This window comes from Ranitomeya imitator, chromosome 6 (assembly GCF_032444005.1).
Source record: "Ranitomeya imitator isolate aRanImi1 chromosome 6, aRanImi1.pri, whole genome shotgun sequence".
NCBI lineage: Eukaryota > Metazoa > Chordata > Amphibia > Anura > Dendrobatidae > Ranitomeya > Ranitomeya imitator.
Window position 1 is genome coordinate 191,923,903 of NC_091287.1, and position 72,089 is coordinate 191,995,991.

At 46.3% G+C, this 72,089-nt stretch overlaps 1 protein-coding gene across 1 annotated transcript; it reads left to right on the plus strand.

Moving 5' to 3' along the window:
- The first annotated feature begins 19,315 nt into the window (after positions 1-19,315).
- SNRPD1 (small nuclear ribonucleoprotein D1 polypeptide) lies at positions 19,316-46,950 on the plus strand. Its single transcript, XM_069730397.1, has 4 exons — positions 19,316-19,468; positions 19,580-19,656; positions 19,806-19,997; positions 46,733-46,950. The coding sequence occupies exons 1-4, from the start codon at positions 19,455-19,457 to the stop codon at positions 46,807-46,809; spliced, it is 360 nt and encodes a 119-aa protein (XP_069586498.1). The 5' UTR covers positions 19,316-19,454; the 3' UTR covers positions 46,810-46,950.
- The last annotated feature ends 25,139 nt before the right edge of the window (positions 46,951-72,089 follow it).

The following is a 72,089-nucleotide window of genomic DNA, read 5'->3' on the forward strand; positions in this document are numbered from 1 at the left end:
TTCTTGTCTTTTTCCTGGAGAGCACTGAGCACGTCCAATGAACTGGGACGTATGGAAACTCCACTAGCCTGGTTGCCTGCAATGCTTTGAACACATGTAAGTGTTATTCTCATGTAATCCTTGTTTTTTTTTATAATAACCCTGTACATATTTCCAAGTGTCTCATTTGTAACATCTTTTTATATAAACAATGCCTGAAACTTTTGATGGGGTATATTTTTTAATACTAGTTCGTTCATCCTGTTCTAAACCGTACCCGAAGTCTCCTGAAGGGAATTACGCTACTGTTTTGGGTTAGCTTCGGACCCGTTTAATCGAAGCTGGTGGCAGCTTACCGTGTGCAGGCTTTTGGGTGATGTTGTAGCGACTGCGGCGCTGATAATTATTGTTCCTGCCTGAGTGGGAGTAGTTTATCGCGTCGCTGCAGTGTGCCCAATAGCCAGTACATAGCAGGCAGCAAGTCCAAAAAAAGAAGAAACAAAGTAGACCCGCACTGCTGTCATTCGCGATCACCTATCGGCGTGCTACAATATGCTGTACCAGCCCCTATACCTCCTACTCAATGCATGGGCATAAGGGGTGCTCAACCAAAAAGATATATAATTCAAAAGCAAAAGAAAAAAAGTGGTTAGCACTCACCAAACCCGATGCTATAAAAAGTCTTTATTTTGACATGGACATGGACAGGGAGAACATGATGTCTGAAGGATCATCCTTCAGACATCATGTTCTCCCTGTCCATGTCCATGTCAAAATAAAGACTATTATAGCATCGGGTTTGGTGAGTGCTAACCACTTTTTTTCTTTTGCTTTTGAATTACATAGCAGGCAGCCTTTCTGGCGACTAATTACCCAGGGTGCAGTACCTAATCTGACTTGAGAGTAAGGGGGGCGCCAGAGAGCTGCAAGTGTTAAGTGGAACTGTAAGCGGGATATACATAAATCCCTGCAGTTCGTGGTATAGTGAAGAGCAGTGGGATACCTAAAATAAGCCCCTGCTGTAAACTAAGAGATCAATAGCCTTGTGTGTGTGGTTTCATCACATTGTTAGCAGTGGAGGGATAACTAAGATAAGCCCCCTGCACATGTGACAGCTGTCTGTTGGCCTAAAGTCACCCCGATCCATGACGTAGGGGTGACGGTCACGGTGTGAATCGTGACAATGGGCAACAGCTCACTACAGGCAGAATGCGGATCCGCTGGGAATAAAGGCAACGGCTCACTGCAGATGGAATACTGAATATAGGCAACAGCTTACTACAGGCAGAATACGGATCCGCTGGGAATAAAGGCAACAGCTCACTACAGGCAGAATACCGATCTGCTGGGAATATAGGCAACAGCTTACTGCAGACAGAATACGGATCCGCTGGGAATATAGGTAACAGCTTACTACAGGCAGAATAGGGATCCACTGGGAATAAAGGCAACAGCTCACTACAGGCAGAATACGGATCCGCTGGGAATAAAGGCAACAGCTCACTACAGGCAGAATACGTATCCGCTGGTAATAAAGGCAACGGCTCACTACGGGCAGAATACGGATCCGCTGGGAATTAAGGCAACGGCTCACTACAGGCAGTATACGGATCCGCTGGGAATAAAGGCAACAGCTCACTACAGGCAGAATACGGATCCGCTGGGAATAAAGGCAACAGCTCACTACAGGCAGAATACGGATCCGCTGGGAATAATGGCAACGGCTCACTACGGGCAGAATACGGATCCGCTGGGAATAAAGGCAACAGCTCACTACAGGCAGAATACGGATCCGCTGAGAATAAAGGCAACAGCTCACTACAGGCAGAATACGGATCCGCTGGGAACAAAGGCAACAGCTCACTACAGGCAGTATACAGATCCGCTGGGAATAAAGGCAACAGCTCACTACAGGCCGAACACGGATCCACTGGGAATAAAGGCAACAGCTCACTACAGGCAGAATACGGATCCGCTGGGAATAATGGCAACGGCTCACTACGGGCAGAATACGGATCCGCTGGGAATAAAGGTAACAGCTCACTACAGGCAGAATACGGATCCGCTGGGAATAAAGGCAACAGCTCACTACAGGCAGAATACGGATCCGCTGGGAATAAAGGCAACAGCTCACTACAGGCAGAATACGGATCCGCTGGGAATATAGGCAACAGCTCACTACAGGCAGAATACGGATCCGCTGGGAATAAAGGCAACAGCTCACTACAGGCAGAATATGGATCCACTGGGAATAAAGGCAACAGCTCACTACAGGCAGAATACGGATCCGCTGGGAATATAGGTAACATCTCACTACAGGCAGTATACGTATCCACTGGGAATAAAGGCAACAGCTCACTACGGGCAGAATATGGATCTGCTGGGAATAAAGGTAACAGCTCACTACAGGCAGTATACGGATCCGCTGGGAATATAGGTAACAGCTCACTACAGGCAGAATACGGATCCGCTGGGAAAATAGGTAACAGCTCACTACAGGCAGTATACAGATCCGCTGAGAATAAACGCAACAGCTCACTACAGGCAGAATACGGATACGCTGGGAATAAAGGCAACAGCTCACTACAGGGAGTATACGGATCCGGTGGGAATAAAGGCAACAGCTCACTACAGGCAGAATACGGATCCGCTGGGAATATAGGTAACAGCTCACTACAGGCAGTATACGGATCCGCTTGGAATAAAGGCAACAGCTCACTACAGGCAGTATACGGATCCGCTGGGAATAAAGGCAACAGTTCACTACGGGCAGAATACGGATCCGCTGGGAATAAAGGCAACCGCTCACTACGGGCAGAATACGGATCCGCTGGGAATAAAGGCAACAGCTCAATACGGGCAGAATACGGATCCGCTGGGAATAAAGGCAACAGCTCACTACAGGCAGAATACGGATCTGCTGGGAATAAAGGCAACAGCTCACTACAGGCAGTATACGGATCCGCTGGGAATATAGGTAACAGCTCACTACGGGCAGAATATGGATCTGCTGGGAATAAAGGCAACAGATCACTACAGGCAGTATACGGATCCACTGGGAATGAAGGCAACAGCTCACTACGGGCAGAATACGGATCCTCTGGGAATAAAGGCAACGGCTCACTACAGGCAGAATATGGATCCGCTGGGAATATAGGTAACAGCTCACTACAGGCAGAATACGGATCTGCTGGGAATAAAGGCAACAGCTCACTACAGGCAGTATATGGATCCGGTGGGAAAAAAGGCAACAGCTCACTACAGGCAGAATACAGATCCGCTGGGAATATAGGTAACAGCTCACTACAGGCAGTATACGGATCCGCTGGGAATAAAGGCAACAGCTCACTACAGGCAGTATACGGATCCGCTGGGAATAAAGACAACAGTTCACTACGGGCAGAATACGGATCCGCTGGGAATAAAGGCAACCGCTCACTTTGGGCAGAATACGGATCCGCTGGGAATAAAGGCAACAGCTCAATACGGGCAGAATACGGATCCGCTGGGAACAAAGGCAACAGCTCACTACGGGCAGAATACGGATCTGCTGGGAATAAAGGCAACAGCTCACTACAGGCAGTATACGGATCCACTGGGAATGAAGGCAACAGCTCACTACGGGCAGAATACGGATCCCCTGGGAATAAAGGCAACGGCTCACTACAGGCAGAATACGGATCCGCTGGGAATATAGGTAACGGCTCACTACAGGCAGAATACGGATCTGCTGGGAATAAAGGCAACAGCTCACTACAGGCAGTATACGGATCCGCTGGGAATAAAGGCAACAGCTCACTACAGGCAGTATACGGATCCGCTGGGAATAAAAGCAACAGCTCACTACAGGCAGAATACGGATCCGCTGGGAATAAAGGCAACAGCTCACTACAGGCAGTATACGGATCCGCAGGGAAAATAGGTAAGAGCTCACTACGGGCAGAATACGGATCCACTGGGAATAAAGGCAACAGCTCACTACGGGCAGAAAACGGATCCGCTGGGAATAAAGGCAATGGCTCACTACAGGCAGAATACGGATCCACTGGGAATATAGGTAACAGCTTACTACAGGCAGAATACGGATCCGCTGGGAATAAAGGCAACAGCTCACTACGGGCAGAATACGGATCCCCTGGGAATATAGGTAACAGCTCACTACAGGCAGAATACGGATCCGCTGGGAATAAAGGCAACGGCTCACTACGGGCAGAATACGGATCCGCTGGGAATAAAGGCAACAGCTCACTACAGGCAGTATACGGATCCACAGGGAATAAAGGCAACAGCTCACTACAGGCAGAATACGGATCCGCTGGGAATAAAGGCAACAGCTCACTACAGGCAGAATACGGATCCGGTGGGAATAAAGTCAACAGCTCACTACAGGCAGAATATGGATCCGCTGGTAATAAAGGCAACAGCTCACTACAGGCAGAATACGGATCCACTGAGAATAAAGGCAACAGCTCACTACAGGCAGAATACGTATCCGCTGGTAATAAAGGCAACAGCTCACTACAGGCAGAATACGGATCCGCTGAGAATAAAGGCTACAGCTCACTACAGGCAGAATACGGATCCGCTGGGAATAAAGGCAACAGCTCACTACAGGCAGAATACGGATCCGCTGGGAATAAAGGCAACGGCTCACTACGGGCAGAATACGGATCCGCTGGGAATAAAGGCAACAGCTCACTACGGGCAGAATATGGATCCGCTGGGAATAAAGGCAACAGCTCACTACGGGCAGTATACGGATCCGCTGGGAATATAGGTAACAGCTCACTACAGGCAGAATACGGATCCGCTGGGAATATAGGTAACAGCTCACTACAGGCAGAATACGGATCCGCTGGGAATAAAGGCAACGGCTCACTACGGGCAGAATACGGATCCGCTGGGAATAAAGGTAACAGCTCACTACAGGCAGTATACGGATCCACTGGGAATAAAGGCAACAGCTCACTACAGGCAGTAAACGGATCCGCTGGGAATAAAGGCAACAGCTCACTACGGGCAGAATACGGATCCCCTGGGAATAAAGGCAACGGCTCACTACAGGCAGAATACGGATCCGCTGGGAATATAGGTAACGGCTCACTACAGGCAGAATACGGATCTGCTGGGAATAAAGGCAACAGCTCACTACAGGCAGTATACGGATCCGCTGGGAATAAAGGCAACAGCTCACTACAGGCAGTATACGGATCCGCTGGGAATAAAAGCAACAGCTCACTACAGGCAGAATACGGATCCGCTGGGAATAAAGGCAACAGCTCACTACAGGCAGTATACGGATCCGCAGGGAAAATAGGTAAGAGCTCACTACGGGCAGAATACGGATCCACTGGGAATAAAGGCAACAGCTCACTACGGGCAGAAAACGGATCCGCTGGGAATAAAGGCAATGGCTCACTACAGGCAGAATACGGATCCACTGGGAATGAAGGCAACAGCTCACTACGGGCAGAATACGGATCCTCTGGGAATAAAGGCAACGGCTCACTACAGGCAGAATATGGATCCGCTGGGAATATAGGTAACAGCTCACTACAGGCAGAATACGGATCTGCTGGGAATAAAGGCAACAGCTCACTACAGGCAGTATATGGATCCGGTGGGAAAAAAGGCAACAGCTCACTACAGGCAGAATACAGATCCGCTGGGAATATAGGTAACAGCTCACTACAGGCAGTATACGGATCCGCTGGGAATAAAGGCAACAGCTCACTACAGGCAGTATACGGATCCGCTGGGAATAAAGACAACAGTTCACTACGGGCAGAATACGGATCCGCTGGGAATAAAGGCAACCGCTCACTTTGGGCAGAATACGGATCCGCTGGGAATAAAGGCAACAGCTCAATACGGGCAGAATACGGATCCGCTGGGAACAAAGGCAACAGCTCACTACAGGCAGAATACGGATCCGCTGGGAATAAAGGCAACAGCTCACTACAGGCAGTATACGGATCCGCTGGGAATATAGGTAACAGCTCACTACGGGCAGAATACGGATCTGCTGGGAATAAAGGCAACAGCTCACTACAGGCAGTATACGGATCCACTGGGAATGAAGGCAACAGCTCACTACGGGCAGAATACGGATCCCCTGGGAATAAAGGCAACGGCTCACTACAGGCAGAATACGGATCCGCTGGGAATATAGGTAACGGCTCACTACAGGCAGAATACGGATCTGCTGGGAATAAAGGCAACAGCTCACTACAGGCAGTATACGGATCCGCTGGGAATAAAGGCAACAGCTCACTACAGGCAGTATACGGATCCGCTGGGAATAAAAGCAACAGCTCACTACAGGCAGAATACGGATCCGCTGGGAATAAAGGCAACAGCTCACTACAGGCAGTATACGGATCCGCAGGGAAAATAGGTAAGAGCTCACTACGGGCAGAATACGGATCCACTGGGAATAAAGGCAACAGCTCACTACGGGCAGAAAACGGATCCGCTGGGAATAAAGGCAATGGCTCACTACAGGCAGAATACGGATCCACTGGGAATATAGGTAACAGCTTACTACAGGCAGAATACGGATCCGCTGGGAATAAAGGCAACAGCTCACTACGGGCAGAATACGGATCCCCTGGGAATATAGGTAACAGCTCACTACAGGCAGAATACGGATCCGCTGGGAATAAAGGCAACGGCTCACTACGGGCAGAATACGGATCCGCTGGGAATAAAGGCAACAGCTCACTACAGGCAGTATACGGATCCACAGGGAATAAAGGCAACAGCTCACTACAGGCAGAATACGGATCCGCTGGGAATAAAGGCAACAGCTCACTACAGGCAGAATACGGATCCGGTGGGAATAAAGTCAACAGCTCACTACAGGCAGAATATGGATCCGCTGGTAATAAAGGCAACAGCTCACTACAGGCAGAATACGGATCCACTGAGAATAAAGGCAACAGCTCACTACAGGCAGAATACGTATCCGCTGGTAATAAAGGCAACAGCTCACTACAGGCAGAATACGGATCCGCTGAGAATAAAGGCTACAGCTCACTACAGGCAGAATACGGATCCGCTGGGAATAAAGGCAACAGCTCACTACAGGCAGAATACGGATCCGCTGGGAATAAAGGCAACGGCTCACTACGGGCAGAATACGGATCCGCTGGGAATAAAGGCAACAGCTCACTACGGGCAGAATATGGATCCGCTGGGAATAAAGGCAACAGCTCACTACGGGCAGTATACGGATCCGCTGGGAATATAGGTAACAGCTCACTACAGGCAGAATACGGATCCGCTGGGAATATAGGTAACAGCTCACTACAGGCAGAATACGGATCCGCTGGGAATAAAGGCAACGGCTCACTACGGGCAGAATACGGATCCGCTGGGAATAAAGGTAACAGCTCACTACAGGCAGTATACGGATCCACTGGGAATAAAGGCAACAGCTCACTACAGGCAGTAAACGGATCCGCTGGGAATAAAGGCAACAGCTCACTACGGGCAGAATACGGATCCCCTGGGAATAAAGGCAACGGCTCACTACAGGCAGAATACGGATCCGCTGGGAATATAGGTAACGGCTCACTACAGGCAGAATACGGATCTGCTGGGAATAAAGGCAACAGCTCACTACAGGCAGTATACGGATCCGCTGGGAATAAAGGCAACAGCTCACTACAGGCAGTATACGGATCCGCTGGGAATAAAAGCAACAGCTCACTACAGGCAGAATACGGATCCGCTGGGAATAAAGGCAACAGCTCACTACAGGCAGTATACGGATCCGCAGGGAAAATAGGTAAGAGCTCACTACGGGCAGAATACGGATCCACTGGGAATAAAGGCAACAGCTCACTACGGGCAGAAAACGGATCCGCTGGGAATAAAGGCAATGGCTCACTACAGGCAGAATACGGATCCACTGGGAATATAGGTAACAGCTTACTACAGGCAGAATACGGATCCGCTGGGAATAAAGGCAACAGCTCACTACGGGCAGAATACGGATCCCCTGGGAATATAGGTAACAGCTCACTACAGGCAGAATACGGATCCGCTGGGAATAAAGGCAACGGCTCACTACGGGCAGAATACGGATCCGCTGGGAATAAAGGCAACAGCTCACTACAGGCAGTATACGGATCCACAGGGAATAAAGGCAACAGCTCACTACAGGCAGAATACGGATCCGCTGGGAATAAAGGCAACAGCTCACTACAGGCAGAATACGGATCCGGTGGGAATAAAGTCAACAGCTCACTACAGGCAGAATATGGATCCGCTGGTAATAAAGGCAACAGCTCACTACAGGCAGAATACGGATCCACTGAGAATAAAGGCAACAGCTCACTACAGGCAGAATACGTATCCGCTGGTAATAAAGGCAACAGCTCACTACAGGCAGAATACGGATCCGCTGAGAATAAAGGCAACAGCTCACTACAGGCAGAATACGGATCCGCTGGGAATAAAGGCAACAGCTCACTACAGGCAGAATACGGATCCGCTGGGAATAAAGGCAACGGCACACTACGGGCAGAATACGGATCCGCTGGGAATAAAGGCAACAGCTCACTACGGGCAGAATATGGATCCGCTGGGAATAAAGGCAACAGCTCACTACGGGCAGTATACGGATCCGCTGGGAATATAGGTAACAGCTCACTACAGGCAGAATACGGATCCGCTGGGAATATAGGTAACAGCTCACTACAGGCAGAATACGGATCCGCTGGGAATAAAGGCAACGGCTCACTACGGGCAGAATACGGATCCGCTGGGAATTAAGGTAACAGCTCACTACAGGCAGTATACGGATCCACTGGGAATAAAGGCAACAGCTCACTACAGGCAGTAAACGGATCCGCTGGGAATAAAGGCAACAGCTCACTACGGGCAGTATACGGATCCGCTGGGAATAAAGGTAACAGCTCACTACAGGCAGAATACGGATCCGCTGGGAATAAAGGTAACAGCTCACTACAGGCAGTATACGGATCCGCTGGGAATAAAGGCAACAGCTCACTACGGGCAGTATACGGATCCGCTGGGAATAAAGGTAACAGCTCACTACAGGCAGAATACGGATCCGCTGGGAATAAAGGTAACAGCTCACTACAGGCAGTATACGGATCCGCTGGGAATAAAGGCAACAGCTCACTACGGGCAGAATACGGATCCGCTGAGAATAAAGGCAACAGCTCAATACGGGCAGAATACGGATCCGCTGGGAATAAAGGCAACAGCTAACTACGGGCAGAATACGGATCCGCTGGGAATAAAGGCAACAGCTCACTACGGGCAGTATACGGATCCGCTGGGAATAAAGGTAACAGCTCACTACAGGCAGTATACGGATCCGCTGGGAATAAAGGTAACAGCTCACTACAGGCAGAGTACGGATCCGCTGGGAATAAAGGCAACGGCTCACTATGGGCAGAATACGGATCCGCTGGGAATAAAGGTAACCGCTCACTACAGGCAGTATACGGATCCACTGGGAATAAAGGCAACAGCTCACTACAGGCAGTATACGGATCCGCTGGGAATAAAGGCAACAGCTCAATACGGGCAGAATACGGATCCGCTGGGAATAAAGGCAACAGCTCACTACAGGCAGTATACGGATCCACAGGGAATAAAGGCAACAGCTCACTACAGGCAGAATACGGATCCGCTGGGAATAAAGGCAACAGCTCACTACAGGCAGAATACGGATCCGGTGGGAATAAAGTCAACAGCTCACTACAGGCAGAATATGGATCCGCTGGTAATAAAGGCAACAGCTCACTACAGGCAGAATACGGATCCACTGAGAATAAAGGCAACAGCTCACTACAGGCAGAATACGTATCCGCTGGTAATAAAGGCAACAGCTCACTACAGGCAGAATACGGATCCGCTGAGAATAAAGGCAACAGCTCACTACAGGCAGAATACGGATCCGCTGGGAATAAAGGCAACAGCTCACTACAGGCAGAATACGGATCCGCTGGGAATAAAGGCAACGGCTCACTACGGGCAGAATACGGATCCGCTGGGAATAAAGGCAACAGCTCACTACGGGCAGAATATGGATCCGCTGGGAATAAAGGCAACAGCTCACTACGGGCAGTATACGGATCCGCTGGGAATAAAGGCAACGGCTCACTACGGGCAGAATACGGATCCGCTGGGAATAAAGGCAACGGCTCACTACGGGCAGAATACGGATCCGCTGGGAATAAAGGCAACAGCTCACTACGGGCAGAATATGGATCCGCTGGGAATAAAGGCAACAGCTCACTACGGGCAGTATTCGGATCCGCTGGGAATATAGGTAACAGCTCACTACAGGCAGAATACGGATCCGCTGGGAATAAAGGCAACGGCTCACTACGGGCAGAATACGGATCCGCTGGGAATAAAGGTAACAGCTCACTACAGGCAGTATACGGATCCGCTGGGAATAAAGGCAACAGCTCACTACAGGCAGTATACGGATCCGCTGGGAATAAAAGCAACAGCTCACTACAGGCAGAATACGGATCCGCTGGGAATAAAGGCAACAGCTCACTACAGGCAGTATACGGATCCGCAGGGAAAATAGGTAAGAGCTCACTACGGGCAGAATACGGATCCACTGGGAATAAAGGCAACAGCTCACTACGGGCAGAAAACGGATCCGCTGGGAATAAAGGCAATGGCTCACTACAGGCAGAATACGGATCCACTGGGAATATAGGTAACAGCTTACTACAGGCAGAATACGGATCCGCTGGGAATAAAGGCAACAGCTCACTACGGGCAGAATACGGATCCCCTGGGAATATAGGTAACAGCTCACTACAGGCAGAATACGGATCCGCTGGGAATAAAGGCAACGGCTCACTACGGGCAGAATACGGATCCGCTGGGAATAAAGGCAACAGCTCACTACAGGCAGTATACGGATCCACAGGGAATAAAGGCAACAGCTCACTACAGGCAGAATACGGATCCGCTGGGAATAAAGGCAACAGCTCACTACAGGCAGAATACGGATCCGGTGGGAATAAAGTCAACAGCTCACTACAGGCAGAATATGGATCCGCTGGTAATAAAGGCAACAGCTCACTACAGGCAGAATACGGATCCACTGAGAATAAAGGCAACAGCTCACTACAGGCAGAATACGTATCCGCTGGTAATAAAGGCAACAGCTCACTACAGGCAGAATACGGATCCGCTGAGAATAAAGGCTACAGCTCACTACAGGCAGAATGCGGATCCGCTGGGAATAAAGGCAACAGCTCACTACAGGCAGAATACGGATCCGCTGGGAATAAAGGCAACGGCTCACTACGGGCAGAATACGGATCCGCTGGGAATAAAGGCAACAGCTCACTACGGGCAGAATATGGATCCGCTGGGAATAAAGGCAACAGCTCACTACGGGCAGTATACGGATCCGCTGGGAATATAGGTAACAGCTCACTACAGGCAGAATACGGATCCGCTGGGAATATAGGTAACAGCTCACTACAGGCAGAATACGGATCCGCTGGGAATAAAGGCAAAGGCTCACTACGGGCAGAATACGGATCCGCTGGGAATAAAGGTAACAGCTCACTACAGGCAGTATACGGATCCACTGGGAATAAAGGCAACAGCTCACTACAGGCAGTAAACGGATCCGCTGGGAATAAAGGCAACAGCTCACTACGGGCAGAATACGGATCCCCTGGGAATAAAGGCAACGGCTCACTACAGGCAGAATACGGATCCGCTGGGAATATAGGTAACGGCTCACTACAGGCAGAATACGGATCTGCTGGGAATAAAGGCAACAGCTCACTACAGGCAGTATACGGATCCGCTGGGAATAAAGGCAACAGCTCACTACAGGCAGTATACGGATCCGCTGGGAATAAAAGCAACAGCTCACTACAGGCAGAATACGGATCCGCTGGGAATAAAGGCAACAGCTCACTACAGGCAGTATACGGATCCGCAGGGAAAATAGGTAAGAGCTCACTACGGGCAGAATACGGATCCACTGGGAATAAAGGCAACAGCTCACTACGGGCAGAAAACGGATCCGCTGGGAATAAAGGCAATGGCTCACTACAGGCAGAATACGGATCCACTGGGAATGAAGGCAACAGCTCACTACGGGCAGAATACGGATCCTCTGGGAATAAAGGCAACGGCTCACTACAGGCAGAATATGGATCCGCTGGGAATATAGGTAACAGCTCACTACAGGCAGAATACGGATCTGCTGGGAATAAAGGCAACAGCTCACTACAGGCAGTATATGGATCCGGTGGGAAAAAAGGCAACAGCTCACTACAGGCAGAATACAGATCCGCTGGGAATATAGGTAACAGCTCACTACAGGCAGTATACGGATCCGCTGGGAATAAAGGCAACAGCTCACTACAGGCAGTATACGGATCCGCTGGGAATAAAGACAACAGTTCACTACGGGCAGAATACGGATCCGCTGGGAATAAAGGCAACCGCTCACTTTGGGCAGAATACGGATCCGCTGGGAATAAAGGCAACAGCTCAATACGGGCAGAATACGGATCCGCTGGGAACAAAGGCAACAGCTCACTACAGGCAGAATACGGATCCGCTGGGAATAAAGGCAACAGCTCACTACAGGCAGTATACGGATCCGCTGGGAATATAGGTAACAGCTCACTACGGGCAGAATACGGATCTGCTGGGAATAAAGGCAACAGCTCACTACAGGCAGTATACGGATCCACTGGGAATGAAGGCAACAGCTCACTACGGGCAGAATACGGATCCCCTGGGAATAAAGGCAACGGCTCACTACAGGCAGAATACGGATCCGCTGGGAATATAGGTAACGGCTCACTACAGGCAGAATACGGATCTGCTGGGAATAAAGGCAACAGCTCACTACAGGCAGTATACGGATCCGCTGGGAATAAAGGCAACAGCTCACTACAGGCAGTATACGGATCCGCTGGGAATAAAAGCAACAGCTCACTACAGGCAGAATACGGATCCGCTGGGAATAAAGGCAACAGCTCACTACAGGCAGTATACGGATCCGCAGGGAAAATAGGTAAGAGCTCACTACGGGCAGAATACGGATCCACTGGGAATAAAGGCAACAGCTCACTACGGGCAGAAAACGGATCCGCTGGGAATAAAGGCAATGGCTCACTACAGGCAGAATACGGATCCACTGGGAATATAGGTAACAGCTTACTACAGGCAGAATACGGATCCGCTGGGAATAAAGGCAACAGCTCACTACGGGCAGAATACGGATCCCCTGGGAATATAGGTAACAGCTCACTACAGGCAGAATACGGATCCGCTGGGAATAAAGGCAACGGCTCACTACGGGCAGAATACGGATCCGCTGGGAATAAAGGCAACAGCTCACTACAGGCAGTATACGGATCCACAGGGAATAAAGGCAACAGCTCACTACAGGCAGAATACGGATCCGCTGGGAATAAAGGCAACAGCTCACTACAGGCAGAATACGGATCCGGTGGGAATAAAGTCAACAGCTCACTACAGGCAGAATATGGATCCGCTGGTAATAAAGGCAACAGCTCACTACAGGCAGAATACGGATCCACTGAGAATAAAGGCAACAGCTCACTACAGGCAGAATACGTATCCGCTGGTAATAAAGGCAACAGCTCACTACAGGCAGAATACGGATCCGCTGAGAATAAAGGCTACAGCTCACTACAGGCAGAATACGGATCCGCTGGGAATAAAGGCAACAGCTCACTACAGGCAGAATACGGATCCGCTGGGAATAAAGGCAACGGCTCACTACGGGCAGAATACGGATCCGCTGGGAATAAAGGCAACAGCTCACTACGGGCAGAATATGGATCCGCTGGGAATAAAGGCAACAGCTCACTACGGGCAGTATACGGATCCGCTGGGAATATAGGTAACAGCTCACTACAGGCAGAATACGGATCCGCTGGGAATATAGGTAACAGCTCACTACAGGCAGAATACGGATCCGCTGGGAATAAAGGCAACGGCTCACTACGGGCAGAATACGGATCCGCTGGGAATAAAGGTAACAGCTCACTACAGGCAGTATACGGATCCACTGGGAATAAAGGCAACAGCTCACTACAGGCAGTAAACGGATCCGCTGGGAATAAAGGCAACAGCTCACTACGGGCAGAATACGGATCCCCTGGGAATAAAGGCAACGGCTCACTACAGGCAGAATACAGATCCGCTGGGAATATAGGTAACGGCTGACTACAGGCAGAATACGGATCTGCTGGGAATAAAGGCAACAGCTCACTACAGGCAGTATACGGATCCGCTGGGAATAAAGGCAACAGCTCACTACAGGCAGTATACGGATCCGCTGGGAATAAAAGCAACAGCTCACTACAGGCAGAATACGGATCCGCTGGGAATAAAGGCAACAGCTCACTACAGGCAGTATACGGATCCGCAGGGAAAATAGGTAAGAGCTCACTACGGGCAGAATACGGATCCACTGGGAATAAAGGCAACAGCTCACTACGGGCAGAAAACGGATCCGCTGGGAATAAAGGCAATGGCTCACTACAGGCAGAATTCGGATCCACTGGGAATATAGGTAACAGCTTACTACAGGCAGAATACGGATCCGCTGGGAATAAAGGCAACAGCTCACTACGGGCAGAATACGGATCCCCTGGGAATATAGGTAACAGCTCACTACAGGCAGAATACGGATCCGCTGGGAATAAAGGCAACGGCTCACTACGGGCAGAATACGGATCCGCTGGGAATAAAGGCAACAGCTCACTACAGGCAGTATACGGATCCACAGGGAATAAAGGCAACAGCTCACTACAGGCAGAATACGGATCCGCTGGGAATAAAGGCAACAGCTCACTACAGGCAGAATACGGATCCGGTGGGAATAAAGTCAACAGCTCACTACAGGCAGAATATGGATCCGCTGGTAATAAAGGCAACAGCTCACTACAGGCAGAATACGGATCCACTGAGAATAAAGGCAACAGCTCACTACAGGCAGAATACGTATCCGCTGGTAATAAAGGCAACAGCTCACTACAGGCAGAATACGGATCCGCTGAGAATAAAGGCAACAGCTCACTACAGGCAGAATACGGATCCGCTGGGAATAAAGGCAACAGCTCACTACAGGCAGAATACGGATCCGCTGGGAATAAAGGCAACGGCTCACTACGGGCAGAATACGGATCCGCTGGGAATAAAGGCAACAGCTCACTACGGGCAGAATATGGATCCGCTGGGAATAAAGGCAACAGCTCACTACGGGCAGTATACGGATCCGCTGGGAATATAGGTAACAGCTCACTACAGGCAGAATACGGATCCGCTGGGAATATAGGTAACAGCTCACTACAGGCAGAATACGGATCCGCTGGGAATAAAGGCAACGGCTCACTACGGGCAGAATACGGATCCGCTGGGAATAAAGGTAACAGCTCACTACAGGCAGTATACGGATCCACTGGGAATAAAGGCAACAGCTCACTACAGGCAGTAAACGGATCCGCTGGGAATAAAGGCAACAGCTCACTACGGGCAGTATACGGATCCGCTGGGAATAAAGGTAACAGCTCACTACAGGCAGAATACGGATCCGCTGGGAATAAAGGTAACAGCTCACTACAGGCAGTATACGGATCCGCTGGGAATAAAGGCAACAGCTCACTACGGGCAGTATACGGATCCGCTGGGAATAAAGGTAACAGCTCACTACAGGCAGAATACGGATCCGCTGGGAATAAAGGTAACAGCTCACTACAGGCAGTATACGGATCCGCTGGGAATAAAGGCAACAGCTCACTACGGGCAGAATACGGATCCGCTGGGAATAAAGGCAACAGCTCAATACGGGCAGAATACGGATCCGCTGGGAATAAAGGCAACAGCTCACTACGGGCAGAATACGGATCCGCTGGGAATAAAGGCAACAGCTCACTACGGGCAGTATACGGATCCGCTGGGAATAAAGGTAACAGCTCACTACAGGCAGTATACGGATCCGCTGGGAATAAAGGTAACAGCTCACTACAGGCAGAGTACGGATCCGCTGGGAATAAAGGCAACGGCTCACTACGGGCAGAATACGGATCCGCTGGGAATAAAGGTAACCGCTCACTACAGGCAGTATACGGATCCACTGGGAATAAAGGCAACAGCTCACTACAGGCAGTATACGGATCCGCTGGGAATAAAGGCAACAGCTCAATACGGGCAGAATACGGATCCGCTGGGAATAAAGGCAACAGCTCACTACAGGCAGTATACGGATCCACAGGGAATAAAGGCAACAGCTCACTACAGGCAGAATACGGATCCGCTGGGAATAAAGGCAACAGCTCACTACAGGCAGAATACGGATCCGGTGGGAATAAAGTCAACAGCTCACTACAGGCAGAATATGGATCCGCTGGTAATAAAGGCAACAGCTCACTACAGGCAGAATACGGATCCACTGAGAATAAAGGCAACAGCTCACTACAGGCAGAATACGTATCCGCTGGTAATAAAGGCAACAGCTCACTACAGGCAGAATACGGATCCGCTGAGAATAAAGGCAACAGCTCACTACAGGCAGAATACGGATCCGCTGGGAATAAAGGCAACAGCTCACTACAGGCAGAATACGGATCCGCTGGGAATAAAGGCAACGGCTCACTACGGGCAGAATACGGATCCGCTGGGAATAAAGGCAACAGCTCACTACGGGCAGAATATGGATCCGCTGGGAATAAAGGCAACAGCTCACTACGGGCAGTATACGGATCCGCTGGGAATAAAGGCAACGGCTCACTACGGGCAGAATACGGATCCGCTGGGAATAAAGGCAACGGCTCACTACGGGCAGAATACGGATCCGCTGGGAATAAAGGCAACAGCTCACTACGGGCAGAATATGGATCCGCTGGGAATAAAGGCAACAGCTCACTACGGGCAGTATACGGATCCGCTGGGAATATAGGTAACAGCTCACTACAGGCAGAATACGGATCCGCTGGGAATAAAGGCAACGGCTCACTACGGGCAGAATACGGATCCGCTGGGAATAAAGGTAACAGCTCACTACAGGCAGTATACGGATCCACTGGGAATAAAGGCAACAGCTCACTACAGGCAGTAAACGGATCCGCTGGGAATAAAGGCAACAGCTCACTACGGGCAGTATACGGATCCGCTGGGAATAAAGGTAACAGCTCACTACAGGCAGAATACGGATCCGCTGGGAATAAAGGTAACAGCTCACTACAGGCAGTATACGGATCCGCTGGGAATAAAGGCAACAGCTCACTACGGGCAGTATACGGATCCGCTGGGAATAAAGGTAACAGCTCACTACAGGCAGAATACGGATCCGCTGGGAATAAAGGTAACAGCTCACTACAGGCAGTATACGGATCCGCTGGGAATAAAGGCAACAGCTCACTACAGGCAGTATACGGATCCGCTGGTAATAAAGGCAACAGCTCAATACGGGCAGAATACGGATCCGCTGGGAATAAAGGCAACAGCTCAATACGGGCAGAATACGGATCTGCTGGGAATAAAGGCAACAGCTCACTACGGGCAGAATACGGATCCGCTGGGAATAAAGGCAACAGCTCACTACGGGCAGTATACGGATCCGCTGGGAATAAAGGTAACAGCTCACTACAGGCAGTATACGGATCCGCTGGGAATAAAGGTAACAGCTCACTACAGGCAGAGTACGGATCCGCTGGGAATAAAGGCAACGGCTCACTACGGGCAGAATACGGATCCGCTGGGAATAAAGGCAACGGCTCACTACGGGCAGAATACGGATCCGCTGGGAATAAAGGCAACAGCTCACTACGGGCAGAATACGGATCCGCTGGGAATAAAGGCAACAGCTCACTACGGGCAGTATACGGATCCGCTGGGAATATAGGTAACAGCTCACTACAGGCAGAATACGGATCCGCTGGGAATAAAGGCAACGGCTCACTACGGGCAGAATACGGATCCGCTGGGAATAAAGGTAACAGCTCACTACAGGCAGTATACGGATCCACTGGGAATAAAGGCAACAGCTCACTACAGGCAGTAAACGGATCCGCTGGGAATAAAGGCAACAGCTCACTACGGGCAGTATACGGATCCGCTGGGAATAAAGGTAACAGCTCACTACAGGCAGAATACGGATCCGCTGGGAATAAAGGTAACAGCTCACTACAGGCAGTATACGGATCCGCTGGGAATAAAGGCAACAGCTCACTACGGGCAGTATACGGATCCGCTGGGAATAAAGGTAACAGCTCACTACAGGCAGAATACGGATCCGCTGGGAATAAAGGTAACAGCTCACTACAGGCAGTATACGGATCCGCTGGGAATAAAGGCAACAGCTCACTACAGGCAGTATACGGATCCGCTGGTAATAAAGGCAACAGCTCAATACGGGCAGAATACGGATCCGCTGGGAATAAAGGCAACAGCTCAATACGGGCAGAATACGGATCCGCTGGGAATAAAGGCAACAGCTCACTACGGGCAGAATACGGATCCGCTGGGAATAAAGGCAACAGCTCACTACGGGCAGTATACGGATCCGCTGGGAATAAAGGTAACAGCTCACTACAGGCAGTATACGGATCCGCTGGGAATAAAGGTAACAGCTCACTACAGGCAGAGTACGGATCCGCTGGGAATAAAGGCAACGGCTCACTATGGGCAGAATACGGATCCGCTGGGAATAAAGGTAACCGCTCACTACAGGCAGTATACGGATCCACTGGGAATAAAGGCAACATCCCACTACAGGCAGTATACAGATCCGCTGGGAATATAGGTAACGGCTCACTACAGGCAGTATACAGATCCGCTGGGAATATAGGTAACAGCTCACTACAGGCAGTATACAGATCCGCTGGGAATATAGGTAACAGCTCACTACAGGCAGTATACAGATCCGCTGGGAATATAGGTAACGGCTCACTACAGGCAGTATACAGATCCGCTGGGAATATAGGTAACAGCTCACTACGGGCAGAATACGGATCCGCTGGGAATAAAGGCAAAAACTTTCAACAGGCAGAATAGGGAATGCGCGCTCCCTAAATGCAAAATGCACGCCGGCCGCCGAGAGGCAGAAATGCGCGCTCCCGAATGCGCGCCATCTACATTGCTAGCCTGTCTCAGGAACAGAGCGCGCTCCTAAATGCACCGCCTTCGATGCCCTGATGAACCAATCAGCACTGCAGCTCACAAAGACTGCCACTCCCCTGACACGCCCACAACACATTCCGAATGCGAATTCAATACTCGCGGCCTGCGCATGCCGCTCATCCAGCAGACTCCGCCCACTACCTCACATCCGGGTTGCTGCCGGTTTCCGGTTTGCCGTTCGTGTGTCGTTCTCCTCTTCGGGTTCTTGGCCATAGATTTGCCGTGACCGTCCCGCTTTCTTCTCCCTGAGGCAGAGCGCAGCGCACACAGGGCGGCCAGCCATGAAGTTAGTCAGGTAATAGTGTGAGGGCGGAGGATGGCGCGGGATTGCGGGTGGCGGGAACAATGGCGGCGTCTTGGCCTCCCGTCGGCTTCTCTGCGCTCAGGAGCTTTTTGTGCCTTTCAGGTTTCTGATGAAACTCAGTCATGAGACGGTGACTGTGGAGCTGAAGAACGGCACCCAGGTGCACGGCACCATCACAGGTAGGCGGCGGCTCCCCCGAGTGGCCGGCCAGGGACTGCTGAGCTCAGTACTGGTCCAGGGACGAACATGTCCTTTTGTTTGCTGAGCAGACCCTTGAACTCCACATCTGCAGGCTGAGGGTCCCTATAATGGCTGTGCTCTGTCCTAGGTGTTGATGTGAGTATGAATACACATCTGAAAGCCGTCAAAATGACTGTGAAGAACAGAGAGCCCGTTCAGTTGGAGACGCTGAGTATTCGAGGGAACAACATCCGCTACTTCATTCTGCCGGACAGCTTACCGCTCGACACCTTACTTGTGGATGTTGAACCAAAAGTTAAATCTAAAAAGAGAGAAGCTGGTAAGTTTTTGTTTTTTCCCCCATAAATTTCATAGTAATTGATTATGTAATCGTCTCGTCCCTATATCCTTTGTGTTCTACTGTGCACGCGGCCATCTAATTTTCAGGAGGATTGTAGAGTTTAATGAGGATGTAGCCTGTTGGTTTTTCATGCCGCCCGTGAAGGGACGCTTTTGTGGCAGTAACTCTGGGATGTCTACATCTCCCAGTGCTATTGGTTGTTTTTTTTTTCTTTCCTGTTTTGTAATATGTACTTTCAGAGGTAAATTAACCCCCTTCCTGACCTGCGACGCCACGTAGGGGTCATGAGATGGTGCTAATCCGACCTGTAACGCCTATGTGGCGTCATGGTAGGATCGTGTTCCTGCAGATCGGATGAAAGGGTTAACTAAAATTTCACCCGACCTGCAGGGACAGGGGAAGTGGTACTTCAGCCCAGGGGGTGGCTTTGCCCCTACATGGCTACGATCGCTCTGATTGGCTGTTGAAAGTCAAACAGCCAATCAGCGCAATTTGTAATATTTCACCTACGAAACTTGGTGAAATATTGCAATCCAGCCATGGCCGATGCTGCAATATCATCGGCCATGGCTGGAGACTGCGATCTGCCGCCGCTGTCTTTCCTCCCCTTCGTCCTGTCCTCCGCTTCTGTTCGATCCCACCCCCCCCCCATGCTTACCAGGTCTCGGTGTCCGTCCATCTTCAGCAATGGGCGCCGCAGATTCATTCCAGGCACATTTTGATCTTTGTGACAGAACAGTGATCAAAATATAAAAAAAAATAGTAAAGCCCCCTTCTTATCTCCCCCATAGGTAGGTTAGAATTAGCCTATGTGCACACGGTGCGGATTGGCCGCTGCGGATTTGTGGCAGTTTTCCATCACCTTTACAGTACCATGAAAACCAAATCCGCTGTGCCCATGGTGCGGAAAATACACTGCGCAAATAACACTGGAAATCCGCTGTAAAACACAGTGCGTTTTACTTGCGGACTTTTCAAAAACGGTGCGGATAAATCCGCACACGAATCTGCAACGTGGGCACATAGCCTTAGGGTTGGAATTAGGCTTAAGATTAGGGTTAGGGGCGTGTTGGGGTTAGGGTTTGGATTAGGGTTAGGGGTGTGTTTGGGTTGTGATTACGGCTATGGTTAGAGTTGGGATTAGGGTTAGGGGTGTGTTGGAGTTAAGGTACCGTCACACTGAACGATTTTGTGACGTAGCAACGATATCGTTAACAAAATCGTTATGTGTGACAGCGACCAACGATCAGGCCCCTGCTGGGAGATCGTTGGTCACTGGGGAAAGTTCAGCACTTTATTTTGTCGCTGGATCTCCCGCTGTGTGACGCCGATCCAGCGATGTCTTCACTGGTAACCAGGGTAAATATCGGGTTACTAAGCGCAGGGCCGCGCTTAGTAACCCGATGTTTACCCTGGTTACAGTTGTAAATGTAAAAAAACAAACAGTACATACTTACATTCCCGGTGTCTGGTCACGTCCCTCGCCTTCAGCTTCCCGCACTGACTGTGAGCGCCGGCCGGCCGTAAAGCACGCTGTGCAGCGGTGACGTCACCGCTGTACTTTACGGTCGGCGCTCAGTCTGTGCGGGAAGCTGAAGGCGAGGGACGTGACCAGACACCGGGAATGTAAGTATGTAGTGTTTTTTTTTTTTTACATTTACAACGGTAACCAGGGTAAACATCGTGTTACTAAGCGCGGCCCTGCGCTTAGTAACCCGATGTTTACCCTGGTTACCCGGGGACTTCGGCATTGTTGGTCGCTGGAGAGCTGTCTGTGTGACAGCTCTCCAGCGACCAAACAGCGATGCTGCAGCGATCGACATCGTTGTCGGTATCGCTGCAGCGTCGCTTAGTGTGACGGTACCTTTAGAATTGAGGGGTTTCCACTGTTTAGGCACATCAGGGGTCTCCAATTGCGACATGGCGCCACCATTGATTCCAGCCAATCTTGCATTCAAAATGCAAATGGTGCTCCCTCCCTTCCAAGCCCCGACGTGCTCCCAAACAGTGGTTTACCCAAACATATGGAGCATAAGCGTACTCATGAAAAATTGTACAACAACTTTGGGGGTCTAATTTCTCCTGTTTCCCTTGGAAAAATAAAAATGGGGGCTAAAAAATTATTTTTGTGGGGAAAAAATTATTTTTTATTTTCACGGCTCTGCGTTATAAACTTCTGTGAAGCACTTGGGGGTTCAAAGTGCTCACCACACATCTAGAGAAGTTGCTTGGGGAGTCTAGTTTCCAAAATGCGGTCAGTTGTGGGGGGTTTCTACTGTTTAGGCACATCAGGGGCTCTCCAAACATAACATGACGTCCACAGACCATTCCATCAAAGTCTTCATTTCAAAACATCACTACTTCCCTTCCGAGCTCTGCCATGTGCCCAAACAATGGTTTACCCTCACATATGGGGTATCTGCGTACTCAGGACAAACTGGACAACAAATTTTGGGGTCCAATTTCTCCTGTTACACTTGTGAAAATAAAAAATTTGCGGGCTAAAAAATTATTTTTGAGGAAAGAAAAATGATTTTTTATTTTCATGGCTCTGCGTTATAAACTTCTGTGAAGCACTTGGGGGTTCAATGTGCTCACTATGCATCTAGATAAGTTTCCGTGGGGAGTCTAGTTTCCAAAATGGGGTCACATGTGGGGGAGCTCCAATGTTTAGGCACGCAGGGGCTCTCCAACCACGACATGGTGTCAGCTAATGATTGGAGCTAATTTTTCATTCAAAAAGTCAAATGGCGCTCCTTCCCTTCCGAGTCTTGCCGTGTGCCCAAACAGTGGTTTACCCCCACATGTAAGGTATCAGTGTACTCAGGAGAAATTGCACAACACATTTTAGGATCCATTTTATCCTGTTACCCATTTGAAAACGAAAAAATTGAGGCCAAATTTTTTTTTTTTGTGAAATAAAAAGTACTTTTTAATTTTTACGGATCATTTTGTGAAGCACCTGGGGGTTGAAAGTGCTAAATATGCATCTAGATAAGTTCCTTGGGGGGTCTAGTTTCCAAAATGGGGTCACTTTTGGGGAGCTCCAACCTTTAGGCACACAGGGGCTCTCCAAACGCGACATGGTGTCCGCTAACGATTGGAGCCAATTTTTAATTCAAAAAGTCAAATGACGCTCCTTCCCTTTCGAGCACTGTCGTGCGCCCAAATATTGATTTCCCCCCACATATGGGGTATCGGCGTACTCAGGACAAATTGTACAATAATTTTCTGGCTCCAGTTTCTCCTTTTACCCTTGGGAAAATAAAAAAAAATTGTTGATAAAAGTTCATTTTTGTGACTAAAAAGTTAAATGTTCATTTTTTTCCTTCCTTGTTGCTTCTGCTGCTGTAAAACACCTGAAGGGTTAATAAAGTTCTTGAACGTGGTTTTGAGCACCTTGAGGGGTGCAGTTTTTAGGATGGTGTCACTTTTGGGTATTTTCAGCCATATAGACCCCTCAAACTGACTTCAAATGTGAAGTGGTCCCTAAAAAAAAATGGTTTTGTAAATTTTGTTTGTAGTAATGAGAAATTGCTGGTCAAATTTTAACCCTTATAACTTCCTAGGAAAAAAAATGTTTCCAAAATTGTGCTGATGTAAAGTAGACATGTTGGAAATGTTGTTAGCTATTTTGGGCCACATAACTCTCTGGTTTAACAGAATAAAAATTCACAATTTGAAAATTGCCAAATTTTTGCCAAATTTCCTTTTTTTTCTTTCCCACAAATAAGCGCAAAAATTATCGACCTAAATTTACCACTTACATGAAGCTCAATATGTCACGAAAAAACAGTTTCAGAACCGCTAGGATCCATTGAAGCGTTCCCGAGTTATTACCTCATAAAGGGACACTAAGGCCAATAGGATTTGCATTTGTCAAATTTAAGAAAAAAGTTTACACTAAAATTTTATGCCCTTATAACAGTTTGCTGTCTTGCAAGAATAAAGCCCATTAAAAGGAACCTGTCAGCAGGATTGTGCTCAGTAACCTACAGACACTGTCAGGTTGGCGCCGTTATACTGATTAAAATGATACCTTGGCTGATGAAATTCGTCTTAAGGTACCGTCACATTATGCGACGCTGCAACGATACCGGCAACGATACCGACAACGATGTCGATCGCTGCAGCGTCGCTGGAGAGCTGTCACACAGACAGCTCTCCAGCGACCCCGAGGTCCCCGGTAACCAGGGTAAACATCGGGTTACTAAGCGCAGGGCCGCGCTTAGTAACCCGATGTTTACCCTGGTTACCAGCGTAAACGTTAAAAAAACAAACACTACATACTTACCTTCAGCTGTCTGTCCTCCGGCGCTGTGCTTTCCTCTGCACTGTCAGCGCCGGTCAGCCAGAAAGCAGAGCGGTGACGTCACCACTCTGCTTTCCGGCTGGCTGGCGCTGACACAGGATGCAGGAGGAGTGCAGAGAAGCACAGCGCCGGGGACAGACAGCTGAAGGTAAGTATGTACTGTTTGTTTTTTTAACGTTTACGCTGGTAACCAGGGTAAACATCGGGTTACTAAGCGCGGCCCTGCGCTTAGTAACCCGATGTTTACCCTGGTTACCAGTGAAGACATCGCTGGATCGGTGTCACACACGCCGATCCAGCGATGTCAGCGGGAAGTCCAGCGACGAAATAAAGTTCTAGACTTTCCTCAGCGACCAACGATCTAGCAGGGGCCTGATCGTTGGTCGCTGTCACACATAACGATTTCCTTAACAATATCGTTGCTACGTCACAAAAAGCAACGATATCGTTAACGATATCGTTATGTGTGACGGTACCTTTATGGTTGTTCTTTAACCCCTTTCTGACATGGGACGTACTATCCCGTCGAGGTGGGGTGGGCCCCCATGACCACGGACGGGATAGTACGTCCAGCGCGATCGGTGGCGCTCACGGGGGGATCGCGGCCGGGTGTCAGCTGCCTATCGCAGCTGACATCCGGCACTATATGCCAGGAGCGGTCACGGACCGCCCCCGGCACATTAACTGAATAGCTGGTTTTTGGTCATTCTGTCTCACAAAAATCGGAATAAAAAGCGATCAAAAAATATCACGTGCCCGAAAATGTTACCAATAAAAACGTCAACTCGTCCCGCAAAAAACAAGACCTCACATGACTCTGTGGACCAAAATATGGAAAAATTATAGCTCTCAAAATGTGGTAACGCAAAAAATATTTTTTGCAATAAAAAGCGTCTTTCAGTGTGTGACGGCTGCCAATCATAAAAATCCGCTAAAAAACCCGCTATAAAAGTAAATCAAACCCCCCTTCATCACCCCCTTAGTTAGGGAAAAATTAAAAAAATGTATTTATTTCCATTTTCCCATTAGGGCTAGGGTTAGGGCTACAGTTTGGGTTGGGGCTAAAGTTACAGTTAGGGTTTAGATTACATTTACAGTTGGGAATAGGGTTGGGATTAGGGTTAGGGGTGTGTCTGGGTTAGAGGTGTGGTTAGGGTTACTGTTGGGATTAGGGTTAGGGGTGTGTTTGGATTAGGATTTCAGTTATAATTGGGGGGTTTCCACTGTTTAGGCACATCAGGGGCTCTCCAAAAGCGACATGGCGTTCGATCTCAATTCCAGCCAATTCTGCGTTGAAAAAGTAAAACAGTGCTTCTTCCCTTCCGAGCTCGCCCGTGTGCCCAAACAGGGGTTTACCCCAACATATGGGGTATCAGCGTACTCAGGACAAATAGGACAACAACTGTTGGGGTCCAATTTCTCTTGTTACCCTTGGGAAAATACAAAACTGGGGGCTAAAAAATAATTTTTGTGGGGAAAAAAAGATTTTTTATTTTTACTGCTCTGCGTTATAAACTGTAGTGAAACACTTGGGGGTTCAAAGTTCTCACAACATATCTAGATAAGTTCCCTGGGGGGTCTAGTTTCCAATATGGGGTCACTTGTGGGGAGTTTCTACTGTTTAGGTACATTAGGGGTTCTGCAAACGCAATGTGACGCCTGCAGACCATTCCATCTAAGTCTGCATTCCAAATGGCACTCCTTCCCTTCCGAGCCCTCCCATGCGCCCAAACGGTGGTTCCCCCCAACATATGGGGTATCAGCGTACTCAGGACAAATTGGACAACAACTTTTGGAGTCGAATTTCTCCTCTTACCCTCGGGAAAATACAAAACTGGGGGCTAAAAAATTTTTGTGGGAAAAAATTTTTGTTTTATTTTTACGGCTCTCCATTATAAACTTCTGTGAAGCCCTTGGTGGGTCAAAGCGCTCACCACACATCTAGATAAGTTCCTTAGGGGGTCTACTTTCCAAAATGGTGTCACTTGTGGGGGGTTTCTACTGTTTAGGTACATTAGGGGCTCTGCAAACGCAACATGGCGTCTCATCTCAATTCCTGTCAATTTTGCATTGAAAAGTCAAACGGCGCTCCTTCCCTTCCGAGCTCTCCCATCCGCCCAAACAGTGGTTTACCCCCACATATGGGGTATCAGCGTACTCGGGACAAATTGTACAACAACTTTTGGGGTCCAATTTCTTCTCTTACCCTTGGAAAAATAAAAAATTGTGGGCGAAAAGATAATTTTTGTGAAAAAATATGATTTTTTATTTTTACGGTTCTGCATTATAAACTTATGTGAAGCACTGGGTGGGTCAAAGTGCTCACCACACCTCTAGATAAGTTCCTTAGGGGGTCTACTTTCCAAAATGGTGTCACTTGTGGGGGGTTTCAATGTTTAGGCACATCAGGGGCTCTCCAAACGAAACATGGCGTCCCATCTCAATTCCAGTCAATTTTGCATTGAAAAGTCAAATGGCGCTCCTTCGCTTCCCAGCTGTGCCATGCGCCCAAACAGTGGTTTACCCCCACATATGGGGTATCGGTTGTACTCAGGACAAATTGTACAACAACGTTTGGGGTCCATTTTCTCCTGTTACCCTTGGTAAAATAAAACAAATTGGAGCTGAATTAATTTTTTTGTGAAAAAAAGTTAAATGTTCATTTTTATTTAAACATTCAAAAAATTCCTGTGAAGCACCAGAAGGGTTAATAAACTTCTTGAATGTGGTTTTGAGCACCTTGAGGGGTGCAGTTTTTAGAATGGTGTCACACTTGGGTATTTTCTATCATATAAACCCCTCAAAATGACTTCAAATGAAATGTGGTCCCTAAAAAAAAAATGGTGTTGCAGAAATGAGAAATTGCTGGTCAACTTTTAACCCTTATAACTCCCTAACAAAAAAAAAATTTGGTTCCAAAATTGCGCTGATGTAAAGTAGACATGTGGGAAATGTTACTTATTAAGTATTTTGTGTGACATATCTCTGTGATTTAATTGCATAAAAATTCAAAGTTGGAAAATTGCGAAATTTTCATAATTTTCGCCAAATTTCCGTTTTTTTTTTTCACAAATAAACGCAGGTACTATCAAAGAATTTTTACCATTGTCATGAAGTACAATATGTCACGAGAAAACAATGTCAGATTCACTGGGATCCGTTGAAGCGTTCCAGAGTTATAACCTCATAAAGGGATAGTGGTCAGAATTGTAAAAATTGACCCGGTCATTACCGTGCAAACCACCCTTGGGGGTAAAGGGGTTAATCTTGATCTTCATCTTGTAGTTAATGAGATTCTCGTGCCCAAGGACAGGTCTGGTGGGGGAGGTCTGCATGTGGTGCTCTGATTAGGTATTATTGCCACACTTTTTTTTTTCTCTTCAGTATATTAGGTATTATGCAAGCTAGGGGGCAGGTCGGTGAGGGATCAGTGACCTGTCAGCAGGCTGCATTATGAATATCTAATCAGAGCACCACATACACCAGTCCCACATTACGGCACAAGAATCTCATTAAAGGTACTTCTCACTAAGCGACGCTGCAGCGATACCGACAACGATGTCGATCGCTGCAGCGTCGCTGTTTGGTCGCTGGAGAGCTGTCACACAGACAGCTCTCCAGCGACCAACGATGCCGGTAACCAGGGTAAACATTGGGTTACTAAGCGCAGGGCTGCGCTTAGTAACCCGATGTTTACCATGGTTACCATCGTAAAAGTAAAAAAAAACAAAACACTACATACTTACCTTCTGCTGTCTGTCCCTGGCGCTCTGCTTCCTGCACTGACTGTGAGCACAGGGGCCGGAAAGCAGAGCGGTGACGTCACCGCTGTGCTTTCCGGCTGGCCGACGCTGACACAGGATGCAGGAGGAGTGCAGAGAAGCAGAGCGCCGGGGACAGACAGCAGAAGGTAAGTATGTAGTGTTTGTTTTTTTTTCTTTTACGCTGGTAACCAGGGTAAACATCGGGTTACTAAGCGCGGCCCTGCGCTTAGTAACCCGATGTTTACCCTGGTTACCAGTGAAGACATCGCTGAATCGGCGTCACACACGCCGATTCAGCGATGTCTGCGGGAGATCCAGCGACGAAATAAAGTGCTGGACTTTCTGCAGCGACCAACGATGGCACAGCAGGATCCTGATCGCTGCTGCGTGTCAAACACAACAATATCGCTAGCCAGGACGCTGCAACGTCACGGATCTCTAGCGATATCGTTGTGAAGTTGTTTAGTGTGAAGGTACCTTAACACAACACTGAAAATAAAAATGAAACGATCACAAGACTATTTCATCAACCAAGGTATCATTTTAGTCAGTATAACGGCACCAACCTGACACTGACTGTAGATTACTGTACACAATCCTGCTGACAGGTTCTATTTAACGACCGCTGCAGAAAGCGCATACCTGCTTTTATTAAAGGGAACCTGTCACCCCCAAAATGGAAGGTGAGCTAAGCCCACCGGCATCAGGGGCTTATCTACAGCATTCTGTAATGCTGTAGATAAGCCCCCGATGTAACCTGAAAGATGAGAAAAAGAGGTTAGATTATACTCACCCAGGGGCGGTCCCACTGCGGTCCAGTCTGATGGGTGTCGCAGTCCGGTCCAGCGCCTCATGCGATGACGTCCTCTTCTTTGCTTCATGCCGCAGCTCATGCGCAGGCGTACTTTATCTGCCCTGTTGAGGGCAGAGCAAAGTACTGCCGTGTGCAGGCAGTGGGAAAGGTCAGAGCCCCGATGCCTGCACACTGCAGTACTTTGCTCTGCCCTCAACAGGGCAATTCAGTACGCCTGTGCAGGAGCCGCGGGAGGAAGAAAAGAAGAGGACGTCATCGTATGAAGATGGGAAGACCCGGATCCCGACGCCCATCAGACCCGAACTGGCACCGCCCCTGGGTGAGTATAATATAACTTGTTTTTCTTATCTTTCAGGTTACATCTGGGGCTTATCTACAGCATTACAGAATGCTGTAGAAAAGCCCCTGATGCTGGTGGCCTTAGCTTATAGGCAAATTTTGGGGTGACTGACTCCCTTTAAGGCAGTGTTTCTCAACTCCAGTCCTCAAGATCCCACAACAGGTCATGTTTTCAGGATTTCCTTAGTATTGCACAGGTGATGATTTCATCACCTGCTCAAGCATTAATTCCATCGCCTATGCAATACTAAGGAAATCCTGAAAACATGACATTTTGTGTGGTCTTGAGGACTGGAGTTGAGAAACACTGCTTTAAGGGGTTTTGTTGCTTTTTGTTTACTGGGCTTTTGGTCTTTTTATCTTCATGTTGTATGTCTTTTCATGTGCTGCTTGGGGGTACGTGTCAGCTGATGAAATCAGCTGACGTGTGCCAAAAAAGTTGTGAGCTCATCACTGGAGCTTGCGGTGAAAAGGGAGAGGCTAGCTTGGACATACCTATACATCCAGGGTCGTAATTGGGTTATTACTTGTAAGCCCCTTCATGACATCTGTGGCAAAATTGGCATGTCAGCTATATATCATAGCTTACAACATGCAGTAATGCCAGCTATCACTTCTAGAACCAATCACGGGTGTTTAACCTCTCTGATGCCGCTGTTAATAGCAACGGCAGTATCTATCTGCTTTTGAAGGAAGGGAGATCCCTCTTTCCTACAATTCGCACAACACAATTGCATCAATCATGCTGATGGTCTCTATGTTGACCACCCTCCCAGGTCAGATAATTTCAGCAGGATCACCAAGGTATGGTGGCCTGAGAGATCCTGCCTTGAACAGGACTTGACATACAACCTGCCTGTGTGACTGACAGATCTAATACCTTGAAATACATAAGCATCAGTTATTAGACCTGCCATCACAGCAGGGAATGTTGATGATAAAAAAAAAAAAGCAAATGGTATCAATAAAACTGTAATCTTGTCTCTAGAATTCCATTGACAGTTACAATGATCAAAGTATGGCAATGGAAAGTGTTTAGAAAAAAAGATTTGTGTGCAAAACATCTATATATATAATTGTCTAAGGGTTTTTCAGTCTGTCTCTCTGTCTGTCCGGGAAATCCCACGTCCCTGTCAGCGACGGGCACAGTATCGAAGTAGAAACCCCGCGTCTCTGGTCGAGGCCGCCAGGCCTCGACCAATCAGCGACGGGCACAGCGACGATGATGTCATAAAGGACGTAGAAATCCCACGTTTCTGATTCAGCGACGGGCACAGTATCGACGTAGATGTCATAATGGTTGCCATGGCGACGATGATGTCATAAAGGTTGCCTCGACCAATCAGCGACGGGCACAATCTGCCGCGAATTCTGGAATCATCATTGTCCATATACTACGGGGACATGCATATTCTAGAATACCCGATGCGTTAGAATCGGGCCACAATCTAGTAAACACATAAATGTGGTGTCACTGTGATCATATTGACCGCAAGAATAAAGTTGCCTGATCGCTATTACTGTGTGAACAACAAGGAGCAGCAGTATAGATTTTCAATATAATTTTTTTTTTATTAAGCACAATTAAAATTGTACAGTAAGTTACTATAATCAAGGTGACTGCTAGCCAAGCAGGGATAGCCAACAAGGTATTAGAAGTGACAGGAGTGCACATGCACCATTATGTACAATGGGATATAAATGCTCCCTGACAAATCCTATGGCTAATATTATATACACGTGGTCAAAATTGTTGGTACCCCTCATTTAATGACATAAACACCCACAACGGTCACAGAAATAACTTGAATCTGACAAAAGTAGTAATAAATAATAATAAAAAAAATCTAGAAAAATTAACAATTAAAATCAGACATTGCTTTTCAACCATGCTTCCACAGAATTAAAAGGGAAAAAAAACTCATGATATGGACCTGGACAGAAATGATGGTACCGTTAACTTAATAATTTTGTTGCACAACCTTTTGAGGCAACATGTTAGGGCATGTTGGGTTAGGCTATGGGTTGAACTAGATGGACTTAGGCTACTTTCACACTAGCGTCGGAATCTCCCCGTCGCAATGCGTCGGGCAGAGATTCCAACGCTAGCGTTTAACGCACTGCACAACGGAGGCAGCGGATGCATTTATCCGGCGCATCCGCTGCCCCATTGGGAGGTGGGGGCGGAGTTCCGGCCGCGCATGCGCAGTCGGAAAAAGCGGTCCATCAGGAACAAAAACCGTTACATGTAGCGTTTTTTGCTCCCGACGGTCCGCCAAAGCACGACGCATCCGTCTGTGGCAATGCGTCGCAATGCATCGTCAATACAAGTCTATGGGGAAAAAACACATCCTGCAAGCACTTTTGCAGGATGCGTTTTTTCTGCAAAACGACGCATTGTGACGGATTGCAGTTAACGCTAGTGTGAAAGTAGCCTAAGTCTTCTTTCAACCTTAATAACTATGTAATCACTGAAATCAAACGATTCCTGTAGCTGTCAATGAGACTTCTGCACCTCTCGACAGGTATTTTGGCCCACTCCTCAGAGCAAACTGCTCCAGTTGTCTCTTGTTTGAAGGTTGCCTTTTCTAGATGGCATTTTGTAGCTCTTTCCAATCATGCTCAATAGAATTTAGGTCAGGGCTCATAGAAGGCCACTTTAGAATAGTCCAATGGTTTCCTCTTAGCCATTCTTGTGGGTTTTCAGTTGTGTGTGTTTTGGGTCATTATCCTGTTGCAAGACCGATGACCTGCGACTGAGATCAAGCTTTGACACTAGGCAGCACATTTCTCTCTAGAATCCCTTGATGGTTTTGAGATTTCATTGTACCCTGCATAGATTCTAAGCAACCTGTGCCAGATGCAGCAAAGCAGCCCCAGAACAAAGCCTCCCATGTTTCACAGTAGGGACAGTGTTCTTTTCTTGATGTGCTACATTTTTCCATCTGTGAACATAGAGCTGATGTGCCTTGCCAAAAAGTTCCAATATCCAGGACGTCCCTCCTGACAGCACCACCAGGAGGATGTCCTTCATATCCTTGATAGGGACAGGAACACATAAGAGGTTAAATAGCCCCTCCCCACCTCCACCCTTCAGTGTTTTTCCTGTCCCTATCAGGAACAGACACAGGATCAGAAGATAATGGATTTTATCTGATGCTGGATATCGGGTTCGGTAGAGCAGGTGCTCCCAAGGGTGGTCTTCCCCTCCTGGAGGGGGTTCTGGGCCGCGGGAGTCTCGTTGGAAGGACTCCTCAGATCGCACGATACCGACTGAGGTTCATCACGCGATAAGGTAGAGCTGCCTCATCCCTTCACAAAGGGGCTCTGAGGCAGCGGTGTCCGGCGCTGTTCACCTGAGCTCCACATGCAGCTGGCGGCATCTCCCTGAACTTCCGGTCCGGCGCTTCGCGTCAGAGGGCGCCGGTGACTACTTCTGGGGGGCGTGGCCAAATTCCCGGGGTCTGCGGCGCCGGCGGTTTCCGGGTCGGCCTAGACACGTCGGTGGAACAGGAGAGTCTGGGACATGATGACGCCAAGATCAGATGATCCCAGGCTGGTCAGCGTGCGTTCCAGATGACATATGCGCAGTACAGCTGGGGACCTGCAATCACCATAGATGCCAGCAGCTGAGCTCGGAAGGAGGACGAATCTGATGTCTTGAAGTCGGGTAAGACTGACTACTTAATGACGGACAGCTGACAGCACACCTGACTTAGTAAGATGGAGGGTGCTAGACGTCCAGTCCTTAGGCCGGCGTCACACTCAGCGTATGAAAATACGGTCCGTTTTTTTACGGCCGTAATACGCAGAAATGTTCCCAAAATGGTGATCCGTAGGTAGGGTGTGGCAGCGTATTTTGCGCATGTCATCCTCCGTATGTAATCCGTATGGCATCCGTACTGCGAGTTTTTCTCGCAGGCTTGCAAAACCGACATACAATGGATCCATGGGCTCTAATGTTCGTTAAAACATAGAGAGATATAGAGATAGATATATACTGTACTAGATTGTGGCCCGATTCTAACGCATCGGGTATTCTAGAATATGCATGTCCCCGTAGTATATGGACAATGATGATTCCAGAATTCACGGCAGACTGTGCCCGTCGCTGATTAGTCGAGGCAACCTTTATGACAGAGACGCAGGATTTCCTGGACAGACAGACAGACGGAAAAACCCTTAGACAATTATATATATATAGATCTCCTCTCTATATCTCTCTCTATATCTCTCGATCTTATTTATTTATATATATACTAGATTGTGGCCCGATTCTAACGCATCGGGTATTCTAGAATATGCATATCCCCGTAGTATATGGACAATGATGATTCCAGAATTCGCAGCAGACTGTGCCCGTCGCTGATTAGTCGAGGCAACCTTTATGACAGAGACGCAGGATTTCCTGGACAGACAGACAGACGGAAAAACCCTTAGACAATTATATATATATAGATCTCCTCTCTATATCTCTCTCTATATCTCTCGATCTTATTTATTTATATATATACTAGATTGTGGCCCGATTCTAACGCATCGGGTATTCTAGAATATGCATATCCCCGTAGTATATGGACAATGATGATTCCAGAATTCGCAGCAGACTGTGCCCGTCGCTGATTGGTCGAGGCAACCTTTATGACATCATCGTCGCCATGGCAACCATTATGACATCTACGTCGATACTGTGCCCGTCGCTGAATCAGAAACGTGGGATTTCTACGTCCTTTATGACATCATCGTCGCTGTGCCCGTTGCTGATTGGTCGAGGCCGGGCGGCCTCGACCAATCAGACGCGGGATTTCCAGGACAGACAAGACAGAAAGACAGACGGAAAAACCCTTAGACAATTATATATATATAGATATATTTCATAAAGAGCTAGATAGCAGAAAAGCCGTAATTCAATTGCCGGCTTTTCCTATCTTCTTCTCAAACCCGACATGATATAAGACATGGTTTACATACAGTACACCATCTCATATCCCCCCCTTTTTTTTTTTTTTTTTTTTTTTTTGCATATTCCAGTGTGTGCAGCATTTGGGCGCTCTAGCTATTAAAGGGTTAAATCACAGAAAAAATTGGCGTTGGCTCCCGCGCCATTTTCTCCGCCAGAGTGGTAAAGCCAGTGACTGAGGGCAGATATTGATAGCCTAGAAAGGGTCCATGGTTATTGGCCCCCCTGGCTAAAAACGCCTGCCCCCAGCCACCCCAGAAAAGGCACATCTGGAAGATGCGCCTATTCTGGCACTTGGCCACTCTCTTCCCACTCCTGTTGTAGTGGTGGGGTATGGGGTAATGAAGGGTTAATGTCACCTTGCTATTGTAAGGTGACATTAAGCCAGATTAATAATGGAGAGTTGTCAATTATGACACCTATCCATTATTAATCCAATAGTACGAAATGGTTAATAAAACAGACACATTATTACAAAGTATTTTAATGAAATAAAGACACAGGGTGTTTTAATATTTTATTATACTCTTAATCCACCTGAAGACCCTCGTTCTGTAAAAAAGGAAAAATAAAAAATCAACAATATCCCATACCTTCCGTCGTTCTGTCACGTCCCACGATGTAAATCCATCTGAAGGGGTTAAATCATTTTACACCCAGGAGCTCTGCTTATGTAGCTGTGCTCCTGGCTGTAAAATTCTGTGAATGAATGGAATGCAGGGGAATGACCTGTAGTTACCTTGAGTTGCGGTGATGCACCCTCTGCTGGATGTCCTCATATGAACTCGAGCCTCGGAAAATATTCTGAAAAGTTCCCAGGCTCGAGTTCATTTGAGGACATCCAGCAGGACATTTATTCTACCTATTCTATTCTAACCGGTCAGTGTGATTTTACTGTACACCGCACTGAATTGCTGGCTTTTCTCTAGAACACCGCTGCGTATTTCTCGCAAAGAAGAAAAGGAAGACTGACAGCACTCACTTATTGGGGCGCCAGGTCCACATCCAGGGAACCTTCCTGGAATATCCACATAGTCCAAAGAGAAACAAAGGACCAGCGCTCCATCCGGGTGTAATATTCCAAACAGCAAACTTTATTGAGCCATGTTACAGCTGTAACATGGCTCAATAAAGTTTGCTGTTTGGAATATTACACCCGGATGGAGCGCTGGTCCTTTGTTTCTCTTTGGCGTATTTCTCGTAAGTCACACGCATGGTCCGTGTGTAATCCGTATTTTTCTCGCCCCCATAGACTTTCATTGGCGGGTTTTTTTTTTTGCGCAATACGGTGACAAACGCAGCATGCTGCGATTTTCTACGGCCGTAGAAGACCGTATAATACGGATCAGTAAAATACGGCAGATAGGAGCCGTGCCATAGAGAATCTTTGTACCGTGTGCAATCCGTATTTTCTGTACCTCTCATACGTCCGTAAAACTCGCTAGTGTGACGCCGGTCTTAGAGCTGCCCACGGACCATGTGAGTAAACTTCTGCGTTCCTGTCCCTGTCAAGGATATGAAGGACAACCTCCTGGTGGTGCTGTCATGATGGACTCCTGGAAATACTATTACCGATAGGACTAATTCCTACTTCTGTCTCATCTGTCCTTATGAAATTCTTCCAGAAGCTTTGTGGCTTGTCAACATGAAGTTTGGCAAATTTCAGTCTGGCTTTTTTAGGATTTTTTTTTTTTTTTTCAACAATAGTGTCCTCCTTGGTCGTCTCCCATGAAGTCCTCTTTGGCTCAGACAATGATGGATGGTGGGATCTGACACTGATGTTCCTTGAGCTTGAAATTCACTTATAATCTATTTAGAAGTTTTTCTGGGCTTTTTTGTAATCATTTGTATTACCAGTCTTTGATTTGTCATCAATTTTCCTCCGGTGGCCACATCCAGGGAGGTTGGCTACAGTCCCATGGATCTTAAATTTCTGAAAAATATGTGCAACTGTGGTTACAGAAACATCAAGCTGCTTGGAGATGGTCATAACTTTTACCTTTAATATGTTTGTCTATAATTTTCTTTCTAATCTCCTGAGACTACTTTCCTTCTCTTCCTCTGGTCCATGTTGAGTGTGATACACACCATGTCGCCAAACACAGGATCTGTAGTCCTATATAAAGGCCCACTCACTGATTCCAAGATTGTAGACACCTGTGATGCTAGTTAGTGGACACATCTTGATTTAACATGTCCTTTTGTTACATTACTTTCAGGGGTACCATCATTTCTGTCCAGGCCTATTTCATCAGTTTTCTTTTTTTCTTTTTAATTCTGGTTGAGAAGCAATGTCTGACTTTCATTTGTTCATCTTCATAGATTTTTAATTTATTACTTTTGTCAGATTAAAGTTATTTCTGTGACCATTGTGGGTTTTTCTGTCATTAAACGAGGGGTATCAACAATTTTGACCACGTGTAAATGGTGAAAGAGGTAGCACTTACACGGATGGAAAGGTGATGAGTATGGCGTATACATTGCCCCAAGTGTCTACATTCTCCCTATCTCTCGCCTTTATCAGTGGGGGGTCTGCTGCATCCTGCTAGTGCATTTGACAAGGTTTTGGTGAGGCTACTTTTTATGATGTGTTCCTCAGTGTGTCTAAACCACGTTTACCTTCCACGTGTCTAGCATTTCTGTAGCGATGAGAGCCTGATTAATTTATGGGTATGTGTCTCCAGAAATGATGTAGTGGGCACTACAACTAATTTCCAAAATGGGGTCACTTGAGGGGATTCTGCTTTTCTATCACATTGGCTGCATATGCAGTTCGCAAACTATTCTAGGAAAATATTCACTCACTGTGTGGCTAAGCAAATGCTATCCAGCCACATATTGGGTATTTCTACATTCAGCAGAAATTGTGACATATTTTGGTGGGGGATTTTTTTTTTTTCTCCACGGCTCAACGTTATAACCTTTTGTGAAGCACCTGAGGGATTTAAGGTGCTCTCAATACATTTAGATAAGTTCCCAAAATGGTGTCACTTGTTTGGGGTTTACACTGTTTAGGCACATCGGGGCTCTTCAAATGTGATATGGCGTCCACTAATTTCTGCAAATTTTACATTCAAAATGTCAGATGGCGCTCTTTCCCATCCAAGCGCCGCCGTTTGCCCAAACAGTGTTTCCCCCCACATATGAGGTATTTGCATGCTCAGGAGAAATGGCACAATACATCTTGTTGGGCCATTTTCTCTGCTTACCTTGTGTAAATAAAAGAAACAAATAAATTGGGTCTAAAGAGAAATTTTTGTGAAAGATAAATGTTTATATCTTTTCCTGTCACATTCCCATAATTCTTGTGAAGCACCTGAAGGGTTAATAGACTTACTGAATGTGGCTTGATGGGTGAAGTTTTTAGAATGGTGTCATGTAGACCCATCAAAGTCACTTCAAATGTGGTGAGGTCCCCCAAAAAATATTGTTAATAAATCGCTGGTCAACTTTTTTAAACCCTTAACTTCCTAGGAAAAAAAAGATTTTCAAAATGTGTAAAATAGACATGTAGGAAATGTTGGTTAACTGATTTAAGGGTATAAAAATTATGTAGTAATACAGCACACGGTCACTTTTTGTAAAAGGACCAAAAACCAGGGCTGTGGAGTCGGTAAGCCACAGTTGCGACTCCGACTCCTGGATTTTATCAGGCTCCGACTCCTTCATAAATGGCCAATTCGTAACAATAAATTTACTGTTGTCAAATATTAACATCGTGCTTATTCAGTTTCTCACCACCATATAAGTAATCAGACCACTTAGAGCAAAAACTATATTTATTAGAATACAATTAGAGTATAGCAAATAACTTTTATAAACTTTTATAAACTCTTGTAAGTAAATATGCAATAAACACTGCTATGCAGTTAATAAGAAATCTATAAATTTGTCCTCAGAAAAAGTATTGCCTCTGTCAGATCCTCCTTCATGGATGCCCTCAAATCTGATCTAATTATTTTGAGAGCAGAAAACAACCTCTCTACACTAAATTGGGCTGGTGGCAAAGCAGTAACCACTCGGGCAATATCTGACAATGTCAGGATACAGAGGAATCGCTTGTTGCACTGTTATTTTTGATGAACGGTCAAATTTCTCAATTTCTTTTAGTGCACATGAAAAATTCTGCTGAAATGTACTGGCTGTGTTCTTTGATTGGGATGACTCTTCTATGCGGGAACGCTTTGCACGGTCCTTGTGATCCAAATATTTTTTGAAATTAAATTCTTCATCAGTTGATGAGGGTGAAGATGTGGCAGGACGACCAAATTCTTCTTGTTCCTCCTGACTGTTCTGCAACCCTTTCATCCTTACTGCTATTTCAAACAGAGCTTCTTTTCCTTTAGTTAGCTGTTGATCATCTAGAAGAATCCGATGCATTGGGTCTACATAAACAGCTGCCAAAAGAATGTTATTTTGTAATAGTAGCTCCTCGCTCCGTTTCATTGATGTAGCAATGCCACTTGCAATTAACCCTCCTCTTTGGGACTGGCGAAACATCAGGTTCTTCCACTCCTTTAAGAAAATACCTGGAGTTAAGTCCTCTTCTTGTAATTTTTTAGTCACTGTAAATGGGTGCTCTAGCAATTTTTCCAGCTTCAGTTACCTGATTCCACGGACTTTCATTTAGCGTCAGTTGAGGGTTAGCCATGTCTATAAGAAAGGTTTTCAGTTCAACCAAGCGCTGAATCATTAAGTAAGTACTGCCCCATCGTGTGGCTTGATCAATAATTGCCCCTTTTCCAGCACGTCTCTTCAAAATTGAGTCAACTTTAGGGGTTCTGGCAACAGTAGCCAATTTTCTCTCCTTCCCAATCAGGGCAGCAGCATGTCCTTATTGCAGACTGTCTCTTATAGCCAGCTGTAGAGTATGCATAACACAGCGCATGTGATGAATGAAAGAACGTATTGACACAGTTTCAACAAGATCATCTAAACTATCATGTTGCTGTTCATCTGAAGCAACTTCAGTTTGCTCCTCAGTTACAATACTGTGTTCCTCTATTTCAAACATGTCTGTGGACCCATAATGTTCTTCTAGCTGCTGGTCACCATCATTACTCTCATTCATTAGCTTAATAGTACTTATCATATTTGAAGCATTGTCAGTTACGACAGAAAGAACTTGCTCTTTTTTAAGTTCATAGTCTTGCAGAACCTTTATTCGGACTCCCATGACAGCACTACGAGAGAGGGGATCCGCCCTTAAGGAACAGGAAACCTACAGATACAAAAGGGCGGCACCTCTCCCATGCATCAGTTGGTTTCCTGTTCCTGAAGGGACTGGATCCTACGGAAGATACTAGGATTCCAGGCCGGCCGGGCCGAATTAGGTAGCGAGAGGGTCTCCTACCTCGGCCGGTGCGGGGTACCTGAAGGAGACACGGTGGCTCTGGGGGGCTGCACGGCAGTGTCTCATCAGCGTGGAGCGGTCGCCAGGGGGTGTCCGATCTCCGAAGCCGGCGCTTGGTGAGTATATTGTTTCCCTCCCTTGAGCGGCTTAGGGGAGGCTCTGAGGGGTCGGCGACATTGAGGGGGCGCCACCCGGAGTCTCGTGGCAAGTCTCGGCGTCCCACGTTGTTCACAGCGCTAACAGGAAGCGCTGTGGGCCGGGGGTGACGTCGGAAGGCGGAGCCAGCTGTGACTTCCGGGTCACGGAGCTTCTGCGCATGCGCAGGAGCTCCAAGATGGCGGCGCCCACCGGAAAATGTGCGCTCATCACCCTCAGGTGTCGGCTGATCCCCTGCAGCTGCATGGGGGGAAGGGGAGCAACTGCAAGCGCGGTGCAATTACGCTGGCCGAAGGAGGGGCTATATATCGGCTCCAGGTGCGCGTTCCTTGCTCCTGGTCTCCAAACTGCTTCAGATGGAGTCTGATCAGGATCAGCAGCCTCTGCTGCTGGATGAAGAACCCCAGAAGCTTATGGAGAAGGAACGTGAGAAAAGGAGCGATGGATCTGGCCGCAGAAGCTCCTCCAGACAGGGGTCTGGAGCATCAGCCAAAAAAGATCCCCCTCGTGCTTCGGTATCTCTATGGGTGTGGGCAGCCTCTGGTAAGTGATCTTCGAGAAAGTTCACTTAGTGACTAGTTTCCCCTCATATGTTTTATGCAGGGAAAGAAAAGCGTCAGTAAGGCGAAGCATAGGGAGTGTGCCATCTGCGGGGTCCCCTTGCCTGACTCACACCCTAAAAAACTATGTGACCCCTGTATCCAGCAGACGGTGAGGTCCTGGAAAGAGGGAGGGGATATAGCATGTAGATCTTACACTCTAGTCTACCTTACTTATCCCTGTAGGTGGCAGAAGAATCCTCTTCTATGGTGACCAGTCTGAAGGAAATGGTTAGAAGGGAGGTCAAGCAATCCATTAAGGATCTTTCACAGTCAGGCTCTAAGCAGAGAACTCAGTGGGCATCTGATTCATCTGTGGATAAAGACAAGAGTGAAGAATCGGATGATTCAGCAGCATCATCTTCCTCGTCGGGGGAAGACGCTGCCCGGTTTTGTTTACCCATAGAGAGGATAGACAAATTAATAAAAGCGGTCAGAGGCACAATGGGTATAACAGAACCCAAGCCTCCGCTATCTAAGGAACAAATGATGTTCAGCGGCCTAGAACAGAGGAAGCGCAGAGTCTTTCCCCTGAATGAAAAGATACAGGAACTTATCAACAGGGAGTGGAGAAAACCGGAAAGGAAAGGCTCCTTACCACCTGCGCAGAAGCGTCGGTATCCCTTTGATGAATCAGCAGTGGGTAATTGGGAAAAGGCCCCAAAGCTGGACGCGGCAATTGCCAAGGTGGCAAAGCGATCCTCTCTCCCGTTTGAGGATATGGGTACGCTTAAAGACCCCCTGGATAGGAAAGTGGATACCTTCCTAAAAGGAACCTGGGAGATGGCAGCCGGCTCCTTAAAACCTGCGGTGGCGTCAACCTGCACGGCAAGGTCAATAATGGTCTGGCTGGACCAGTTAGAAACCCAATTAAAACAGGGGGCCTCTAGAGATTCCATACTTGCAGCGTTACCAGTAATCCAGGAGGGGGCAGCTTTTTTATCGGATGCCTCAATAGACTCTGTTAAATTGGCGGCTAGGGCAGCAGGTCTTTCTAATGCTGCGAGAAGAGCCCTATGGTTGAAATGCTGGCCGGGGGATATGCAGGCAAAAACAAAACTCTGCGCTATCCCTTGTAAGGGCGAGTATCTATTCGGACCTACCCTGGACGAACTCCTGGAGAAGGCAGGAGATGATAAGAAAAAATTTCCTAACCTTTTCAATCCATATCGTCGTCCCTTCAACAAAAGAAGGTTCAATCGGGGAGGAAGGCGGACCTTCTCACCGGGTAGGGATCGTTCCAGATGGGATGATAAGCGAAAAAGAGGCACAGGTCTCATGTTTCGCCGTAACCCGACGGAAAACAAAAAACAAGACCAATGACTGGCAATCCCGGTGGGAGGGAGACTGTCGCATTTCTCAGCAGAGTGGTCAAAAATCACAAACAGTGTTTGGATAAAAGACACTGTTTCCCATGGTCTCAGACTTGAGTTTGTCCATACCCCACAGGACAAATTCCAGTTAACACCCTGGCGCTCATCTCCCACTGAACAATTTGCCTTAGAAGAGGAAGTGAGGACTCTTTGCTCCAAAAATGTTTTGATTGAAGTGCCGTATTCTCAGGCAGGGAAAGGGTTCTACTCTCCCCTTTTCCTAATTCAAAAGCCGGATATGTCTTATAGGACCATTATAAACCTTAAGGGTCTCAATAAGTTTTTGGTGAAACATACCTTCAAAATGGAGTCCATCAATTCAACAATAAAAATGCTTTTCAACAATTGTTTTATGGTAGTAGTGGATTTGAAAGATGCCTACTATCATGTACCCATTCACGCTGATTTCCAACAATACCTAAGGGTAGCAGTACTAATGGGGGGTAGGATTCAACATTTTCAGCTCAGGGCACTCCCCTTCGGGATAACTTCTGCTCCTAGAGTGTTCACTAAAATAATCGCTGAAGTCATGGCACACTTAAGAGAATCAAACGTCCTTATAATTCCTTACTTGGATGATTTCCTCATTGTAGGGAACTCGATAGATCACTGTCTGTCACAATGGGAGGTTACTAAAGCCAAGCTAGAACACCTGGGTTGGATCATAAACTTCGAAAAATCTAAGTTACAGCCCCTAAATATTCAAAAGTTCCTGGGTCTAATGTTGGATTCAGTGACACAACAGTGTCTCCTCCCCATAGAAAAAATAGATCTAATTCAAATTTATGTGTTAAATGCAATTAATACACCTTCCATGACACTTAGGCAAGCAATGTCCCTACTTGGGTCACTCACATCTTGCATTCCAGCAGTTAAGTGGGCTCAGTTCCACACCAGATCCCTACAAAGAGAAGTCTTGTTCCATGACAGAGCCTTGGGAGGCGTGTTAAATGGGAAAAAAACGTTAGAGCCAACCACGCTAGATTCCCTTAGGTGGTGGTCAGATAAAAAGAATTTATCAGCAGGGGTCCCCTGGATAGTAAATGTGTCCCGGGTGATAACCACGGATGCCAGCTCTTCAGGGTGGGAAGCCTACATGGGGGACATGGTGGTCCAGGGACAATGGGAACCCTTCACAACATTCTCATCCAACCAGAAGGAGTTGTTGGCGGTTGAATTGGCTGTTAAAAAATTCCTCATATATCTGCAGGGCCAGCACGTCAGAATTCTGTCGGACAACAGAGTTGCAGTCGCTTACATAAACCGGCAAGGGGGAACTCGTTCCGAGACATTGATGCAAATCACGGATCGATTGTTCCAGATGGCAGAGCTCAATTTTCTATCTTTGACGGCTCTCCACATCAAAGGAAAGGAAAATGTGGCAGCAGATTTCCTCAGCCGAAACATGTTAAAGCAAGGAGAGTGGTCTCTCAACGAAGACATTTTCAATCTGATCGTCTGCAGATGGGGTCAACCAGTGGTAGACCTGTTCGCCACCAGAAACAACAGAAAAGTAAAACTTTTTTGCTCGCTAAATCCCAGGGAAAATCCCTTGGCGGTGGACGCGTTTCTGATAAAATGGGATTTTCCACTGGCCTATGCTTTCCCACCACTGAACCTGATACCTCTAGTGGTGAGGAAAATCAGGGAGGATCGAGCGAAAGTCATCCTTATCGCCCCCTTTTGGCCCAGAAGAACCTGGTTTGCCTGGCTCAAGACAATGTCTGTATCGGTTCCCTGGGTACTACCAGAGATCCCGAACCTGCTTTCTCAGGGACCGATCTCCCATCCACAAGTGGCAGCACTCCATTTAACGGCGTGGAGTTTGAACGGTCACTATTAGTGGGGAAAGGCTTCTCTCCAAATTTAGTCGAGACACTCCTAAAGAGTAGAAAGCAAGTAACTACAAAAATCTACTCTAGAACTTGGAGGAAGTTCTTGTCTTGTTCAAGATTTGACATCCAAGACGGGATACCAATACAACAAATCTTAGAGTTCCTACAAAGGGGTTTCGAGTTAAAACTCTCTACTAGTACCCTTAGAGTACAGGTCTCAGCTCTGGGTGCCCTGTTTTCATGCAATATAGCAAACAATTATTGGATAGCGAGGTTTATGAAGGCAGTTAGTAGATCTAGACCGGTATATAAGGATAGGACAGTTCCATGGGATTTAAATTTAGTTCTGTCCTCTCTAACAAAACCCCCCTTTGAACCTCTGCAAGAGGCCTCAATCAAAATGTTGACACTTAAGACCGCCTTCCTGATTGCCATAACCTCAGCTCGCAGGATAGGGGATATCCAGGCGCTTTCCAGAGCTCCTCCATACACAGAAATCTTATCAGACAGAGTAGTCCTTAGACCAGACCCGGCATATCTGCCGAAGGTAGCGTCACGTTTCCATAGATCACAGGAGATAGTTTTGCCATCCTTTATTCCTAATCCCTCTAATCCTAAAGAGCAGGAGCTTCATACGTTAGACGTTAGGAGATCTCTCCTTCAGTATATCTCAGCTACTGATAATTGGAAGAAAGATGGAGCACTGTTTCTTTCGTTCCAAGGTCCAAGGAAAGGATTTAGAGTGTCAAAATATTCACTAGCCAAATGGATTAGGGAAACTATATCTCTAGCTTACACAGCAGGTGGGGGGCCAGCTCCGCAGAATCTAAAGGCACATTCCACCCGGGCCATGGAGTCATCCTGGGCAGAGAGATCTGGAGTGTCAGTGGAGCAAATATGTAAGGCGGCCACTTGGTCATCTCCTTCCACTTTCTTTAAACACTATCGGTTGGATTTGGGGTCCTCCTCTGATCTCTCCTTTGGGTTAAGGGTGCTACAGACTATAGTCCCTCCCTAAGGTAGCTTACATCTCTGTAAATCTCTCGTAGTGCTGTCATGGGAGTCCGAATAAAGCATTAAGCTACTTACTGGTAGCGGCATTTTTCGGAGGCCCATGACAGCACCCTTAGTTCCCTCCCTATTCACGTGGGGGTAGCACTTCCTGATATGTAAATAGTGTAGTATGTAAATCTCACATATGGTGTCTGGTTACAATATAGTAGATTATTTTTTGGTTTCCAAATGTATATAATGTATATAATGTATGTTTGTGTACCACTAACCGCGGTAGTCCTCTCAGGCTCTGAAATACAACTGATGCATGGGAGAGGTGCCGCCCTTTTGTATCTGTAGGTTTCCTGTTCCTTAAGGGCGGATCCCCTCTCTCGTAGTGCTGTCATGGGCCTCCGAAAAATGCCGCTACCAGTAAGTAGCTTAATGCTTTTCCACCAAGACCTGGAGAAACTCGCTGGTGTGATGAGCTTTGGTGTCTTTTACTGCCAATCTCTTGGTAACTATTTCATTTTAACACAAACAAATCGGACATTGATGGCAAAATAGTTCACTCTGTGACATGTGCAGGCATCCATTTTAAGAAACAGAAAGCGTCCCTTGAGAGTTTTTTTTAAGTTCTTCCTTTTGTTTAAAAGCTTCTTCGATAACTAATTTTCTAATACTCTCTCTCTCCAGAGAAACACCAAGCTTGCGGGCCATTTCCCCATTCAGACACATAAAAGCTGGTCGTGTAAATAATAAAATAGGCACACTATCCTTTAAAAAAAACAGATCATAGAGCTTGTAAACGTATCTACTGTCATTGTCACAGTAACTTTGTCACTGACAAAATATCTTGCAACTAATGGCTGCAAAGTTCTCTGCTCCTTTGATTGGCTGGAAGAGCTGGGCACTGGTTCATTGGTTTGGATGCAGTCTTTCTCATCCACTGCTTTCAGTACTTCTGGATGAAAGCGCTGTAAATGTCTCTTTAGATTAGAAGCTCTGGTAGGAGCATTTTTATCTTTGCTTGAATATGCACTGATCTTGGCTTCACAGCATTTGTTTTCGTCTGGATCATTTGTCGTACACTGACAGACAATGTTTTCTATCTTGAGCGATGGTGAAATGTTCAAATACAGCTGATTTTAATGTGACGTTTCTTTGACACTCTCAGGTTTTTAATTCTGCATTCACAATCCACATGAATATTGTTTTTCCTAAAAACAATTGTACAAAATTGGCAGGTTGTACAACTGATATAGTGATCAGTAATACTGTTATTCCTCATGTACTCACAGTTAACTGATGCAAAGTTTGTTGAAGGGATAATACTACTTACAGTCTTCCTCTCCGGAGTAGCAGCTGTGAGATGCTTGGAAGACAGCCGCACACTAAACATCTAGTCTAGAGGAGGAGCTTTACTACTAAGAATTTGCAACACATTTTCACTTTAAGTTTCATACATTGTAAAAAGTAGGGGGGTTGGGGCAGCATGAGGTTAACCAAGTATAAGATTAGATAAGGGCAGTGGAGAACAGTGACACACAAGAAGTAAGAAATCTCTATCTCCAGCAGAACTGCTTATCACTGTTGTTCATAGTTTGATAGAACATATATATTTGAGTAACATTTATAAAATTCATATGAAAGTTCAATTATGAAATATTAATACTTTTTTTTAAAGCTGGAGTCGGTGCATTTCTTCCGACTCCAACCAAAACTAACTCCACGACTCCGACTCCACAGCCCTGCCAAAAACAATGGTGCCCCAATAGAGAAAACAATAGGTATAGCAGAAAGTGGTGTGACGGTAACTGCCTAGAGTAGCACATTTGCGAACGTCTGTGTAGGAGGTTTTAGTGGCATCTAAATTTTCAGTTCAGTTTGTGAGTTTCCAAAAATGCAGCATCTTACAGTTCCAGTAAAGTGGATGGGATTTATAGAAACTTGATGCAAATATGGACACTGACCGTCAATGCTATAAATTATTTTGTGATGTAAAACTATCCAATTGCTATGACTTTTTTTTTTTTTTGTCATGGGGACATTGGGAAACTATGGCTCCTTTTTTCTTTTTCTTTTTTTTTTTTTTGTTTATTTCTGTTGCCAAAAAGCATAAGGTGTTGATATGAAGCTTAATACTAAAATGAATATTTTCATGCTTTGACCAATGTTTAATTTTTAACTTTTTTTTTAATTCCTTCTGAAAACAGTTGCTGGCCGTGGCAGAGGGAGAGGGCGTGGCCGAGGAAGAGGCCGTGGTAGAGGAAGAGGAGGACCAAGACGATAGTTTAGAAGGGAAATGCCCATGGACAAACTAATTTTGTACAGTTTTCTTTTTTGTTAAATTTTAGTAAGTAGCGAATTTAAAACAGGTGCATACTGACATTTATGAAGCATTCATTTTTGAATAAAATGGTTAAAAGCTAAAGCTTGCTTATTTCTGCTTCATTTGTCTTCTAATTTATAGGCAAAAGAGAAAGTACCGCAGTTGTTTGATTGCTTACATACCTAATAAAGAATATGGAGCCCTATGTTTCCAATTTGTTCCATTAAATATAGTGAAGGCTTTTTCCCCACACCTCAGAGGTGATAGATGTCCGGTCACTGGGATCCAAATCCATGACTTCTCTTCACTGCACAACTCCATTGAGATGGAATTTAACCCCTTCATGGCCCCAGCTTTTTTCAGTTTTTCGCTCGCTTCCTTCCCAGAGCCATAACTTTTTTTTTTTCTGTCAATATGGCCATGTGGGGGCTTATTTTTTGCACGACAATTATACTTTTGAACGACATCATTGGTTTTAGCATGTCATGTACTAGAAAACGTGGAAAAAAAATTCCAAGTGCGGTGAAATTGCAAACAAAAAGTGCAATCCCACACTTGTTTTTTATTTGGCTCTTTTGCTAGGTTCACTAAATGCTAAAACTGACCTGCCAATTTGATTCTCCAGGTCATTATGAGTTCATAGACACCAAACATGTCTAGGTTATTTTTTTTTTTTATCTAAGTGGGGGGGAAAAATTCCAAACTTTGCTGGAAAATTTTTTTTTTTTAAATTGCACAATTTTCTGATACCCGTAGCGTCTCTATTTTTCATGATCTCGGGTTGGGTGAGGGCTTATTTTTTGCATGCCAAGCTGACATTTTTTAATGATGCCATTTTGGTGCAGATACGTTCTTTTGATCGCCTGTTACGGCATTTTAATGCAATGTTGCGGCAACAAAAAACGTAGTTCTGGCGTTTCATTTTCTTTCTCGCTACGCCGCTTAGCGATCAGGTTAATCCCTTTTTTTTTCTTTATTGATTTGGTCTATTCTGAACGCAGCAATACAAAATGTGTATATTAGTTGTTTTTTTTTTTTGGGGGGGGGGGGGTGTATTTAAACTTATATTTTAATTTTTTCATATTTTTTTTAACACTTATTTTCCTGGTCACCACCATGGAGGACATCCTTCTTATCCATAGTGGGACAGGAAACCACGAGAGTTTAAAAGGACCCTCCCACTACCACCCTTCAGTGTTTTTCCTGTCCCACTGAGGATAGGAACGACGGGAGATCCGTCTGTCCCGTGCAGAGGGTGAGGATTGGGGGGACTCGACCTCTTCCTTCCTACCGCAAGAGCTCTGCTATGCTGACATCCGATTAATAGGGTCCCTCAGCAGCACCAGTGCAGCTCTGCTCCTGGTTATAGGGTTGCTTCCCCCTGGAGGGCTCTCGACCCTTGACGAGGCCCCAGATGTACCTGAACCCGGGGATGCCTCTGTAAGGTCGCACCTGTAACAAGCGGATCCGGGAGAAAAATGAGGTGCTGCAGGTTGTCTGGGGAGGATGCGGACTCCGCCAGAAGGCACCAGACATATGTAAAGGTAATAAATGTGATACTATCCTGTCCTAGCTAAAAGAAGCAGTATGGAGGATAGCACTAAACCTGAGATGCTGGAGAGCCAGGCACATGTAAGTCCCCAATTAGGGGTTCTCCCTCAGTATCCCAGTAAGGATACAGGTCCATGAGGCATCTATTATGTATTATAGGGGCTTTCCTCCACGTTGGAAAAGAATAAGAAGTCTGGGAAGTATAAAAAGTGCCCCATTTGTGCTGTAAGGCTTAAGGACTCCTGGCAGAAATCTCTCTGCGAGACATGCACCAGTCGAATTGTGGGGGAAGAACAGGCTTCACTCATGACTTATATGAGGGCTATTGTCAGAGAGGAGGTGCAGGCCTCAATATCTGGTTTGGTATTTCCCCAGCCTATGCAGTCAGATCTCCAGGGATCCAGAAAAAGACAGGGAATCGGATCTATGGTCTGAAGACAGCTTTTCAGGTTCAGAGCTGGAGGCTGAAGAATTAAGCAGAGACCTTCCAGAGAAATGGAAAAAGGAGGATTATCAGAGCATAATGCTTAACATACAGGATAAACTTATACTACTACATACAAGGCTATTGCCAAATATGCCAGGTATGTGAGATGAAAATTAAATATTCAATAGTGCCCTTACATGGCCATGCCTGATAAATCATCCCAGTATAGAACGCTAATCCCAAATAATAGTATATTAATGCTGGAAGTCACAGCATTATTAGCATTATTTATTAGGCAATAAATCATATGATGAAGGGTGATTCGGTGCTTCCCTCTCGCCGCGACGTGCGTTTCGCCCTTAGCTTCTTCCAGGGGCGTGCCAAGGGGGTGGAAATAGTCTTTTAAATCGATGATGACCAATCAATATACCAAAAAAAGGAGGGCCTATATTATGGACCATATCTTATTAGTACGGCGAGAAAGCAGCCGGAGGAGAAGATGACGGCAGTGACCAGCATGTGGAACGCACCATAGCTACACCTCTGGAATTAGGCTACTTTCACACTAGTGTCGGAATCTCCCCGTCGCAATGCGTCGGGCCGAGATTCCAACGCTAGCGTTTGATGCGCTGCACAATGGGTGCAGCGGATGCATTTCTCTGGCGCATCCGCTGCCCCATTGTGCGGGGAAGTGGGGGCGGAGTTCTGGCTGCGCATGCGCGGTCGGAAAAAGCGGTCCGTCGGCAGCAAAAAACATTACATTTAATGTTTTTTGCTCCCGGCGGTCTGCCAAAACACGGCGCAACCGTCGCACGACGGTTGCGACGTGTGGCAAGGCGTCGCTAATGTTAATCTATGGGGCAAAAACACATCCTGCAAACAACTTTGCAGGATGCGTTTTTTGCCATAAACGACGCATTGCAAAAAACGCTAGTGTGAAAGTAGCCTTACGCATGTCGCCTAGAGTCTTCTGTATCAGCACACTACGAGCGAACATAGCGGCGCATGCGACCATCGTCATCAATAGTAAGGCACTTCCAGATCGGCGCTCTCTGGACCGGACGCTGATACGCAAGCGGATCCAGGAAGGAGCGCCTCCAGAAATGCATGGTGACGCGACGGAAGACGCATGCTCTCTATCGTAGTAACAACCATGTCTTTAAAGAAAATATGGCCATAAGAAAGTGCAATGATCTAAAAAAAAAGGGGGAGCGAACATATATTTAAAGAAAGAGGTGCAATAATATAAAATTAATACTTAATAGAGCATTTAATTACCCTCAAATCTATGAATAAAGTGCAATGAAAGTATTACCAATAAATCTATAAAAAATAATGAATAAAAAAGAAACCTGGTATACGTGATTAATAAAGTGCGAATAATAAAAAAGACCCAGCTATACAATTGAACATATGTAAATGTGAAAATAACATGCCATCAACATTATAAAGAACACATACTAAATATAGTAAGTACAGTACAAAGTTATTTAAAAATGATAAATATGGCATATGCAAACAAATGCAACAATGACATACACCACTGGCGTTATAAAGTGAACATTGTGCTAAAGTAGTGAATACAATACAAAATCCTTTAACATGACAATTATATCATATACAAAATGCCATATACTATTAACATTGTAAAGTGAACACGTGCAAAAAAAAAAAAAGTCCAGTCCAATATTCTAGATAAAAGACCATAAATAGTTATTACAGATCCAAAAACCTCTTCTATGAAGAATTCCGGCGCCTCATAGACCCCTATATTTGATGACAAGGGCCTTTTGAACACTCCAAAAAGTCCATATATTGAAAAAAGCCTCTCCAGAAACACTGAATGAACCACCGAACCAAAGACCCCAGGATGAAACAAGGTAAGCAATCTTAAAAAAACAGAAAAAAGACACAAATTAATATACAGAAAATATATCCAAATATGAAACACTTATTTTAATATATTAAAACAAAATAAATAACCCACCCCTAAAAAGATGCCTCATGATTATACTATAAAAATCACTGGATATTAACGCCATTATAAGAATGCTGCGAATCCCAAGCTCTCATTGAGACCTCCCGGGCTCATGGTCCCCAGCCGATAAATCCATTTGCTTTCTACTTGAGCTAATATTTTAGCCAGGTCTCCCCCTCGAGGTCCAAGTGTAACTTGGTCAATGGCTTTTACCAATAAACCCCTCGCATTACATTCATGGTTGTTTGAAATGCTTAGGAAGACTTTTCAAGGAAGAATCATCTTCACTTGTCTTGGCCTTTTCAATATCCCTTATGCGTTCACGAGTTCTTACCTTTAATTCCCTTGTGGTTAAGCCAAAGGAATTAAAGGTAAGAACTCGCGAACGCATTAGGGATATTGAAAAGTCCAAGACTAGGGTTGAGCGAAACGGATCGTTCATTTTCAAAAGTCGCCGACTTTTGGCACAGTCGGGTTTCACGAAACCCGACCCCTGTGTGGGGTCGGCCATGCGGTACGCGACTTTCGCGCCAAAGTCGCGTTTCAATGATGCTAAATGCGCCATTTCTCAGCCAATGAAGGTGGACGCAGAGTGTGGGCAGCGTGATGACATAGGTCCTGGTCCCCACCATCTTAGAGAAGGGCATTGCAGTGATTGGCTTGCTGTCTGCGGCGTCACAGGGGCTATAAAGGGGCGTTCCCGCCGACCGCCATCTTACTGCTGCTGATCTGAGCATAGGGAGAGGTTGCTGCCGCTTCGTCAGAAGCAGGGATAGCGTTAGGCAGGGTCCATTAACCACCAAACCGCTTGTGCTGTAGCGATTTCCACTGTCCAACACCACCTTTTGTTTGCAGGGACAGTGGAAGCTACATTTTTTTTCCTCAGCGCTGTAGCTCATTGGGCTGCCCTAGAAGGCTCCCTGATAGCTGCATTGCTGTGTGTACGCCGCTGTGCAAACCAACTGCTTTTTTCAAAGCACAAATCCTGTTGTTCCTTCCTTTCTGCACAGCTATCTTTTTTGTTTGTCCACACTTTTGATTTAATTTGTGCAGCAGTCCACTCCTTCTTATTGCTGCCTGCCATACTTGGCTGAGATTACTGCAGGGAGATAGTAATTGTAGGACAGTCCCTTTTTTTTAATTCTCCCTAAAAAAATAAGTTGTGGGAGATTAAGATTGGCCTTTGTGCTTGTGTGTTAGTCCTGAGTGTGCCATCTCTCTTAAATAGTGGGCCATGGAAAGCCCCGTTTTTTTTTTTTTAAATTTGGTTTCTAACTTCTCCCTGAAAAAATAAAAAAAACAGTGGGAGATTAATATTGGCCTTTCTGCTTGTGTGCCAGTCCTGAGTGTGCCATCTCTCTTAAATAGTGGGCCATAGAAAGCCCCGTGTTTTTTTTTTTTTTTTAAATTTGGTTTCTAAATTCTCCCTGGAAAAATAAAAAAAAACAGTGGGAGATTAATATTGGCTTTTCTGCTTGTGTGCCAGTCCTGAGTGTGCCATCTCTCTTAAATAGTGGGCCATAGAAAGCCCCGTGTTTTTTTTTTTTTTTTAAATTTGGTTTCTAACTTCTCCCTGAAAAAATAAAAAAAAACAGTGGGAGATTAATATTGGCCTTTGTGCTTGAGTGACAGTCCTGCGTGTGTGGCATCTCTCTCATTTGGTGCCACAGAAAACAGAGTAACATCGTGCCTGATTTTCCTTGCGGTCTCACCCACCTATTAAGGGATATCTAAATCATACAGAAGTTAGAGTTCACCTTGTAAGTTGTTTGACAGTAACAAATACCGTTAGTTTGGTGACGTTTTTAAAACAATGAGGAAGTCTGGTGGAAGAGGTCGTGGCCGTGGGCGTTCATTGCCAGCTGGTAATGATGGTAGTGGTAGTGGAGCATCGGGTGGTCGTGGGAAAAACAATATTGTACCTAAGTCTGGAGCTGTGGAGCCAGGTTCGTCGTCTGGCTACACAAGGCCTCGAACGCTCCCTTTTCTGGGAGTAGGAAAACCGCTTTTAAAGCCGGAGCAGCAAGAGCAAGTTTTGGCTTACCTTGCTGACTCTAGCTCTTTTGCCTCCTCTTCTGAAACTGCTAAATGTAAAAGCAGCGCGTCGTTAGTGGATGTTCACGGTCAGGGACAAGTCGCTTCCTTGTCCTCTTCAGCAAAAACAGCAACATAGAAGGATGCAGCAGGCGACACAATGGGTTACTCCATGGAGCTCTTTACACATACCGTCCCTGGCTTAGAAAGTGAAACAGTTAACAGGCCATGCCCATTACAAGTTGAATCTGACATGGAGTGCACATGGAGTGCACTGATGCACAGCCAGACTACTATGCTGGTCCTTTGACTCAGACCACAACATTGCCCTCGCAGGGTACTGATCCAGAATCAGACCCTGATGAGACTATGGTGCCCCGTCACGAACGCTATACCACCGACTTACACGGTGACACAGATGAAGTTGCACATGAGCTAGAAGAGGAGGTTATAGATGACCCAGTTGTTGACCCCGATTGGCATCCATTGGGGGAACAGGGTGCAGGCGGCAGTAGTTCTGAAGGGGAGGAGGAGGGGCCGCAGCAGGCATCAACATCGCAACAGGTTCCATCTGCCGGGCCCGTATCTGGCCCAAAACGCGTGGCAAAGCCAAAACCTGTTGGAGGACAGCGTGGCCATCCAGTTAAAGCTCAGTCTGCAATGCCTGAAAAGGGATCCGATGCTAGAAAGAGTGCAGTCTGGCATTTTTTAAAACAACATCCAATTGATCAGCGCAACGTCATCTGTCAAAAATGTTCAACTACCTTAAGCAGAGGTCAGAATCCGAAAAGTCTAAATACAAGTTGCATGCATAGACATTTAACCACCATGCATTTGCAAGCCTGGACTAACTACCAAACGTCCCTTAAGGTTGTAGCACCCTCGGCCAATGAAGCTAGTCAGCAACGCTACATCCCTTCCGTCACTGTAAGGCCACCATTTTCCGCACCACCTGCAGTATCTGTGCAGGTTTCTTTGCCAGGCCAAAGCAGTCAGGGAATCACCAGTTTCGTAGTAGGAAACACTGCATCTAGGGCACCGGCGGCAACAATACCGTCTCCAACCGTCTCTCAGTCTGCCATGTCCACCGGCACCCCCGCTAGTTCCACGATCTCCAGCTCTCCAGTCCAGCTCACCTTACATGAGACTCTGGTTAGAAAAAGGAAGTACTTAGCCTTGCATCCGCATACACAGGGTTTGAACGTCAACATAGCTAGACTAATCTCGTTAGAGATGATGCCCTACCGGTTACTTGAAAGCGAAGCTTTCAAAGCCCTGATGGACTACGCTGTACCACGCTACGAGCTACCCAGTCGACACTTCTTTTCGAGAAAAGCCATCCCAGCCCTCCACCAGCATGTTAAAGAGCGCATCGTCCATGCACTCAGGCAATCTGTGAGTACAAAGGTGCACCTGACAACTGATGCATGGACCAGTAGGCATGGCCAGGGACGTTACGTGTCCATCACGGCACACTGGGTGAATGTGGTGGATGCAGGGTCCACAGGGGACAGCAATTTTGGGACAGTTCTGCCTAGCCCACGGTCTAGGAAACAGTTGGCTGTAGCCGTTCGCACCCCCTCTTCCTCGTCCTCCTGCAGAAGCGAGAGCTCGTCCACAGACCGCAGTCGCCCAACCACTCCATCCGCAGCTGCCACTGTTGCACACCAGTTGTCCCATTATAGGGCAGCTACTGGCAAGCGTCAGCAGGCTGTATTGGCTATGAAGTGTTTGGGCGACAACAGACACACCGCGGAAGTTCTGTCCGAGTTCTTGCAGAAAGAAACGCAGTCGTGGCTGGGCACTGTAGATCTTGAGGCAGGCAAGGTAGTGAGTGATAACGGAAGGAATTTCATGGCTGCCATCTCCCTTTCCCAACTGAAACACATTCCTTGCCTGGCTCACACCTTAAACCTGGTGGTGCAGTGCTTCCTGAAAAGTTATCCGGGGTTATCCGACCTGCTCCTCAAAGTGCGCGGACTTTGCTCGCATATCCGCCGTTCGCCCGTACACTCCAGCCGTATGCAGACCTATCAGCGGTCTTTGAACCTTCCTCAGCATCGCCTAATCATCGACGTTGCAACAAGGTGGAACTCAACACTGCACATGCTTCAGAGACTGTGCGAACAGAGGCGTGCTGTTATGTATTTGTGGGAGGATACACATACACGGGCAGGCAGTACGATGGCAGACATGGAGTTGTCAGGTGTGCAGTGGTCGAAGATACAAGACATGTGTCAAGTCCTTCAGTGTTTTGAGGAATGCACACGGCTGGTTAGTGCAGACAACGCCATAATAAGCATGAACATCCCCCTAATGGGTCTGATGATGCAAAGTTTGACGCACATAAAGGAGCAGGTGTCTGCAGCAGAGGAAGAGGAAAGCCTTGATGACAGTCAGCCATTGTCTGGTCAGGGCAGTGTACAGGACGAGGTAGCGGGCGAGGAGGATGAGGAGGATGATGGGGATGAGTATTTTTTTTAATGAGGAAGCTTTTCCGGGGCCACTGGAAATTGGTGGCGTGGCAAGGCCGGGTTCTGGTTTTTTGAGGGACACAAGTGACGTAGATTTGCATGAAACAGCCCCTCAACCCAGCACAACCGCAGATTTGACAACTGGAACTTTGGCCCACATGGCGGATTATGCCTTACGTATCCTCAAAAGGGACACACGCATTACTAAAATGATGAACGATGACGATTACTGGTTGGCCTGCCTCCTTGATCCTCGCTATAAAGGCAAATTGCAAAATATTATGCCACATGAGAACTTGGAACTAATATTAGCAACCAAACAATCAACTCTTGTTGACCGTTTGCTTCAGGCATTCCCATCACACAGCGCCCGTGATCGTTCTCACATGAGCTGCAGGGGGCAGCACACCAGAGGTGTTAGAGGTGCAGAAATCAGAAGTGGCGTTGGTCGCATATACAACAGAGGCTCAAACAATGCTTCTGTACAACTACATGGTTTCTGGAACAGGCGGTAGCGGGCCGAACACCCTTGTGAGCGGAGTTGTCTCCTAAATAACACATTGGGCGAAGTGCGGAGCCGTGTGTCCCACCCCCCCCCCTCCCTCCCTTCGACTTTCCCTAGTCTGTTTGTTGACCCCTCCCCCCTCTTTTTTGTTTTTCATTTTTTCTCTAGCTATAACTTCCCCTCTCTCATCATTTGGGGTTATCTAGTTACAGAGTGGTAGTCCACTCGTATTGTATTTCCATGTTGAATTCTATGTTTTTAGCCTTATGTTTATCTTGATTGAGAGGTACTTTGCCTTAATTTGCAAATTGGAACGCTAAAATAGTTACCGTCTTTAATAATGGGCTTCTGTAATACCGGAAAGAGGGAGGTAATTCCTTGTACCTATGTTTGCATGTTAATATACTAATGTTGAAAATGTTTAATTGAAAATGTTTAATAAAAACAGTTTGGAAAAAAAAAAAAAAAGAAGTGGCGTTGGACAGAGGGGTTTTCTGACCAGGTTGTGGAGTGATTTTGCTATGACCGCAGACAGGACAGGTACTGCAGCATCAATTCAAAGTGACAGGAGACAACATTTGTCCAGTATGGTTACTAACTATTTTTCATCCCTTATCGATGTTCTCCCTCAACCGTCATTCCCATTTGATTACAGGGCATCCAAATTAGACACCTGGCCAGAATTGGCAGAATATGCATTGCAGGAGCTTTCTTGCCCGGCAGCTAGTGTCCTATCAGAAAGAGTATTCAGTGCTGCAGGTTCAATATTAACCGAAAAAAGGACTCGTCTGGCTACCCAAAATATGGATGATCTAACCTTCATTAAAATGAACCACAACTGGATTTCGAATTCTTTTGCCCCACCTTGCCCGGCTGACACCTAGCTTTCCTATGAAAAGGTCTTGCTTGTGGACTACTCTGACTGACTTTTCCAATCGCGTAATTTGCAGCAGCTGATTGTCCAGCATACGACATGTTTACACCTCCCTAAATGGCCAAACTCCCCCCAAGGGGCAGTGGTCTCGCCACTTGTCGCAAGCACCCGTGAGAGTGCCGTTTGTCTGAAGAGGTGGGTGTGCCCGCTTTTGGTCGACGGCACTGCCACTGGGTCCCTCATAGAACAATAAAGTGTCTGGCGGTGGTGGTGCGCACCCAACGTCAGACACACTGTTGTGACATGAGGGGCCCTGGGCCTGTACCGCCGGCCACAAGAGAGTTCCCCCCCAGCTCAAACATTGCTCTACCACTTGCACAATTATCTCTCACAGTTCCACCAATGTTTAGTCTATGCGCTGACATCATTCAATGCCTGGCACTGACAATACCATTGTGTTGACATGTATGATGGTACTTAACAAAGTCAGGGGCAGTGTCCTATATTTACACCAGTAAATAATTAGCGCCAAATTACTAGGTCTAAAACTCAGTAGAGTAGCCCACCCCTGTACCTAAGTATTCCACCCTTTTGTGTTTTGGTTTTGTTGTAATGCGAGACATTAACATCTATTTATTTTTTTGGAGTACTAACTGGCAGACACTCATTACAATCGGCCTCCGCTGACAACACCAATGCTGCCTGTGTACCCCTGCAAGAGAAATGCTAGTGCCTACAGCCGAATTTTGTTATGTTAGGCCTACTACGCCTGTCTGCGGTCCCTCCTTCCACTAGTCCTCCACAGACCTGACCACTGCTGCCCGTGTACCCCTAGAACCTATTTAAAAGTGCCTACAGCCAAATTTTGTTATGTTAGGCCTACTACGCCTGTCTGCGGTCCCTCCATCCACTAGTCCTCCACTGACCAGACCACTGCTGCCCATGTACCCCTAGAACCTATTTAAAAGTGCCTACAACCAAATTTTGTTATGTTAGGCCTACTACGCCAGTCTGCGGTCCCTCCTTCCACTAGTCCTCCACTGACCAGACCACTGCTGCCTGTGTACCCCTAGAACCTATTTAAAAGTGCCTACAGCCAAATTTTGTTATGTTAGGCCTACTACGCCTGTCTGCGGTCCCTCCTTCCACTAGTCCTCCACTGACCAGACCACTGCTGCCCGTGTACCCCTGGAACCAATTTAAAAGTGCCTACAGCCAAATTTTGTTATGTTAGGCCTACTACGCCTGTCTGCGGTCCCTCCTTCCACTAGTCCTCCACTGGCCAGACCACTGCTGCCCGTGTACCCCTGGAACCAATTTTAAAGTGCCTACAGCCAAATTTTGTTATGTTAGGCCTACTACGCCTGTCTGAGGTCCCTCCTTCCACTAGTCCTCCAGTGACCTGTCTACTGCTGCCCGTGTACCCCTGGAACCTATTTTAAATGGCATAGAGCATCCTTTTTTTAATAGTAGGCATACAAACTCTGTCTGTGGTCCATAATTGAAATTGTCCTCCACTGAACAGACCAATGCTGCCTGTGTACCCCTGTAACCTTTTTTAAACTGCATTGAGCCTAATGTTGTGTTTAAGGCCTACTACCTGTGTCTGTCTGCGCCACTCAATACAGCTGTCCTCCTTTTAAAAAAGCTGAGCGTCAATAGTCTGGTTTTCAGCCTATAGGAATTTGAAAACTGCATTGGGGCTACTACTTCGGTAGGGCCTACTAACGGTGTCTGCCGCTCCAAGGTGTTCCCCAGGTTTCCTCTCCATAGCTTCGAGCTTCTAGCTCTCGTTTAGTAGTTGTTGAAAACAACACTGCATTAGGCCTACAAGTTGGGTCTGGGTTGTAGAGACGGTGTCTTCCGCTCCAAGGTGTTCTCCAGGTTTCCTCTCCATTGCTTGAATCATAAAGCTCTCGTTTAGTAGTTGTTGAAAACAACACTGCATTAGGCCTACAAGTTGGGTCTGGGTTGTAGAGACGGTGTCTTCCGCTCCAAGGTGTTCTCCAGGTTTCCTCTCCATTGCTTCAATCTTAAAGCTCTCGTTTAGTAGTTGTTGAAAACAACACTGCATTAGGCCTACAAGTTGGGTCTGGGTTGTAGAGACGGTGTCTTCCGCTCCAAGGTGTTCCCCAGGTTTCGTCTCCATTGCTTCGATCTTCTGGCTCTCGTTTAGTAGTTGTTGAAAACAACACTGCATTCGGCCTACAAGTTGGGTCTGGGGTGTAGAGACGGTGTGTTCCACTCCAAGGTGTTCCCCAGGTTGCCTCTCCATTGCTTCAATCTTAAAGCTCTTGGTTAGTAGTTGTTGAAAACAACACTGCATTCGGCCTACAAGTTGGGTCTGGGGTGTAGAGACGGTGTGTTCCACTCCAAGGTGTTCCCCAGGTTGCCTCTCCATTGCTTCGATCTTCTGGCTCTCGTTTAGTAGTTGTTGAAAACAACACTGCATTAGGCCTACTAGTTGGGTATGGCGTGTAGAGACGGTGTGTTACACTCCAAGGTGTTCCCCAGGTTGCCTCTCCATTGCTTCGTTCTTCTGGCTCTTCTTAAGTAGTTGTTGAAAACAACACTGCATTCGGCCTACAAGTTGGGTCAGGGGTGTAGAGACGGTGTGTTCCACTCCAAGGTGTTCCCCAGGTTACCTCTCCATTGCTTCGATCTTCTGGCTCTTCTTAAGTAGTTGTTGAAAACAACACTGCATTCGGCCTACAAGTTGGGTCAGGGGTGTAGAGACGGTGTGTTCCACTCCAGGGTGTTCCCCAGGTTGCCTCTCCATTGTTTCGATCTTCTGGCTCTTCTTAAGTAGTTGTTGAAAACAACACTGCATTCGGCCTACAAGTTGGGTCAGGGGTGTAGAGACGGTGTGTTCCACTCTAAGGTGTTCCCCAGGTTTCGTCTCCATTGCTTCGATCTTCTGGCTCTCGTTTAGTAGTTGTTGAAAACAACACTGCATTCGGCCTACAAGTTGGGTATGGGGTGTAGAGACGGTGTGTTACACTCCAAGGTGTTCCCCAGGTTGCCTCTCCATTGCTTCAATCTTAAAGCTCTTGTTTAGTAGTTGTTGAAAACAACACTGCATTCGGCCTACAAGTTGGGTCTGGGGTGTAGAGACGGTGTGTTCCACTCCAAGGTGTTCCCCAGGTTGCCTCTCCATTGCTTCAATCTTAAAGCTCTTGTTTAGTAGTTGTTGAAAACAACACTGCATTCGGCCTACAAGTTGGGTCTGGGGTGTAGAGACGGTGTGTTCCACTCCAAGGTGTTATCCAGGTTGCCTCTCCATTGCTTCAATCTTAAAGCTCTTGTTTAGTAGTTGTTGAAAACAACACTGCATTCGGCCTACAAGTTGGGGTCTGGGGTGTAGAGACGGTGTGTTCCACTCAAAGGTGTTCCCCAGGTTGCCTCTCCATTGCTTCGATCTTCTGGCTCTTGTTTAGTAGTTGTTGTTAGGCCTACTAGTTGGGTATGGGGTGTAGAGACGGTGTGTTACACTCCAAGGTGTTCCCCAGGTTGCCTCTCCATTGCTTCAATCTTAAAGCTCTTGTTTAGTAGTTGTTGAAAACAACACTGCATTCGGCCTACAAGTTGGGGTCTGGGGTGTAGAGACGGTGTGTTCCACTCAAAGGTGTTCCCCAGGTTGCCTCTCCATTGCTTCGATCTTCTGGCTCTCGTTTAGTAGTTGTTGTTAGGCCTACTAGTTGGGTATGGGGTGTAGAGACGGTGTGTTACACTCCAAGGTGTTCCCCAGGTTGCCTCTCCATTGCTTCAATCCTAAAGCTCTTGTTTAGTAGTTGTTGAAAACAACACTGCATTCGGCCTACAAGTTGGGTCTGGGGTGTAGAGACGGTGTGTTCCACTCCAAGGTAAGAACAAAAAGGTGTAGGCGCACAACCATAATAATCATATATGAACAGGGGGTGCATGTAGCAGAAAAATAGCATAGATAAAGGAAAGAGAAAGACACTGCTACAAAATTGCACACCACCCAATATATGAACAAATAACAAAAAACACTTTATTGGCAAAACGATAAAAACAATTAAAAACACTATATCACCACAGACCACCTGGATACAAAATACATGTTCATATATTATAACAGTAATACAGCCTGTCACCAGACCCATAGGATATACTAGGCATATATAACAATATAGTCCTACCTAAAGGCTCATGGGGAATCTAAGAGTCACCGAACGGTAACTCACACACCCTCAGATGAATAAGGCCAAATAGCCACAAAACACCCATACGAACCGATGGAGACAGAAAATCCCAAACATGGGTCAAAAGAGCATAATACCTGTAATCGAACACAAGCCAAACTAAATGCTGGCAAGCCAAAGTATCCAGGGGACTGGGTGGACCATAGCCCTTCACGCGTATCGCCTCCCAAATGAGGCTTCGTCAGGGGAAGTATGTGCCCAGCCAATAGACTAGTGTTTATATAGATCCTCAATTATGTCTTAGAGCTCTTACCGGTGTGAATACATGTCCAGCCATGGAAGCTGCAGCGCCACCTCCAAAACCGGAAGCGGAAATGACGGACCTAGAGGCTCGAGAGCCCGGCGTACAGAGTAACCACAGAATAGTGCACACAAAACGCGCGTGCGCAGTAAAGTCCAAAGCCGCCCCATAGCAACAGGAGCTGCGTCCCAAACAGCGCACCCAAATGATCATAACGACCGGCGTACCAAGCGCCCACATATAGATGCCCACATATAGGCAGAGAGGTGCACACAAGGCACACCTGCATAATGCAACGCCATAATAACAAGAGGGGTGCAGTCAAAAAGAAAACTGCAGTCTCCCTCAAACCAAGGACAGCGTACCTTGAGGACTACATGGCCCAGCGTGTCCAGCGCCACATCAAGGCAAAGGGCGCATAGGCCCGCGCATGCGCAATAGTACATAGAGACGTATAACCAAAATACAGAAACGCCTGTATAGTATAAGCGCCTGTATAAGAATTAGTACCATGGTGTAGAAACCAATTAAATAAATAAGTAAACTAGGGCGCGTCCGCGACTAGTATCAAACAGAGTATCCCTCATATGATGTATACCAACTAACATGAGTCGTATGATGTATACCAACTAACATGAGTCCCTCCCTGCGTATGCCCGGGAAATGTTCCCGAGCCAGCGCAGACAGGTTACAAAAATGAATAAAAAAGACTGAAAAAGACAAGGGCCCATGTAGAGGAAAAGCAAAAGAGAGTGCATGAAACTGCAGTCCCCCACAGATATATGGAAGCCAAAAAGGCGATAAAACCTACAAACTATATCTCACCCACATATGGATACTAATCCACACCTGTACACTCAAGGGACCACATATACAATCATACCCATATATAAGCCATCCATGTGAGGGGTCTCACACATACCCATACCCACCACACAACACATAATCACACATACCCAAAACAACCCATATATACAACATGTATCCATGACACCTAAAAAGGGGGAAGGGAAGAGGTAAAGGTGGACGGGAAAGGGGAAAAAACATACAACATGAATCACCACACTACTAGCATAATCTATATATATAATTGCCTAAGGGTTTTTCCGTCTGCCTGTCTGTCTGTCTGTCTGTCTGTCCTGGAAATCCCGGCTCTCTGATTGGTCGAGGCCACCAGGCCTCGACCAATCAGAGACCGGCACAGCATCGACGTAGAAATCCCGCGTCTCTGATTGGTCGAGGCCGCCAGGCCTCGACCAATCAGCGACGGGCACAGCGACGATGATGTCATAAAGGACGTAGATATCCCGCGTCTCTGATTGGTCGAGGCCAGGATTGGCCTCGACCAATCAGCAACGGGCACAGCGACGATGATGTCATAAAGGACGTAGATATCCCGCGTCTCTGATTGGTCGAGGCCAGGATTGGCCTCGACCAATCAGCAACGGGCACAGCGACGATGATGTCATAATGGTTGCCATGGCGACGATGTCATAAAGGTTGCCTCGACCAATCAGCGACGGGCACAGTCTGCCGCAAATTCTGGAATCATCATTGTCCATATACTACGGGGACATGCATATTCTAGAATACCCGATGCGTTAGAATCGGGCCACAATCTAGTAATTAAATATTTATTGTATATAATATATAATATAGTGTATCTTAATTAGACACTAGTCCAAAATTAGGTCTATCTAAGGCCACAAAAGAGAATAGTAATGTGGGACCAGCCCATCCTAAATGAGACTATACTTCAAGAGGCCTGCCTAAAAAAACTATCCCACGTAACCGGAAACCATACCACGAAACCCCCCCACACACACCTCCATATGCATAGAATCCAAGCCCGTCCCCATGAGCCAACCTAAATCACCAATACTCCCTCCATGAGCCAAACAAACATATACTCTGTACTAAATGGCACAATATCCAAGGGGGAAGGACAAAGTCAGTGTTGGACATAAAGCCACTATTAAAGTCCCACGGCAGCCTTGAATCCAAAAATGGGATGATATCCAAGTGAAGAAAGTCCATGATGTAAGCTTCATGCTCATCTTAGATACCATATATGTAGCATCTTGTCTCCGACTCCACATAAGGGCAAGAAGAAGGAAAGGACACAGTCCAATAGGCCACATATGCGTAGATTAACCAAGGAATCCGGTGAATAGCAGCTCCTCATTCAAACCTGTAGGAGCAACAGATCCCAAATTAAAAATCCACCGTGACTCTACTTGAAGTAAACGTTTTTTGGGGGAGCCCCCCCCTCTCCGACATAAAGATCTTTTCTAATCCAATCACCCGTATATTCCTGGTGCTCCCAGAGTGGTGTGTAAGGAAGTGGGCCGCCACCGAGGTCAGGGTCCTCCCTTTATCACTGTCACTTCTTGCCAAGTTGATAGTAGAGAAGTGTTTTTGGACCCTCCGTCGCAATTCCTGAGAGGTCTGGCCCACATAGACCATCTTGCAAGGACAGATAAGAGCATAAATGACATATCTAGTCCTGCAGTTGATGTACCCCCCAAGCTTATATGTCACACCATCGACGGGTTTTTTAAAAAATTCCCTAGTTGGACCCATGTGGGGACAGATGTTACAGTCCCCACAGGGAAAGGACCCCCTAAGCCTCACCCCACGATTAAGCCGGGTAGTCTGTCGTCTGTAATGACTTTTGACCAGGAGGTCCCTCAAATTGGGCGCCCTCCTGGCTACCAAGAGAGGCCGTTCACCAACAATATTAGAGGTGTTCCGATCCTGGTGAGAATGCCCCAATGTCTACGTAAAATGCCTCCCAATTGTGACCAGTGCGTGTTATAATTGGCTATAAACCTGGGAGCATTGTCCCGTACCTTGCGTGTCGAGTTCAATAAAGACTCCTGTGTCTCACTCCTCGCCCTCTGGAAGGCACAAGATATACACCTCTGCGGATAGTTTCTCTCTTTAAAACGAGAAGTCAACGCCAGGGCCTCTGACTTAAAATCTTCATCACGTGTACAATTCCTTCTTGTTCTTAGAAACTGTCCGATAGGGACTCCGTGTCTCGTGTGCTGGGGATGGAAACTTTTGAAATCCAGGAGACCATTTGTTGCTGTAGGTTTACGATACAATTTCGTAATAATGGTGTCATTTTCCATTACCACCTCCAGATCCAGGAAAGCGACTGAGGAGGAAGATAACGAATAGGTCAAAAAGATGTTATAGGAATTCTGATTCAACCTTTCCATAAATGTCCTACACTCAGCCTCCGTCCCAGACCAAACGAAAAACACGTCGTCGATAAAGCGCATCCAATGATGCACTTTATCTTTAAACATGTCAAGCACATATACCACGGTGGCCTCCCACCAACCTAAAAATAGGTTGGCGAGGGCCGGGGCACATCTGGCCCCCATGGCCACACCTGAGGTTTGGAGATAATACGTCCTATCAAATGTGAAATAATTGTGCTTCAGGAGAAATTCCATTAGGTCCACAATTAATGAATCGTGCATTCTATCAGAATGCCCTACCTGGTCCAAGAAATGGAGGACCGCTCTAACTGCATCATCATGATTGATGTTGGAGTAGAGGGCCTCTACATCACACGTAACCAGAAACGTCTCCTTTGGTAACACAATTCCCTGGCAACTCCTGATGAAGTGGGAGGAATCAAGTATAAAGGAAGGTAGTTTCTTGACCAGGGGCTGCAGGAAGTGATCAACATATATGCAGATTTTCTCGCATAGACTCCCAATACTGGCCACAATTGGGCGACCTGGTGGTTTACAAAGATCTTTATGTACCTTGGGGAGCATGTAAAAGGTGGCTGTAATTGGGTATTCCACCCACATGAAATTAAATTCATGACCATTAATGATCCCCAGGTCCCGGGCCCTTTCCAAAAGACCCCTTAATTTGGCTGAAAACACCCCTGTAGGGTCAGATGGTAATTTTCGGTAGAACCGGGTGTTATCCAGCTGACGATGGGCCTCCTCCAAATAGAGGGTATGTGGCCACAAGACCACATTGCCCCCTTTATCAGCCTCCTTAATTAAGAAGGCCGGATTGGATTTCAAATTAAAAATGGCTCGTTTTTCTTCTTTCCCCAAATTACTCGGTGTACCAGAAAAGGGACGTAGCTGAAGAATATCCTTCTTCACCAGCTCAAAAAATTCCCTTATAGCCAGCACTAAAGAGAAAGGGGGGGCCACCATAGATTTGTTCTTATGGGGGAAACGATCCTTACTACTCTCGATGGTATCCTCCTGTAACAGTTGTAATAGATCTTGAAGCACTCGTTGGTCCGTGTGATCCAATCCATCCCTGTCCTGTGGTCTGCTGTGAAGAACTTGTAAAACCAAGCACCTACAAAATAAATACAGGTCCTTGACCAATGTAAACTTATCTATATTATGCACCGGGGAAAATGTCAAACCCCTTTGTAACACCGATAGTTCAACCGAGGTGAGCTGGTATTCTGATAAGTTAATGACCTGCAATTTACCTGATGGTCCCTGTGAGGTAGGTGATGGAGACCCGGACTCTAATGGTGCTTCTATTTGTGGAAGAATTTGTGCCGTTTCGGTGTCCTGCGGCCCCCAAATCTGGTGAACCGTCGAGGCGGCTGGGCGGCGTTTGAGACCCCTTCTAGTCCGGCGTCTGGCTCGCTGTCGGCCGATGATAAAAAAATCACTGCTGGACGAATGAACACCTCCTCCTTCGCCCCTAGATGGTCCTGATGCTGTCCCAGGCTGTCTGGAAATCTGAAGGGCCTGCCTACGATTCCCTTGATGTTTCCACTGGAATGCTTGTTGAGTATCGAAGTCCTTACGATCACGGAAAAATTTAGACCTCTTCTTCTCCCTAATATCATGGTCGTATTTATCTAAGGTATCCTTAAGTCTAGTCTTAAAGGGCTGAACCTGCGTCTTATCATCATAGTTGGACAATTTTGACTCCAGATTTTTAATATGGGCTATGGTCCACCCAGTCCCCTGGATACTTTGGCTTGCCAGCATTTAGTTTGGCTTGTGTTCGATTACAGGTATTATGCTCTTTTGACCCATGTTTGGGATTTTCTGTCTCCATCGGTTCGTATGGGTGTTTTGTGGCTATTTGGCCTTATTCATCTGAGGGTGTGTGAGTTACCCTTCGGTGACTCTTAGATTCCCCATGAGCCATTAGGTAGGACTATATTGTTATATATGCCTAGTATATCCTATGGGTCTGGTGACAGGCTGTATTACTGTTATAATATATGAACATGTATTTTGTATCCAGGTGGTCTGTGGTGATAGTGTTTTTAATTGTTTTTATCGTTTTGCCAATAAAGTGTTTTTTGTTATTTGTTCATATATTGGGTGGTGTGCAATTTTGTAGCAGTGTCTTTTCTCTTTCCTTTATCTATTCCACTCCAAGGTGTTCCCCAGGTTGCCTCTCCATTGCTTCGATCTTCTGGCTCTTCTTAAGTAGTTGTTGAAAACAACACTGCATTCGGCCTACAAGTTGGGTCAGGGGTGTAGAGACTGTGTGTTCCACTCCAAGGTGTTCCCCAGGTTGCCTCTCCATTGCTTCGATCTTCTGGCTCTTCTTAAGTAGTTGTTGAAAACAAGACTGCATTAGGCCTACTAGTTGGGTATGGGGTGTAGAGACGGTGTGTTACACTCCAAGGTGTTCCCCAGGTTGCCTCTCCATTGCTTCAATCTTAAAGCTCTTGTTTAGTAATTGTTGAAAACAACACTGCATTCGGCCTACAAGTTGGGTCTGGGTTGTAAAGACGGTGTCTTCCACTCCAAGGTGTTCTCCAGGTTTCCTCTCCATTGCTTCAATCTTCATGCTCGTCTTAAGTAGTTGTTGAAACAACACAACATTAGGCCTACAAGTTGGGTCTGGATCGTAGAGACGGTGTCTGCCGCTCCAAGGTGTTCTCCAGGTTGCCACATAATCGAAGCTGCATAGAGCCTATTTTGTAATTTTACGCCTACAAAGTCTTTCTGCGGTCCCTCCTTCCAATTGTCCTCCACTGAGCACAACAATGCAGAACGTGTACCCATGTAACCTTTTTTAAACCAGCGTCGAGCCAACTTTGTGGTTTAAGGCCTACTTGTAGTGTCTGGCTGCGCCACTCAATACAGCTGTCCTCTTGACAAAAAATGACCTACAATTATCTGGTTTTCAGCCTATCGGAATTTTAAAACTGCAGTGGGCCTACTAGTTGGGTTGGGGCCTTCTATCTGTGTCTGCCGCTCCTTGCTGTTCTCCTACAGTGAACAAAGCTGTGCCGCCTGTTTACTACTCTTGCCAATTTTGAACTGCATTTAGACTACTTACAGATTTGGGCCTACTCTCTGTGTCAGCCTCTCATTCCAGTTGTCCTCCACTGAACAAAACAATGCCCCCTGGTTAGTCCTGTTACCAATTTTGAACTGCATTTAGCCCCTTCCCGCATACCATACCACCTTACACGGGGACAAAGAGGAAGGTGCAGATGAAGGTGCAGGTTCCTTCATCAGGTGGGGGGAGGAATACTCGTTGGCGACGTCACTGGGACAGGGCCCCTCATAGTACGCAAAAGTGTTGCTGCCGGTGGGAGGCGCCCCCGCCGTGCAAACACACCGCTGTACTTTGAGGGGCCCTGTGCCAGTGCCAATGCCAACGAGGGGGCCCCCCCTGCTTGCTCAGGATCACAGCACTTGCAAAGTTGAAATACTTATCTCTCCCTGCTCCACTGCCGTGACGTGGTCCAGATTTACTGGGCCCACTAATTACTTGAACCAGCCCTACCCCCAACTTTAGCCAAATGACCCCCAATTTCAAATGCCTTACAATTATTATAAGCTAAATTAAGATTGACAAGCTTCAGTAACAAGAATGGATGTTTTTGCCCTTAAAATGGGCTCTGTACATGTTTTCCTGGCCTCTACTCACTGCCGACTATGCTCCCCCATTGACTTGCATTGGGTTTCGTGTTTCGGTCGATCCCCGACTTTTCGCGATAATCGGCCGATTCCACTCGACTCGACTTTTGAGATAGTCGGGTTTCGCGAAACCCGACTCGACTCTAAAAAGGTTAAGGTCGCTCAACCCTATCCAAGACGAGTAAAGATGATTCTTCCTTGAAAAGTCTCCCTAAGCATTTCAAACTTTACCATGAATGGCCATATTTTCTTTAAAGACATAGTTGTCACTCCCCATATTTTCTATTTTAGTATTTTCTTCTAACAGGCACCCTAGCGATAGAGCGCATGCGTCGTCTGTCGCGTCACCATGCTGGAGGCGCTCCTTCCGGGGTCCACTTGCGTATCAGCGTGCGGTCCAGAGAGCGCCGATCCGGAAGTGCCTTACTATTGATGATGACAATGGTCGCATGCGCCGCTGTGTTCTCTCGTAGTGCGCGGATACAGAAGACTCTAGGCGACATGCGTAATTCCGGTGCGTTCCACATGCTGGTCACTGACGTCATCTTCTCCGCCTGCTTTCTCGCCGTACTACCAATAAGATACGGTCCATAATATAGGCCCTCCTTTTTTCGTTATATTGATTGGTCATCACCGATTTAAAAGACTCCTATTTCCACCCTCTGGGCATGCCCCCGGAAGAAGCTGAGGGCGAAACGCGCGTCGTGGCGAGAGGGGAGCACCGAATCACCCTTCATCATATGATTTATTACCTAATATATTTGTGACTTCCAGCATTAAGGTAATACTATTATTTGGGATTAGTGTTCTATACTGGGATGATTTGTTGTGCATGCCCTGTAAGGGCAGTATTAAATATTTAATTTTCATCTCACATACCTGGCATATTTGGCAATAGCCTTGTATGTAGTAGTATAAGTTTATCCTGTATGTTAAGCATTATGTAGAGAAAGTAAATATGGATCCAGCTTCAGGTATAAAATGTAAAAACTTTATTAGTCACATTAAAATGCTGCTGAGACATGACCAGCATAGTGGGTAAAGGAGAGCAACCAGTACCCGACTGGACGCGTTTCGAGCAACAAATGTGCCCTTAGTCCTCAGTATGCTGATAGAAACACAGGTTGAAATAAGTATGTTCATAGCAGGTGAGTACAATTAAAATGGACATGTGAGATAAATACAAACGTGATAAACTCAACATAGTGAACAAATTAAAACTACTTGACGAAAAGGTTGACAGAAAATATATAAATAAAGAACGTGCGATTACATAGAAAAAATGAAAATGATAATAAGGAAAAAAAAACAAAAAAAAACAAACCACAAGATTCGTTAGTAATGGAGCATAATCTCCTTTCTAAGATTTAACCCTGAAGGGGCTCTGGTATTGAGTCTGAAAATCCAGAAAGCCTCCCTATCACGCAGTTTTTTTCCCCGATCACCACCGCGTATATCTTTATGTATTTGCTCAATGGCAAATGTCTTAAGATGCATAGTTTGCCTGTCATGATTATTAATAAAGTGGTTAGATACATTGGATACATGTCGAAGTGTAGGATGTACTATATCATAAAGATGTTCTCTGAATCTTTCTCTGAACTTCCTAATAGTAGATCCAACATAGAACAATTTACATTCAGTACATTCAACAATGTAAACCACATGATCAGAGTTGCAATTAAGACATTTTTTTATGGGAAAAGTGGTTAAATTTTGTGAGCAATTAAAAAATGCGTTTTTTTTCATGTAAGCACTAGTTTTACAGGAGTGCGAACCGCACTTGAAACAGCCTGTGATGGACAACCAATCTGCATGATTTTTAGTTTTTTTGGAATGTAAAAAACTAGGCGATAGAGCATTCCCCAATGTTGGGGCTCGTCTTGATACGATTCTGATGCCGTCTTTCAAGATAGAATCCATGATATGGTCATCTCTGAGTAAATTTAGATTACGTGTAACAATTTGGGAGACAGATTTGAAAAAAGTACTATAAGTAAGAACCAGCACAGGCTGTGCTGAATGCGCATTGCGAAGGGAATTTATGTTGGACACAGTATTTATTTGAGTGCGACTATCAATTACTGTAGGTTCAATGAGTTCTGACCTCTGTCTGGAATCAGCAATGTTAAAGGCTCTGTTCAAAGTCCAATTAGGATATTTTCTGTAGTGAAGCCGCTGTTTGATAGTTGTTTTTTCACGGCTGAATGAGGATTCAAGACTGCAATTTCTACGTGCTCTCAAGGCTTCACCTAAAGGAATCGACTGAATGGTATGTGGGGGATGGAAACTTTTAGCATGTAAAATGGTGTTACCTGCAGTTTCTTTTCGATATGTGTGACTTCTGATGTTTTCAGAAGGAATACCCTCAAGGCAAAGGTCCAGAAAATTAATACGATTTTTATTCCATAAATAAGTGAATTTTAGATTAAACTGATTGTTATTGATATAAAAAAATACAATTAGATATGGATTCCTGATCACCTTCCCACACAAGCAATACATCATCAATGTATCTAGAATACCATTTGATGTTGTCCAAAAAAGGATTATTGTGGGAATAAATATAATGTTCTTCCCACCATGACATTGTTAGATTGGCGACTGAAAGGGAAAATTTAGCACCCATTGACACGCCACTGGTTTGAATGAAAAATTTGCCATCAAATAGAAAATAATTATGTGATAACAAAAAAGATAATACTGATAAAATAAAAGACTGAAAATCATGAGAAAAATTACTGTACTTGAACAAATGAAATTCAACCGCTGTCAGTGCAACCTTGTGTGGAATGGAAGTGTACAAAGAAGAAACATCAGAAGTTAGCCAAGACCATTGCTGATTCCATAAAACCCCTTTAAACATATTCAAAATGTCTCTAGAATCTTTAAGATAGCCTGGGACACGTTGTGCCAATGGTTGTAAAATGGTATCCAACCATTCCCCAAGGTGTTCACTGTATGAGCCTATGCCCGAAACGATAGGTCGCATGGGAGGTGGAAAGACACCTTTGTGGGTTTTCGGTAGCGCATGCAATATAGGAATGATAGGGTTATCAACAAAAAGATGTTCAGATTGTTGTCTGGTAAGAAAACCCAATTCAAAACCATTATCAATAAGCTCCTTGATCAATAACATGAATGCAGAAGTGGGATCTGATTTCAACACACTATATATTTCACTTTCTGCAAGCATGTCATGAATGGCTTTAAAGTAATCAACTTTATCCAAAATGACCACCGACCCTCCTTTATCGGACATTTTGATCACTATGTCTGAATTAGCTCTAATTTTCACAAGAGAATCCCGTTCACTTCTGGACAAATTGGATTTATCTGAGAAACAGGCTGTTTCATTGACAAGATGACGAATGTCTCTTTCCACTGACTCCTGAAAACGATCCATGGCCTCCGTTCTGGACTGGATTGGATAAAAAGTGGGATTTTTTATCCTGAAGGATGGAATAGAATTTATGTCCTTCACTAGCGATTTTTCAGAATCCATGTCCAAAAGCATGGTAAGTGTGAACTGTTCACAAAAATCTTTTTTGTGGAGGATTAAGGGCACATTTGTTGCTCGAAACGCGTCCAGTCGGGTGCTGGTTGCTCTCCTTTACCCACTATGCCGGTCATGTCTCAGCAGCATTTTAATGTGAACTAATAAAGTTTTTACATTTTATTCCTGGAGCTGGATCCATATTTCCTTTCTCTACACGTTGACCAGTGTTGTGGCAGCAACACTTTGTTTCCGTGCTCGGATGGATACTTACCACATCGGACAGATGAACTAAGGGTGAGCTGAAATATACTCTTTTTTTTTCTATGTTAAGCATTATGCTCTGATAATCCTTTTTTTTTGCTATGATTTCAGGCACATATTTATGCAATGTGATTCTGGGTGTTTTTCTGGTCTCCCTTGGGTATTTTTTTGTATTTTATGTATCATGCATTTTATCTTTGAATTATTGCCAATAAAATAAGATATTTTTTAGCATTATTTGGTTCTCTTCTTTGGGCTCGCTGGTTAATTCG

What these genes read in the sequence shown, in the direction of transcription:
- SNRPD1 (XM_069730397.1), top strand. An exon ending in GGTGCACGGCACCATCACAG is followed by an intron (nt 19,657 to 19,805) that starts GTAGGCGGCGGC and finishes GCTCTGTCCTAG; the next exon opens with GTGTTGATGTGAGTATGAAT. An exon ending in ATCTAAAAAGAGAGAAGCTG is followed by an intron (nt 19,998 to 46,732) that starts GTAAGTTTTTGT and finishes TTCTGAAAACAG; the next exon opens with TTGCTGGCCGTGGCAGAGGG.